The sequence below is a fragment of the Argiope bruennichi genome, chromosome 2 (genome assembly GCF_947563725.1).
Source record: "Argiope bruennichi chromosome 2, qqArgBrue1.1, whole genome shotgun sequence".
In the NCBI taxonomy this organism is placed as follows: Eukaryota; Metazoa; Arthropoda; class Arachnida; order Araneae; family Araneidae; genus Argiope; species Argiope bruennichi.
The window spans coordinates 49,735,717-49,796,664 of record NC_079152.1 but is presented as its reverse complement, the minus strand read 5'-3'; the positions used below and the strand labels follow the sequence as shown (position 1 = coordinate 49,796,664).

General features: G+C 28.7%; 1 protein-coding gene across 2 annotated transcripts; it reads right to left on the bottom strand.

The window, feature by feature from the left end:
* Positions 1 to 5,172: 5,172 nt before the first annotated feature.
* Positions 5,173 to 52,374, bottom strand: LOC129960356 (GTPase HRas). Of its 2 annotated transcripts, none has more exons than XM_056073758.1 (9): positions 52,090 to 52,374; positions 18,713 to 18,761; positions 18,453 to 18,481; positions 15,389 to 15,473; positions 14,350 to 14,452; positions 13,370 to 13,409; positions 11,479 to 11,639; positions 7,865 to 7,937; positions 5,173 to 5,696 (listed from the first exon to the last, which is right to left on the bottom strand). In XM_056073758.1, exons 1-8 carry the CDS (start codon positions 52,118 to 52,120, stop codon positions 7,866 to 7,868), a joined length of 570 nt encoding a protein of 189 aa, XP_055929733.1. In that variant the 5' UTR covers positions 52,121 to 52,374; the 3' UTR covers positions 5,173 to 5,696; position 7,865. The 2 variants fall into 2 exon arrangements, with proteins under 2 accessions (XP_055929733.1, XP_055929724.1); XM_056073749.1 differs by having other exon boundaries at positions 5,173 to 5,754; positions 52,090 to 52,372.
* Between the last annotated feature and the right edge of the window lie 8,574 nt (positions 52,375 to 60,948).

The window sequence follows — 60,948 nt, the reverse complement described above, 5'->3', positions numbered from 1 at the left end:
TAAAGCTTTGTAAAAGAACTCGATACATTTGATCAAGTGGTACGAGGGGAAGTGGGGTGAGACAACTATATATATATCATGTTTGTATTCTTTTAAGCAAAATTTAGCGTAAAACCTTTGAAAGACATTTACTGTTCTGAATGAAAAATGTTACCTGAAAAAAATCAATTTGATGTGTACCACCAAGCCTCGGATATGCCAGTCAAATACTGGTTATTAATCAAATAGCATAATAATATAGGTATAATCGAATGCGAGCAAGAAAAAAACTGCTAACAAAAGAGGAAAAGAATTCAATAAAGTTTTCCCATATACAACTTTTAAAAATTTAACAAACATACTATGAAAGGGAAGGAATAACTAAATTTATCTCAGTATTTAGTTATTTTGCTTAAATTTCAGAATGAAATTTATAGGATAATATACATTAGAGCAACATTTGATAAATCATAATAAATCAGTCTCTACCAAATGTCATTTTATCCTAAGTGCAAATAAAGTTGAAATTCCTCTTTATTCATTCTCTTCATTTGCACAGAGGAATGTGAATATTCATAATTAAATATTTGTAAAAATATTTCCCAGGATATTTCTACATCAAATATCCCAGAAAGCAATGAAAAGATATAAGGAGAAAAAATAACTCAAATAAAAATAATAATGTTTACAGTGCAAATAGAATAGCACTATGGAAATTTTATATTGCAAATGTGAACTCTTTGAAAATAAAAGATTTGCAAATGGAATACAAGTCAAATTTTATACATAAATGCATAGTAAATGAACATACATTAAACACATACTACAAAGATAATTCAATTTAAATTTTAGATTTTAAATTTAACTCTTCATGAAAACTTTAAAGGAGTACAGGACATTGAAGTAAATACAAATAGTATCCAACAAATTATCAGACCAATACTTAAATAATTATGAAATTGAGCAAGTTTTTTTTTCTCCCACCTGGAGAAAAAAAAAAAAAAAAAAAAAATTGCTGAATAGTTGATTTGCACATGAAACACATGGAAAGTTTGTATTTTCTCTCCTTCAAATAATAAACAATCTGCTTGAAGAAAATTATTCTTTAACAGATAATAAATTTAATAAAAGAAATTTTAAAAATACTTTCATTAGTGTTTTAAAAATATAGCATTTTAATTATTTTCACCTTTCTCACATATATTTATAATTTTAATTAATATTAGGAAGCTTTCAGTCTCCCCCCCCCTCCACAAATGCACAAACAGTGGTACAATATATATGGAATAAAAATTGAATCAACTGATTAACTGATAATTAAGTCCTCAAAATATAAAAACAGTTCTGTCATCAAGAACAAGAAAGTAGTAAATTAGCATATTAAGAAATGACTGAAAAATCAATTACAAAATTCCATCTATACAAAGATGTTTAAATAAATAAATTTATTAAAATAGAAAAATATTGACTGAATGGAGTTTGATTTATTAAACTATCTCTATCTTAATAAATTTATGCAGCACCTGCATAATTTATTAATCATCTGCACTATAAATTAAATGGTAGGCACACATACAACAATGTCCATAGCACATTATTATATAATGAAAAAGGTATATTAATAATTCATTAACAATAAATATGCATCAAGTCTACAAATGATCAAAATATACTTCTAAGTTTACAATTCACATAAAAGTCAATGTATATTGGACAACAATATAAATTGATATATAATTTGAGACAAGGGGTTTACTTTCTGTTTCATCTTATCTTACTTCTCCCAAGCACAGTTATAAATAAGACTTTTTTTTTTTATAAGCAACAGTTGAATGAAGTAGAATAACTAATTTTCTTCAATAATAAACTGTCAAAATTATTATTTTCAGGCATGATAAAAATTCCTTGCATCATATTTTAAACAGAAATAAGTTCCCATATTTAAATAAAATATGACTAGCTGTCATGAAAGCATTAATGATTAAATAATCCTATAATTGTAGAATGTTTTAAATTTAATAAGATGAACTATAACTGCAAAATTAACCAAGATTATTTTTTATATAAATTTTATTTCTATTTTATGCATATTAGTTTTTTTCACATAAGAAATGTTTCATATAAACCTGTAGTAAAAGAATCAAATGGCTTTGAAAAACTATGAAGATAAGTCTTCACATAAAATCAATCTTGATAATATTAGCCATTCATTACCAAAAACAATTGTTGACCAAACTGAATCGTTCCTAATATAATTCGTTTATTTAAAAGAAAACAGTCACAAATTAATTTATCCATCATAAAATTAAAAAAAAAAAAAAAAAAAAAAAAACTTTTTGAAGGAAATCATCTTTGAAGGAAATACATTTTCATCTTAAAAAGAAAATGATATAATCATTCTACAATAGCAAGAGATGAATTATGATCAATTCTTCTCAGTGAATTTGTGAATATTATCTAACTCAAAGGAAAAATCCTCACTACAATCAAGGAAATACTTTAGAAAATAACAAATGACAGGAAAATTGAGGCTTTGAAAATCAAGATGATTTAAATTATTTTTAATAATTGGATAAAATAAACATCTGCAACTGAAGCTTCAAAATCTCAAATCCTTAATATACGATTCCTCTATATATTATAGTTTAAGAAGCCCCAGTGTACAGGACAACTGCATGAAACTGAAATGGCTTTCTAAAAGAATTTAATACTTTTATCATATAAGTGAAATATGAACTTTTTAAGATTAGAGACTCATAACAATATTTTAAGGCATTACTTACTATATATTAAAAAAAACTTTTAATTATAGAGTACTTAGTTTTAGTTCATGACACAATAATGTTTGGAATGAAAGAAATATATTAAAATCCTTCTGGTCTTAATAGCTTGTTCCAGCTTAGATCTCTACTCTATCATATCAATGTTGTAAAAGTTTATCTCTTCCGCATTCTATGATGTGCCTGCCTTGCACATCGAATTACTGAAATTTAAAAAATCTGCAATAAAGCAATAGTAATAAAGTAATTTCAAATTAAAAACATTTCAATATCTCAAATGCCCTCCGATTATTATAAAAATTAAAATAAATGTCTCAAATATAGTGTGTCATCCAATTAGGAAGATAAATTCGTAGATCAAGAGGTTAAAAGAATAGGTTTTGATTACTGATATGGCACTTGACATGTAAACAAAATTTAATGTAATTTTTCAACACTAAGAGTATGATGCTCTAATATTTTTGTTGTTAAATATGCAATAAGTAGATGTAACAGTAGATGTATATTCACAAAATCAATCTTGCATTTTTTTAATCAAAAAAACAAACCTATATGCAGTTATTGCAAATTCAACACATAATAATTCTCTTTAATATTTTCTATATATTTATAATCTTCAAAAATATTATGTAATGATTTATCATAAGGTAAACTTAGCTTTGCAGCAGTTTCATGACTTCAGTTTCTTTAAAATAATTCACTTCCACTAAAGGTTTCATACCTAGGGAAATATTTTTAATACCCTACATATTCTAAAAGGAATGCATAAAAATTTAATTGCAATTTTTTTTGCACTATAGTAATCAGCATAAAATTGACTAAATTAGACACATCACTTCAGAAATGAATACATATTCAGCTTAAGAATCAGCTTTATTTTACATCATTTTATTCCATTTCTTTTATGCAAAATAATAGAAACAATTCTACCTTACTCAATTCTAATAATCAACTGAGAACAAAAACTGGAATTATCAACTAATGAAAAAGTACCTTATTATGAAATGAAAAGAACGTTTTTTATGGGATCATTTACTTATCTGAACTATTCTCCATTAAATAAACATCACAATAAAATTAAAAAAAAGAATGTAAATACTCATTTAAGAATACTGGATGCTAAGAGAAAAAATAAATTATAGAGGCTGATATAAACAAATATTTAAATGGCTATTTAAAGATCAAATTTGAAAAAGCACAATATGGTTGTGTTTTTGTCTTTGTTGTTGTTGTTTTTTTACACCCTATAAAAACAATAACAAAGAAATTAAAGACAATTCCTCCATTAATATACATATAATGCAAAAATTTGCTGCCAAAATTTAGCTGAGGATTCTGGCTATAATGAAGCCAGTATTTCAAAACTAGAAATCCAAACACAGAATTACAAATTCTTATTGGAACCTGCAAAGAAAGAGCCTTGAATACACACAGAGAATACAAGAAATACACAGAAAAAGTATGCAAATTATTGCTACCTACACATAACTCAAAAGATTGTCAAAACTTGATTACACCTAGACATTAAAAAAAATAGTTAAATGATGAAAATCCTTTAGAAAAGAAATGTCAGAAAAGGATTACAGTAATATGATATGTACTTGAAATGTCAAATTCGGAAGGAACAGTAGAGTTGAACAGATGGCTCACAATGCAAAATAAAATCAAACAGCCTGCATTACTAACATGAGCAAAATGTATAATTAAAAACACAAGTTTAAACAAAATGAACCAAGAGTAGGATTTCATAAATAAGAACAATTTTAATAACCCTATATCCTATTCTTTTAAAATTTATTTTAGCACCTTTAGAAAAACCCTTGTCCAAGAATATGATTTTTAAAACATTTTATGACACTAATGCTATAAAATCTACAGGAAAAATTACTACTAAACTACTACAAAAACTTATTGTATATTTTAATAACTATTATAATACATTAAAAACATTCTTAAAAACACACAACTTTAAAGTTTCATTATAATGCCATGGCAGCTAACAGCGGAAGAGCGTCAATAAAATCACAATTAATATGAATACATGGGGAAAAAATGAGCAGCATTTATATTTCAGGGGCGATACACATCATGAGTATCAAACAACTATTGAAGAATGAAGAGTTACACTACACAAATAATCCCTGGCAATAAATTTATCACAGAAGTATAAAAGAAGAAAAAAAAGTCTTAAACAGGATGCTCATAAAAGCAAGTTTAAGATAATTCTAAGCAAATAGTTCAAAATAACTACTGAATTACTATTCGATTATTTCAAAAATTAATCATTAACATAGCTTAGATGAAATACTTTATGTAAAAGATTGACAAGATATAAATACAAAAAAAAAGTGCAATCAAGGTAAATACATAATCATGCAAAAAAAAAAAAAAAATTAAGACATGGCACAAAAAAAAAAAAAAAATATTGGAGGCTATTACTAGAACATTATATATATATAAATTCACCCCTGAATATTGATATAATAAACAAATTATCAAGAGTCGAAAAGCAAAAGAACAAAAAATACATTCAGTAACAAGACAAAATTACAAAATACGCTGTGCAGTAGATATCTTCAGATGGCAGTTTCCATTTGTGTAATTGATGCACAATCCAAATATGTTTGTGCATAATAAGTAACAGTAATTAATAGAATGAAATGTAACAAAACTCAATTAGTCTTAAAAAGAACATATTATAATAATGAAATCACAGCTTGCAAGAAGTACTCATGGCACTTCATGTTGCACAGAGAAGTCTGTCGGGGCTATTATCAAATATTCTTAGTTAATAGCAAGGCGCTTCATTTTAACACTGTGCAATTTTTGTGATAAATGTAATGTCCCAAAAAACTTTGTCATAGAAATATTACTTTGTTAGAAATGAGTCCAATAGAATGTTGGCTCCAAAAGTGGGCAACTCTAGAACAGAGAACCCTGCAAGTTGAAAAAGTAGCTATTATCTGGTACTCCCAAAAACTATTATTGAATGCTTCTGAAAAAAAAATAAAGAAAGCTATCAAACATTTATGATAGCAATAAATGGAAAGAGAAAAAAAAAATCTTAAATGATATGCAAGAATAATCATTTCTTACTCAGTTATTTGGTGATTGAATTATACAATTAGTGTTATTGTTTAAACAACATGTTAATCCAGAAATTAGAAAAAAACATTAGACATATTAGAAAAAACATTGTTTCCTAATTTGGGGATCTGGACTGAGAAATAGAAAATTTCTCTCTTTCTGAGTCATTAAAAAATAAAATATGTCAGTCCTTCTGATTAATAATAGAGTTAAACATTGTTATTTACCAACAACAAATTTAACCATCAAATCTATAGTGATGGCGAAAAAAAATGAAGCAAAACTATTTACAAGATAATTAGAGATTCCAACATATTAGTTCCACAAAAAAGTGAAATATTAACTCTTTAAAGATTATATCTGTACCTATCAGCAAATAATAAGAATAATAATTGATTATATATATATATATATATATATATATATATATATATATATATATATATATATATATATATATATATATATATATATAAGCTAAGATTTGACCAAACAATACTTTTTAAACAAAAAACAATTTTATTTTAAAAAAATCATATATATAACAGTTAAGTAATTCATTAAACGCTCATTGATTACTTGAAATTAAAAATGCAATTTCTGCCATATTAGATAATCAAAACATTCTAAAAAAATTTATCCATATAATTAATATTTTGTATAAATGGGCACAGAATGCCACGATACAATTCTCCCAATGTGTACTTCAAAGCAAAATGATAATACTCTTGAATCAATTTTGAGTCGAGATAACAGAATTTGATTCCAGTAATAAAAAGTTGCCATAAATGAATATATATACATATATATTATTTAAATTATCTTCTGTAGAAGAAAATTACATATTGAAATATCAGGATGCTAAAAAGTAAGTCTTTCAAATATTTAATTATTATCACTAATATAAACCAATTTTAAAGTTAAAAAAAATCACCGTTAAGCTCTGAAATGTATTAAATAATACATTCTGTCAAGCAATTTTCTAGAATGATTCATTTAAAAGGCCAGCAGTAAAGATAATTATAAAAACTCTTCAGCAATATGACAAATGTGTGCTTAATTATAGTATAAAATTAAAACTATACTAAGGGTTTCTTTACCCCGCACTGATTTTGTTTCTTGGATCTCAAGAATGATGAGTAATTTTTATAAAGAACCAAAATAACTAAGTTTGCCAAAAATTTTGTATTGCCAATAAAAAGTTTTGTGCTGCATCATGAAAAAGATTAAAAAAAAAAAAAAATAGTAAAGAATGCAGGAAATAAGCTATATCTAAATACTTGTATGCTTGTGTTTAGATACAAACTTAGACAATAGATGGTTGAAGACATGCTTCATTATTTCTCTTGCTCAAAACTCAAATTGCTTCTTTGTGGAAGGTACTTAAGTTATTTGAAAACAAACACATTTTATTCAAGGAACTGAAAGCTATTCCTGTAAAATCGTTTTAGTAGTTGGAAAAATCAATAGCATCAAATATTAAATTTGAAGGATAGTCAACAAAATATTTTGCATTGTAATGAACTTCCACAATCTTTTTTTTTTTTTTTTTGATAGAATGTGTACATTTTATTAAAATACTTATCAAAATTATCCAAAACTTTATGGATATAAAAAAAATCAGTTACCTATGATAGTATAATTTTGATTATTAAGATTTAAATAAATATTAAATTCATGTTTTGAAAATCCAATTATTAAAGTCTGCAAAAAAATTAAATTTCATTGAAAATGAATTCAAATAAAAATCTAGAAAATGATGAATAATGAATAAATGAATTAAATCACTCAGAAATGTTTAATTTTCATCATTTTTTTCAATTATGTTTATAATAAATCAAAGTCAATCTTATAAATTCATTACTATAATGTTCACACAAGAAACAAGAAGATTTAAAGATACTTTAACAGTTATAAATATCTCCTTGAATACTTGAAATATAATCTAAAATATTGCTTTCATATAATAGAACCAAAAGCTTTTTTAAATGAACATTAAACAGAAAACAAATACTTACATTACAATATAACACAACGCCTTTTCCTACCCTTACGCTTGTGTTTCTTTTTATCTTTACCTTTGCGTTCCCTCTAGAAAATAAATATCAAGCATGAATATCCCAGTTTTTTTCCCAAAGATTCAATTATGAAAGGAAGAGGTGATTATCCTTATCAGGACTTTAAAAAAACTATTTTTGAGCATGTTATTTAAGTCTCTCAATTGCATAATTTATTGCTGCTGTTAGAAAAATGGGAGTGTAGAGTAAAAAAACATTCAATAAACTTGTCACATTCACATATTTTGCATTTTAAACAAATTGATTACATTAAGAAAAAATTACAAAAAAAAAAAAAAAAAAAATCAAAACTTTTTTAAAATCTTTTGAACTATCGAAAAAGTTTATCCTTATTATTATTATTATTAAGCAATTCACCTCAGGTTCTTTTGCACAATAGGAAAAAAAAAAAAAAAAACACCCTTGTATGAAACAAATATTGTCTCATATGTATCCAATTCAAGTACGAGTATAAAAAAAATATGTATGTTATACAGATATAAATGATTATATTATATACAGCCAGCATTGCTTGGATGAAAAATACTTTCATGTCAAATTTTATTTTGACATGAAACAATAATAAGCAGTCAATATGTATAACATCAAATAATTTCTGCATATGTGATGTAAATACAATATGCGAGGAAGTCAAAATATATTTAATACAAGCAATACCTACAATGTATTTTCTCATATTATAATGAATATAAGCAAATTCAAAAAAACCCGCAGAAGCATAACATATGAAAACAAAATTTTGAAAACGCATTGATGATATTGCACGTTTACTTTTTTCACAACAATGATATCTAGTACTGAACTACAGGAGATAGAAATAAAAACATTAACTAAAAATGAAAGCATTACAGGTAGTTATCAAAATATGGAAACACCTCAAATATACAAAAAATGCTTTATCAGTATGGTACAGGAGCACCTTTAGTATGTAATATAGCTTGGATTTGCCTAGGAATCAATTCATACAAATGTTGAATATTGTTTAGAGGAATATTGTACCATTCTTCCTGCAGATATTATGAATATTCTGGGATAGATGCCAGTGAAGGATATCGATTCCATACTGAACACTCCAAAATAGACCATAAGGGTTTAATTATATTGAAGTCGGGTAACTGTGCGGGCCAAGGCAGATGTTCAACTTCATCCTCGTGTTCATCAAACCACGATTGGATAAATCTCATTGTATGGATAGGTGCATTATCATCTTGGAAAATTCCATCACTTGCAGAAAACAGAGTTTGCATCATAGGAAACACCTGGTCAGCTAAAATTTCTCTATACTTCTCCCCAGTGATCCTTCCATTCAGGGTTATGATTCATCTAACAGTAAACCACCACATAGCTGCTCATATTTTGACAGATGCACCTCCATGATTGACAGTTGGGAGGAGACAATCACGATCATGTATCTGTGCAGGTCCTCCAAACATGCAACCGTTCTGTTGTACAGAAAAGTGTGAAACACGATTTGTTAGACCATATTACTTTCGTCCATTTATCAATCGATCAGGTTTTGCGAGTGTGACTCCACTGCAGACGACGTTTGCCATTAATAACTGTGACAAGTGGTTTGGGAATAGCTGCTCCCATAAATGTTATGTTTATGAAAATGCCTTCTAACTATAATCCCTGACAGTAGAGAATCCAGATAGGTATCGAGCTCTGCGGTCACTTTTGTTGCAGTTGTTCGCTTTATAGACATTGCAATCCGCTTCAATATCCATTGATCTCTTTCACTGAGCTTCTCATTCCGCCTACTATTTTGCTTTGTCGAGCTTGTCTAGCCGCACTGTGTGTATGCTGTTGTCATGACTTTAGACACTGTACCTCCAGAAACACCTAAAAGTTGGGATTTTCGGTACACTTTCTCCAGCTAGACAGAATCCTATAATTTGGCCTCTTTGGAAATCTGAGAGGTCTGACATTTTATGCTTTTAAAAAATATCAAAGTATTACAGAATGTCAATAAAGCTAGCACATACTACCAGAATATATACATTACGTTTTACAAATATATACAAAAAGTTTTGTTAACTGACTTCAGAAACACCAACAAAATCAGCAAATTCTTGAAAACTTACATAAAAATACTTTTATTTAATACACAGTTTTATAATTTGCAAATTTATTTTTAATTATAAAGATATCAATTGTCACTAATGATTTTTAACTCTTGAAATTTCAAATTATAAAATGTATAAAACAATTTTTAAAAACAATGAAAAGTTATTTTTCTATAAAAATATTAATGGTTTTTAATTATAAACATTTCTGAAATATTGAAAGAGGAATTTAAAATATTTAATTATTATTTTATATATTATTTTTTAAAGTTATTTAAAATATTTAATCTTTTCATACAATAGAAATGGCAACACTGAAGATAATATAATCATGTATTGAAATGCAGATTGTAATATTAAAATAAACTAGTTATAGTCTTGTTATTAAACCTTCATTAAGAAGGTCTTGTGACTCGTATTTCAGAAAAAAAATTTTTGTAGAAAACCTACTGAACTTTGGATATTAAGAGAATCAAAAATAATTTATGAATTTCATTTTTAGTTGTATACAGATCTGCATTTAGTAAGCTCTACCAATATAAAAATTTTAATTCTACACAGATAATTTACCCATCAAAGAAAAAAAAAATAATTGAAACAGCTTTTTCCCCCACATACACACAGTTTAAAAAGTTAGTTCAAAGAAACTTTAGTTTCTCCTTAGCCAAATTAATTTTATTTATTAGCATCATAAAACTACTGATAGAACTGTATTATTAAATCTTACCTCTTGATAGTCTGGTTTAAAAAAAATTAAATATCTGAAGGAAAGCTCGCCAATAATTATTTTATTGATTGCTTTCGAAATTAAAAATATTTCTTTAGTTACAAAAGTAACTGCTTAAAAAAATATATCTTTAAAAATGTGATTTTCAGCAATTATTTAATAATCATCACAGTACTGACCCCCTCCCCCCCCATTAAATACAATTAGAATTTGTGCAATATTTGTTTACCTTAATATATATATTACACACACACAAAAGTTCAGTAATAATGTAATATGTGTAAATTACTGAGGGGGAAAAAAGCTTGGAAAACACTAAAAATAAAAAAGCAGCTAAAAATTTAATTTTAATTTTCACTAATCTTTAACACAATAGACAATACATAAATGCAACAGGTGTCATTATAGATAACAGGAAAACATAATTTCCATAAATTGTAGCAAGATTGCTTTCTTCTTCATAACCAGAAAAAAACTGTTGGTTATTTAAGTCAATTTCTATCAAAGTCTCCTACTTAATATGTTAAGAATTAATGGTTGCAAGTTCAATTAATAATTGTGAACATTAATTGCCAATTTATAAGTTGTTAATGTAATTTTTAATTTTATTTTTTCAACTCAATGAATTAACAGAATTATTTATTGTAGAATTCAAAGCTTATATAAAAATATTAGTAAAACCATATTAGTAAGACACAAACTATACAAACTTTACATGCATTTTAGGAAATATATCTAGTCAAAAAGGAAAAATAGCTTACATCTTTACGAATTTCTCGAACCAATGTATAAAATGCATCATCTACTCCCATCCTTGTCTTTGCAGATGTTTCAATAAATGGAATACCATAACTTTTAGCTAGCTCTGCTGCTCCATGCATATACACCATCCTCATTGGAAGATCACATTTATTTCCAACCACTAAAAAGGCATTTTATTTTTTAATTAAAAGTCCAAATTTAAACATATGCTCAGAAGCATATACTTCAACAAAAAAAGTTTATATTATATTATATACATACATATACTGATTATATTATATACATACATATACTGATTATATTATATACATACATATACTGATTATATTATATACATACATATACTGATTATATTATATACATACATATACTGATTATATTATATATATATAGTTTGAAAAAAATAATACAGTACACTCCCGATTATCCCCGGAATTGGGTGGCGCGGCCGCCGCGGATAACAAAAATCGCGGATAATCCGAAAAAAGCTGAAAACGGGTATAGCAAAAGAGAAAACAGTCATTCCAACTTTGAAAAATCGTTTTATGTACAATAAAACATAAAAATAACAGCAGGAAATGTTTAACTAACGCTTAATATTTTAGTATATCACTCAAAACGAACCTAAAATGCATTTTGTTAATGAAAACAGAAAAGTGCTTTGTATTTACGAGAGGCGTCAAGGATACACAGAAAAATTAATACATATGTACTATTTTAACACTGTAATGTATTAAGTAATTACAAAAGCATAGCTGTAAAACTACACCTTTTTGAAGAAATCAGTCATTTGTGTTTGCTTCTTGCTTTGGAAGCATTTTCTCTTTGCTTGGAAGGAAAAAAAAACATAGTGCGGCAGGCGCGGATAATCCGCTCCGCGGATAACCCACCCGCGGATAATCGGGAGTCTACTGTAATTTGTTGGAAAAAATGATAAAATTTCGAAAAAATATCCCAATTAAAATATTTTATTCAGAAATTAAACAAATGTTTATTGGCAACAAAGTAAATGTAGAATCTAATGACAATTAACAAATTTAGTTTTCATCATATGCTGCTTTTTTATATTATATAATGTTTATATTATATATAGCTTTAATTTGATATATATATTTGTCAAGCATAACTAATTAATAAAAACAATTCTTTATTGTACTACACATACACAGAACATTTTCTGATACATTTTTATTACATACAAAATTTCAGTTATGATGCAAATAAGAATAACAGGTCGCATAAATTTTGATGCAAGACTACATATAAAAAATATTTTAAACTCAAATATTCAAGCTTTTAATTTTGAGATGTGGAAAGAAGAGGGAAACAAAAACAATTATGTATCATTTTAATAAAAGGATTGCAACACAATTTCTAAATATCAACATTTAAACTGCCAATTTCTTATAAAGCTAAAAAATGAAATAATAAAATCTGAATCTTAAAATCCAATCTTAAAACTAATATTCTGTAAGATATTCAAATAAAATACAAACCACTTAATATCTGTTTCAATTGCTATGTCCATATACAAAAAAAAAAAAAAAACCCTTAAAGTATTTTAATAAAAAAAATATTTATAATTCCTATTTTTAAACTTTTGGAAAACTATTTTTTTACATGTTAATTATCATAGAAATTTTTTAATTATTAAAAATATAGAAAGTATTTGAAAGTTAAGAAAAAAATAAATTCATTATTCATGCAGTAGGATATATAAATTAAGTCATAACTCATAAGTCATAGATGCATCTTTAAAATGTTTATATAATAAAATCAACACTGATCTCAAAACTTATATATTTCATTCAAAAGAAAATCACAAGGGTACGATATTATCAAATCGAATTATGTGCGACACGTTAATTAAATCCAAAAAGTTATACTTACAAACCATAGGAACATCATCAGCATCTTTCACCCGTTTTATCTAAACCAGAGAAGAAGAAAAAAATTACATTAGTATCAATGAATTTCACATTTCAAACAAGACTCGTGACACATCATTTGTGAATATTTGGTATGAGAAGAAAATATATATATCTTCCAACATGAAAAACTATAGTATAAATATGGAAAGTACACATAAAATACTAAGCAAAAATTTAATTTCTAAAAAAAGCCATTTAACAATTATCCCCTTTGAGTTCTATAATCATTTGATGACTATTTGGCATAGCAAGTTTGGAAAAGTAAGAATTTATATACGCTTCTTGTTATCATTAATAATTACATTAAGGAAATTACTGAAAATTCTTTTGACAATTATTAATGAAAAATAATATTCTACACTAGCAAAGGTAAAAATAATAATAATGATAAAATAAATGATAGTAAAGTTTATTATTAAAGCTATATAATGACTTTTGTACTTGCAAATTATGCGCCCCCCCCAGAGACAAAGAATTTATTGTTCTAAATATACCAGATTTTATATGACATACGCTTTTAAAAAATTTGTTGCTACGAACCTGGAAAAACAATATTATACAAACTAATTATAAGCATAATTTTTAAAAAAATGAATAAAAACATAGAAATAGAAAAAGGAAAATGAATAATTTTGTTGTGCATAAATTGTAAAGACTTATTAACCTGATAAAATAATTATAAGAGACAAGTATAATTTACTTCTTACTATAATATGAAAACATGTCTAATATAAAAACTTGAAAAGACATTAAATTCTAATAATCAGGCAAAAACAACATAACATATCACCTCTTCTTAAATCAATTGAATCAGCAAAATCGCTATAAATAAAATTATAATACATTATATATATTTGTTGAGAATTCCATTTGATCTTTCTGCTTGCATGCAATTTCTCTAACAGAAATGCTTATTAAAAAAATCATAAAAATGCATACCTGCTCTCTGTACATGCTGATGTCTTCATAAGATTTGGCATTATTAACAGCAAAAACTAAAAGAAAACCTTCACCTGTTCTCATATATTGGTCTCTCATAGCACTAAATAAAGAAACCAAGTTAAGAATCAAATGATTAAAATCAAATACATTAATATGCAAAAATAAGTACTATACAATATAAAGATGCTACTCAGTTGTATTATATGGTAAAATGTTCTTAAACACTTTAATTACCCTGTTCTTGGAAGCAAGTTTGAGTGAATGAGCTATTTGACATTATTAATGACATACACAATGAAAATACAGTAAATGTACAACTCGCTTTGGTTCTGGAATTTGCGAGAAATATTGGTTCAAGTTTGGAGAGATAAAACCAAATTAAACACATTTTTTGTAAAGTAATACTAATTAACTGAAAACTATGTAATAGTTATACCTTAGAACATAAAAAGTTATATATAGCCTATCTATGATATATATTTGCATTTTAATAAACAATACTGGCAAAAATTAATTTTTAAATATTATTAATGAATTAAATTATTTTAAAATAATTATTCAATAAATTAAAATTTAATATTCTTATATTTAATATCTCTTATTCAACACGAGTATCTTTAATTTAATAACCAAAATAATCTTCAAAGAAAAGGAAAAAGTATTCAGAATCATTAATGGAATGGATTTTACAATGCCTAAATGCTTTATTAAAGAGAACAGAATATCTCAATCACTCAAATGCTTACATAAAGATATTAAGAAATTCTACTCCACTTCAAAACAATGAGCAGAATGTCATTTATATTATTCTTCAAAAGCAAAGTGAGAAGCAAATATTTAGAAGAAAAAAAATCATAGAAAACTCTATTGTCCAAGAAATAGCTTCAACAAAATACAAGAAGAAACATTTGAAAATCTGAATAGTTATTTTAAATTTGATTTTTTTGTAAAGAAGTTTTAAAATTACACAGGTCTAGAAATTTGGTACAAAAATTCTGGAAGTCCATTTAGTTAATTTCATAGTTATTAATATTACCTATACTCTTCTTGACCTGCAGTATCTAAAATGTCTAAAAGGCATGTTTCACCATCTATGACAACTTGTTTCCTATATGAATCCTCTGCGAGCACATAAGAAAAAGGCAAAATAATTAATATTTGCATGATATTTCGAATTATAAAAAATATCAAAATAAAATATACAAAATATAAAAAATGCAAGTTTTTTTATTGGAAAAACTAAACTACATATAAATGTAGATTTATTTAATATAGTTTAAGAAAAAAACTAGACCTTAAAAAAATGATTACTGTTAAATACTGAAAAACCAATTAATTATAGGTACAAAAGATAAATTGAAACTGTCTTCAAGAAATACTACTAATGTAATTCAGGTAAAAACAAATTGAAATCTGCAAAAATATTTGTTAGTCTTTACATAACACTACAAAATCTACACTACTTTAGTTTTTTTTACATAACATACTGTACCGATTATCAATAACATTTCTTTTTGTGTTTTGAAAAAGGAAAAGATATAGTCCAATTTATAGATATTTATGTAAATATTTTATGTCAAACTGCACAAATAATTTATATACTCAATTATAACCTATAATTATAAACTCAGTATTTTTTTTTTTTTTTTAAATAAAAGATCTTATCAATCTGTACAAGAAGTTACATATATTGTTGCTTCACCTTCACTTGTAAGATAAACAGAGTTGCAATTGATTTTAAGGTTTCACATTAAAATTGTAATATACACATCAGCCATGTGCAGATATTTTAAATTATCAGGTAGTTATAAAATAAATAAATTCATTTTTGAGGAGGCATGCACATTGATATTCTTGTATTCCAATTTCATTTATAAATTGAGCTACTTTATAGCAAGAGTGAGATAGAAGATACTATTTTTGCAACTTCAGTAAAGAGAAAAAAATATATCAAATGTTTGTAAAACTGTATTAAGTGAATGCTAACAATGCTTTAGAAGTATGTTATAGCCAATATTGGTTCAAAAAATTTTCTACTCAATCTCTCAATTTGACCTTCAAGCACTCCTCAGTCAAAAAAGCTCACAAAATCAAAGACTTAAGCAAGTCAAAACCACATAACACATTAACAGCTATTGCAGCAGCTGGGATAAATAGGAAGCTTGACACTGGAGTCCCTCTGAACTCGAAAGAAATTCATTGTACGGAATGGCAAGTATAAAAATTTGCTATTTCCTCAGGAAACATAAAAAAAAAAATCTCTTTTTAAAACAGCTATTTACTGGCGATGATAAATAGCACCAAAAAGATAAAGATAGTGGTCTTAACAGATGTCATTTTCCAAGCCTATAAACTACACATTATTAAAAAAAACATAAAATTGCTTACAATTTATATCATCACCTACAGAACAATTTCAGCAAATATATCATCCAAAAACAATCAGACTGCCCATTGCAAAAGCAACCATGTTCCATCACAAAAGCGAAAGACAACATAAAATTGATCATCTGTTAAATTATTGAAGTTTATCTAGATTTGGTTATCAACCCTTCTCCCTTACCCCATCAAAATCATTTGATATCTTGACCATAAAACTTCATGTTTCTTTCTCTACAAAATTCCTTCTAATGTATAACATTTAATTCAGATTGAGCTGAAAATTCTCACCTTGTTCAATTTTCTGAAAAAGAAAGTGCTTTGGAGAACAGGGAAAAAATTACAAAGTTCACCAAAAGGCAGTATAAGATTTTAGAAGAAATAAGTAACAAATCATTATAAAAAGAGAAGATATTAAAGGATCTTTTGTATAAATTGAATGAACCTCTTGGAGAATCTAATCTTATAGCAGTAAAATAATAAGTATTGCATTAAACCAATTTTCTGAAGTTCTTTCTAAATTAGTTATTTTAAACTCCTAAACTTATTATAGTTATTTTAAACTAAATATTTTAAACTCCTAAAAGAATGCTCTCCAATTAGAGGAAAATGCATTTCAATTTAGGACCACAGTAAAAAAGTAAAATGAAACAACAATGAAAACAAATTCAAAAAATAATGACATTTGTCTGTTATAGCAACAACTATCACAAATATTATTTGTAACATCGAGAAATAATGTAGGTATTCCACATTTTCTCGCTATCGGTTTAAAACTCAAAACATTAAATTCTATTGCTAGATCTCTAAAAATATCTAATGTTAATTCATCATTCAGCACTTTTGTGACAAATAAAGTGGAGTACAATTATATTGATGCCATAATTTTATCTAAAAATTTAAACGTATTTACATATTTAACCTTCATTTTTTAAAAATTTAACAAAAATGGATTTAATTCTGCCGCTACAATATTCAGCATTATATATTGCAAAGAGACAGATTTCTTACTACACAGATGTCTATGGCTACTGAATTGAATAGTAGACAGGATATGCATACAAATAAAATATTAGCTTAGTTACTACACTAATTTATAAATAATAAAGATTATATAAATTTTATTCTTTATTAATGTTAAAGCTATAATGAATTTCATGATTAGAATCATTTATTTATAATATAGTTATATTATTCATTTAATTAGTTATGTAAGGTGCACTTTATACTCTGCACACTCCGTGAAATAATTTTTAAGGCAAATATTTTTTTTGAAATTTCCAATATTCTATCATAATTAAGAATACTTATAAAACAAGAAGCATTAATTAGTAATAATAGATAATTTTTCAAGAATTTTAATTACTTTAGGTGTTTTGTCCATAGTACACAATTAAAAAATAAGTAATTTCATAAAGTTATTAAAAATCTTTAACATCTTGATACTATTGAAAATATGCTGAAATGTGAAACTAAATTGATCAGTCATTAAAAGAATGCAGCTATCATCATGGTTCTGCCTCGGGCCACAAAACATAAATTTGCCGCTGGTTATTAAAAAAAAAAGTCAAAATCATTAATTCAGAAAAAAAAAAATTAGGTATATTAATTTCCCGAATACCCAATACTCATAATCTTTACAAGAATGAAAAATTTAAGGATATTGGAAAAATGAATAATGCTTGATTGCATATGATTTTGATTATAAAAATTAATCTTACCTATGGTAGGATCATATTCATCAACAAAGCTGGAAAAAAAATAAGAAAATTATAAAAATTTGGAGTCATAAAAAATAAAATCTTACAGATATCCATAATAATAAATATCTGAACAAGATTTTTAGAAGTAAACATTTTTTTTTTTATGCATATATGTTTAAATTATCTTACTTTAAAAAAAATTAGAAATCCTCATAAAAAAAATTTAAAAATTTTTAAAAATGCCTTCTAAATAATAGGTTTTAAAAAATCATACATACTGATTTTGTATTAGCTGAATAGTCAAGGCACTCTTTCCAACGCCTCCAGCTAAAAAACAAAAATGTTAGAATTAGCATTTTAAAGTTTTTAAAAAAATAATTTCACATCACTGCAGATACAAATACACACAAAAATTACTCTTTATTAAAAACAAATTTCATTTATTACAAGTCAGATTAATAATGCATTCTGTCACAGCATTATATAGATGTAGAATTATAATCAAATCAATAACACGATAGCTAATGCCCATACAAGAGTCAAAAAGATAATGCTTTTAATTCAATTGAAAGGACAGTCCCTATTCAAATCTCTGAATAATGGGTCTACAGTCAAGTACCGTTTCACGGTACAGTCAAGTACCGTGAAACATTAATAAAAGCTGAAACATGTAAATAAAAATGCCTTTGTAAATTTTCTCATGTTGTCCTCCTGGATCATGTCAACACTAAAACACATGCATATAATGAAAAAAGAATGACAGAAGTTTAGATGAGAATTCTTGGGTCATTCTGTCTCATTGTTCAGATTTATCCCCATAGGACAAACATCTTTGATAAACTCAAAAACATGTGGTGACAATTGTTTCAATAGGAAGATGTCAACAAATGTATGTAATTTATTTAAACAGTAGCCAATGGACTTCTATAATAATGGCATTTTGTAACTAGTGTCATAATGGTATAAATGCCTAAAGAATTGTGAACAACAGTCGAGTTTTGCAAAATATTTTCTACATTATTTATTGACTGCACTAAATAGTTTCATATTAAGGGCTAAGTAATATTACAGGCTTAAATAAAAGAAGTGCACCCAATTTCAGGCAGATCCCTCATAGGAATATTACTACAACACTGGTTCTAGCGACACAACCAAGAATTCTGCAGATCTTCTCTAATCACAGTTCCGAAAATCCAAAATCACTTCGTTTACAACTCTAATATATAAAGCATTACACACACACACAAATTATATACAATACTTTATCTGAATTATTTTGAAGTTGATAACTAGAATATTTCGATTGGATTTTATTTTAACCAATTATGTTATAAGAAGGAGATGTTTTATAAGAAGATATGTTATAAGAAGGGAGAAAATCTGAGTTCCTGATAGGAAATTGTAGGAGAGGAAAAGGGAAAAAATTTTCACATAATTCCCACATGTTAAAAATGGAAGGATAGTTCAAATTAGATAAATTACTATCTCATAACAATGTTTGTACTAATCTTAATTAAATGTAACTACCATAATTATGACTACTTTTTTTAAAATCTACGTACAATATCTTGTTAGCAGGCTTTTATCAGCTACCTTTCTTTCTTTAAGAACATAATTAAACTTATGAAATCAGAAGAAAATGTTGAATGAGTGAAAGTTCTTTTCAAATAAAATTTACTTTTGCTTTCCAGTTAACTAACAAAAGTCTTTGATTAATAAAATCCCTATACGTTTAATGTGCAGCATATTAATTGAAAAACTAAAAAAATGCAAAAACTTTTCAAGTAATAAATTAATAAATTATAAAACGTTAAGATGTAAAACGACATTTACATTTAAGCCATTTTGAATAACACTACTTCTCAGGATTTATTTCATTACAATAATCTTTCTATTTGAGAAAAATTATATAATTTTCCATTTCTATCTTTTATATTTTGATTCAACTTGAATTTGGTAGTAAGAGTTTCACAAATGCTTTAATTCTTTTTCTTTTAAAGCATTCAACAGACTTATTTATCAAAGAAAAATGATCATTTGAAAAATAAATGAACTAAAATTCATTTAAGTGTAGACTACATTTTTTTTTTTTTTTTTTGCTTCAAATCAATTAAAATGCATTTAAAATATTTAAAATTCTAGAATATGTATGCTTTAAACCTGGGTATAAAAAACTACATGGCATCTATAAATTATTTTAAAAATTAACTTTACGCACTATTATCGTTAATCTGAAACAGATTTTTTTTTTTTTCTTCACCCCCAGAAAAAACAAAAAGAAGCTCACAATTTTATATGACTATATTTTTATTGAACTTAGTGTTGTTTCATTTTGTGAAGGTAAATTTTTTGTGTTCAATTATTCCCTGATTTCCTAATGTGCTAATTTTGAAATTTTAGATGACAACACACAATTCAAAAACTTTTAGAAGTTAATTATCAGTTTATGGATTATTTTAAATTTTGATTTCATACAAACACCATTACTTGATATTTAATTCGAGAAAAATCTGTCAAGATTTCATAATATTTATACAAGTGAATTATCAAAGATTAAAAAATTAAATTCTACTTTCTAGCACATCAATCAGTGTATTTTAAAACCGCTTCAAATTATTGTTTCAATCTTTAAAATCACGGTTTAAAAAAATGAATTAAAAATATCAGATCAATGACTTTTCCGAGAGGTGGTAGTTATCAATAGCAAATCTTTCCGGACAGGAAGGAAGAAAACGATAAACGCCCTTCTGACATACACTTCTGGGGTGGTAACAAAGTCAAAGCAACCCTCTTGAGGATTTCTCAACCTGTTTGCTCGCACACAAAGCTCCTTCCTGAAATTCGGATGCGAAATTGTGAAAATATGTGCGTCAACGTTTTATTAATAGAAACTTTTTTTTTTTCTTCTTTTTCTGAAAGAATGTCACAGTTTTGTGGTCACCTTACCCTTTTTCCCCATGCTGAAAGAAGAGGAAAAAAGCTCCGTAAAATAGCTTTACACGACGAAAGGATAAAACTCCTTAAGAGATTTACTACTTTTATAAAAATCTTAGCTCTCATTCATTTTACGGCATGCGAAATATCTGAATGATTATCTACAACAAACGATGTAATTATTTAAATTTTTGCATCTGTTCATTCTTTTCACTAAATATAAAATGGTAAATAAATTTCTAGTTTAAAAAAATTAGAAAATATTGGTCGTATTTTTGAAACATATGTCTATAAAAAAAATTATTTTAAAAAGGAGGAACACGTTTTCCTAGTAAAAGGTTCGGGAATAAATGGCTTGCTTCATGTCGGATTATATTTTCTAAAAACAAATCGATTTTTGAAAATAAAATCAGAATTAATTTTTTTGACAATTGACCAATTATATATTTAAGGAGACTAATTTAAAGTAATTTTCATAACAAAACGAATGTTTGTGTGTTAAAAGTCTTTTGTGTGTGTGTGTGTGTGTGTGTGTGTGTGTGTGTGTGTGTGTGTGTGTGTGTGTGTGTGTGTGTGTGTGTGTGTGCGCGTGCGTGCGTGTGAAACAAATACTGCGAATAATAAATTCTTGAATATCTTGTACACTTTTTGTCACAATCTAATAAGCAAGATTTGAAAAAAATAGATTTTGGTAAATATTTTCTAATAAGAGACGTGGAACATATTTTAATTACTGTTGTAGGCTAAATTAAAGGTTATAATAAAGAATTCGTGAATTTCCATTCAATGCGGGTTGTCAATAATAATTAGTGAAATGTCACAATTCTAATGACAGTTTTATCAAAATCTACTTATAGACGAAAAAAAATTTCTACTCATTAACTGTCGTAAAGTATGAATAAAAATTTTATTATTAATATCCGAAATCTTTTCAAGCCTTTCTGAGTTTTTTTTAATAACTACATTTAAAAAATCAATTCATTATAACACAGTATTTCAATATTTTCGGGTAACGAATACCGACTTTCGGAGCTATTACTAATTCATTTTTTTTTTTAATCTCTTGTCTGAGTTTCCAAGACAATCTACACCAGAGCCGTCCTCGAATCAACAACGAAACAAAATTAAAAAGGTTAAACATCCATTACCAATTTCTTTTTTACATTAAGACAAGGGGCAGAAGAAAAAAAGATCGTTTCTACGGCGAAAGTCTGCCAAATATAGCAGACCATCCGAGAGGCGTTAACTTTCAGTGTCAGTGTGCCGTGAGAAAGTCAAACTACAAGGAACAACATTTAAAAAAAGCAACTGAGAGAGTCTACTCTTTTCCCTTCCCCTCCCCCCATCCTGTATAACTGGTATTCTTCCTTTGAAGAACAAGTCGGAGATTTGGTAGCAGTGTGGTCGCCTGACGTCATCGCTATTATAAACAATCACCGTTAATGCCTAAGACAAAAGAGACGTCTTTTTTTCTTTCTCGACGAATAAAAATTTATAAAAAATTCTGAGAAAAGGAGAGAAAAATAAAAGACAAAAGATAAAAAAAAAAATGGATTTTTAGAGTCTATAAAAAAAAATTCCAGGCATTGCCATAAATGTTTTGTTACACAAATAATAGCTTCTTTCAAGCAATAAATGTTGCCCGATTCTAGAAATCACACAATCAAGTCAATGGAGCGTTTTCAGAAAGCAAATGTTTTTAATCAGCAAACAAATTTCTTAATAACATGCCCCAGGAGAAAGAATAAAGAATTCATTTAGCCGTTCCTTTCCGACGTAATTGCGAAATTTGAGGAAACATTCTTAGAAAGGTATCCGAAATATCAATACTCTTCAAATAATTAAATTATAATTCAACGCATTTAAGCAGTTAAGAACCGATTATTACTTCCAAGGATTTCAGGTTCATTATTGAAACCTAACTGCTGCGTGTAGTCGGAAAATACCGTATTATGCTGAGCTAGAGATTACAAATAATATATCAATTGATCTAATAAAAAGCTCAAACTTTTTTCAGCAATGTTTAGCTAAAACAGCTATATCTGAAAATAGCCTACATATTATCTCTGTTATTAATAACTCTTTCTGATGTTCTATTCTTTTTGTCAACTGATACAGAGCGACGAAACAGGCAAGATTTATTTTAACAGACTTCAGAAATACTATATTTAATTAAATATTTAAATGAGCAGAAAAACAAACATCAGAATTGTGTTGGATTGACTATCTTAAAGAAAGCTCGCTTTTAATTTTTATTCTTTAGGCTTTTTTTTTTCTTGCACTTTGTAATTTTCTTAATTGTATTTCCTGCTGTATGCCTTTATAAAGTTTCCATAATACTTTTTTTAAAAAATATTTTTTTCTAGGAGTAAAAATTTTTTTTCCATGTTAAGATTAAAACATTGAAAAGGAAATTAATCTAGGATCCGTTCATTTCATAAAACTGTTATAATAATTGTGCTCATACAACACATGACAAATTCCCAACAAGTTGAGAAGGGGAAGGGGGGTGTCATGGAAAACACATCGACAAGTGGATCCTCCATCATCCGTTCAGAACGTAAAGGTAAGTTACGAACATGACAAATGAATTGCATTCAAAATAATAAAATAAAAAACAGATTTGAACACTACGAGAATTTCAAAGTTAATTTCGTTTAATCAAATAAATAACAAAAATTCCTTATTAATAAATTTAATTTGCGTTAAAGGTTCTGGGCATAATCTTGAAACTTATTGGTCTTATTTTTTTTTTTTTTTTTTTTTTTATAATTTAATTGAAAGTATTCCATTTACGGGAAGTCTTCGAGGAAAGAATTCCAAAGACAAAATATGCAAAGAAAATGAGTTCATTAACTGAACTTATTTTCTAAATGCTTACAGAGAAGGGTTTTTTTTCCAAGGTTAATAAATTTTCTTTTCAGCTGATTTAAGTTAATGCATCAACAAGCAATTAAACTCGGAACATAATTACTTTTTCATAATAAGTATGTTAGGTCGCGCAGAGTCCTCATTGTAAAGTGCGAATAGAAGTAAGGATAGAGCACCTTAATTTTTATACCTAAAGCGAGTAGTTTGTCGCAATTTGAAAGATATCCAATAAGATGACGTTTTTATTAATAACTAGCTGTCATCAGTGCCAGCTGGTTTGCCTAAATACTGGTTGCCAGATTTTCCAAAGAAATATTTTACGCAAATCTCACACAGCAAAATAATAATAATAATAATAATTATCTTTAAAAAAATTCAAGACAGTCGTTTTACTAAAATCATTTTGATAGTCAGATAACTCATTATTATAGAAGTTTAACACAGCGTACTTAGTTGTACTATGAATTTCCCTAATTTTCTGTCCGTTCCTGTACGATTTGAACTTTAAATTGAAGCGAACAATTAAATTTCAATTAAAACAAAACTTTTTTGCTGAAACCAAACATGTTTCTTAAAAATATGAATACAAAAAAAAAATCATTCCGAATTTAAAAAAAAAAAAAGTTGTGTGCAACAAAATTTTTTATATAATTTATGCAATATTTTAGAAGATTCGGCAAAATTTTGTCCGATTCGACATAAAATGCAGTTTATTATATCCAGGGAGAATTTATTAAATATAACTCATAGTACCGAGGTTCAGTATAAAATTCGTAATTCATCAGAACATTTATAGACTCAAATCATATAAAATGTAAATTTTATCTTCATTTAAAGTTTTTTTCCTATTACAATCATTTATGCCTTTTACTAGCGATTTCGAAATTAACTGTTGAACCTCCATTACAATGGACATCCTGTATAATCATGTTTGCTTTAAATAATACAGAATTATTGAATCAATAATACAAATATTTTAAAAGATCTTAGAAAACTTATTCTTGTATTCATTCTTCCGAAAAATATAATGTTTCGTGTTTATTTCATTTTCTACAAGCAAGTGATAACTTATGCTTTTCTAAGTTTGTTAGTTTGCAGTTAAAGTAAACTTAATCTGTCGAGCTTCTGTCAGTGTAATGACAATGCATAGATAAAAGCTAATTATTTTCATGTTCGCGTAACGGTTTTTTTTTTTTTTTTTGTATGCAATATATTGAGGGAAAAAAAACACCTTACTTTAATTGATTTTATAAAATATATATTAAAAATGGTATCATAGAAAAAAAATTTAAATTCTAAGACGTAAATATTTGTGTTTAACATTTTCAAGCAGTTATCGCGAAAAAATGATAAAATTTCACTTAATTTTTAATTACAATTCTAATTTAAAAAAAAAAAATTTAATATCGCTCCGAGATACACGCTTTTACCTTTCAAATTATATATGTGCTAAAACTGATAGTTCTTTGTCAAACGGTGTAGCCCATACAAAGCCAACAGACAAAACACAAAATGTTCATCTTTATTATAGAAGAAATAGAAAGAAAATCTACATTTCCTTGTGAATTAGTTTCTCTTTATCATTTTCGTAACACAGACATCAGAAATGCACACCATTTTTACAAAATTAACCTAAATCAATCGTAACTTATATGGCATTATCGAGACTGCATTGTAAAATCAGGTCTGAATGTACTAACATAAAATAAGCCAAAATTTTAGAGTGACTGCATTTTGAAATCAAATATTGCACACAAAAAAGATATTGTTAACGCGTTCACATCAATAAACCGGCTTGTTTTTATATACTACGTTGAACACTTAATTTCAACAACCCAACAAAGGACTGCATCATTAGAGAAAGGAGGACAGACTGAAGCTGCGCAAGTTTTGTGATAGTTTTCCAAGTATATTAGTTTGTTCCTTTTGCATAATTGCGTCGAATTTGACATAGTGGTGGATGCTATAGAGTTCAACTATTATGAGCTTCACAAAAATGCCTACTAAATATATTTTTTTAATGAATTTTGGTCATTTCTTTTAAATGGAAGGCAATTTTGCCAACTTTTATAGTAAAACTTCAAATCTATATGGCAAAAAATATTTCAAATTAAAATGCATATTATAAATTTGTGAATTTCAACTATTTCTCGTTGTAACATAGGGGAAAAAAACGGCATATTTGAAGCGTTCCAACACGTGGATAATTCAAAACATTTAATACATGATCAGATTTTCAAATCAAATACTACAATGACTGCCCTTAGTTTCAACGCTGATTCATCATCAGGCAAATATGATTCATAATCAGCAGTCATCTAAAAAACAGCAATACGTCACAACTCTTTAAGAGCCAAGATAAAGCATTTCATTTAATATAAAAGAAAGCTTGATTTAATAGGGATGTAGAAAGATCTAAAAAGATGGAGTAGATAGAAGGATAAGAATCCACCTTCTATTGTTTAACAGCTAATTCATTTTCGAACTCATTGTCTTCGTTTAATAAAAATTAATATATCAAGTAATGATCATTCATACATATGTAAAAAATATTGAATGCCAAGAAACAACTTGCATCACTCGACCATTTTACATAAATAACTTTCTTTACTACAATACAATTAAAATTATGCAAGGCATCCGCTCCCATTAACTGCTACACTATTACAATCAGGCATATATTTTAAATAGTAAAAATGCTTTGAATAATGTAAATCGTATTTCGATTTGAGTGAATAAATGTACTTCTGAAAAAAATTGAAAAATTTAAAATTTTACACTGCCATTTTTTCTTCAGTCATATTTAGAAAAATATTCATGACACAGAAGAAAAAAAAAAAAAAGGCTCAATCCTTTAGCAAATAAAGATGACCAAGTTATGAAGTTTTAGAATATTATTATCTTAGACCACTTCAAATACCTCGAGGGAAATCCGGAAAGTCGGCACATAGCCCTTTATTAAAAAGGCCATTGATGAGTTAAATTATGAAATTCACACTGCACGGTCAGTTTTGGGCGGAAAAGATAATTACTTCTTAATTTAAATCGTTAGTGTATCATGATTATTTTAATACTTATTATTAATAGAGTCGAGGAACTGAACACTTCATAGTAATTTTTTCAAAAATATATTTAATAACACAAATAAATTTAAGATTACGTTATTGAAAATATTTTTCTAATTGGAAGTATATGCTTGCTTCCAAACGATTTAGAAAACAACTACTAAAGACAAGATTATTGTGCACATCCTGTACATTAGTACTCCCTGGTCTCGTACGATATTTACAAACGAGTTTCAAGAAGACAATTTTTATATCATTTCCATAAAGAACAATATTTTTAAGTGAAATTTAAAACTATAATTATTATTAGATAATACATTTTCAAAACAAGACAGACAGTGATAATTAAATGCAATTATATAATCTAGGACCAATTAATTATTAAAACGTAGCATCTCCCCGACCCTGCATTGATTTCGAGTATTTTGCGAAACAATTCAATCTCAAAATGTTATTTTAGTTTTGGTTCGGTTTGATTGTATTTAATTTTATGGTACAAAAGCCCTTTTTGACCATGGTTTTACCAAATTTTTGGAAGTGAATTTTTTATTGTTTGACAATGCCTAATGAAACGAGTCTGTACAATTTGACGATTGCAAACTTTACGTCTTGTTTACATTTCTATTTGTGTGAAAAAATACCTAAACATTTGACTGCTATAATAAGCAAAAGAAAGGCAACTGCCATAGGAAAACATTTCTCAAATTTCCACTCAACAATATTGAGTTTTGCTAATAATACAACTAACAATTAAAATGAAAAAAAAAGTTAAAAATAATGTTTTTAAAATAAATCAAATTTACAAAATTTAAACTGGAATGAGACTAATCATATTAATGAAAGTGATTAGTAAGACGCATCCACAATGTCTTATGTTCTATTCATGTTAACGATTATTAGTTTAAGCAGACTTTAAAATGAAGTAAAATTTTTAAAAATCTAATTTCGATGATTATACGAATTGCAATTAAACTGCAAAAGAAAATAAGAAACAAAAAATAAACACTTATAATGACTAGCAATAATATGTTCTCGTCGAAGAACAACAAATGCACAGTATGCCAAATTCAAAATCTGAACTGGAGCGTCAATCATTTATCAAGCGAATACGAATTGACTCCATTTATAATATATGTTTTAAAAAAATATCGTCTGCTTTCCTTAAGTGAATGAGAATTTTCAGAATTTCACTTGTAATATAATTACACGCATTTTGGATGATTATGATAATTAAATTAGAATAAGCTAATTTGAATGTAAACTTTTACATCTAATCCAGTTTGCAAAGCCACACTTTTGAAGATCACTTAATGCGAATTTTTATTCACTCGCAAATAACGATTAATTTAAATCATAATCGTGTTTTAATACGTTTTATTTTATGTTTCCACATTTACTGACATTTATTTAGTGAATTTAATTCGACAGGGCGTTCACGCTACTTATCAAGAACGTGAACTTGTAATTCGTCATTTTAAATTTGATAAAAGCAAATAGGAAATTGCAAAAATAACAAATAAGTTCTTCTACAGTTCAACATATCATTGAACGTTTTCTCCGTGGAAATGGGACTGCAAATAAAGTAAGAAAAAGTCGTCAAAAGGAATTTTTTGTAAGAGATGAACGCTGGGTTGTTAAACAGATTTGCAAAAAAATTGTGCACGAAATTTAACAGTACAAGTGGAAAAAAAACTTTGAAAATCTGTTGGTGCTGAAACTGTTCGTGTAATCAAAAAACATGGATAAAAAGTAGAGTTGCCAGGATAAAGCCATATATTAACAAAACAAAAACAGTAAAATTCACTCAAAGCTTTCTAGGTGAGAATTTTGACTTTTGAAAAAAAGTAATTTTTGCAGATGAAAATAACGTTTTCGAGTCGGACGGTAAAATTAGGTTGTGGAGAAAAAAGAATTAGGAAATTAAAGCTAAGAATGTCAGAGCTAGCTTAAATTATAGGGACGATTCTATTCATCCATTAAATTTGAAATCTTGTAACGCATGTGGATCATTTTCACTCAGAATTACTGTAGATGCTTTTTTTTTTCTTTCATTTTAAATACGATATATTCAAGATTTAAATTATACAGAACTGGTTAAAATTAGGGGGGAAAAGGTAGAACTGAAGGTAACACGTTCTACATAAGAAATGAAATTGATAAAGATAAAATTATACCCGCCAATAGCAAAAGTTAATTAGGATACACAAATCGATGGTTTTAAACATAACCTACTGAATTTTTAAAATCTTTTTGTCACATGAAGAATATTGACTTGCAATGTTGAAGCTCCAGTTGGTTACGATAACTCGTTTCGGTGAGAAAGTTCAATAACCTTTGATATTAAATGGCACGAAACTGGAGAAGTGTAGTTAATGTAAAATTATGTGTAGTTAAATTCTAAAATAAAAGTAAGAATGCTTGAATTAAAATACAATAATACAAACAAAGAAGTGCCTATTTTACAGTCGGGAGGGGAAGGAGAGTAATGAAAAGAAAAATTAATATTCGTTGCATCACAGAACAATGATTAAAGAATTATTTCGTTAAACACAAAACGGGACTTTCAACCCGTTACTCTCTGAAAAGTAATGAGATGCATTTTTATATACAAGGATTTCTTTTAGTGCTTAGAAAATTCAGGATAAGATATAGATTAAAATTCTTTTTAAATTAATGCGAAAGTTTTTGAAACGTGCGTTGTTTTCTACAGAAAAATTGCTTTTGTACAACTGAAATCCAATAGTTTCTTGCCTTATTCAGCTCATCAGTCGTTAATTCTGAAGTAAAATCTTGTCGAGATTTACAGTTGTTCAGAAAACGATAAATCCAAGCTGTTATTCTCAAGAATTTTGAATATGAACTGAAGCGGGATATATCGATTGGAGTTTGGATAGTTGATGTACACAATGTTTGGGTCTTTACTTGACGAACTTCTATATCCATTAATAATTTTTCTTCGTTTGTTAAATGCTTTGGCCTGGGGAGGCGTCCGAAATTTGCGCTAACCAACTTGGGCCTTTCCACCAAATTTCTAGATATGGTAATTCTGTTGGGAATACTCCACCAGAAAGATGATCTGCTGGGTTCTGTGTACCTGGGCAATATCGCCACTGCGCTGGAAAAGTGTATTGAAGAATTTCAGTGACTCTGTTATATACGAATGTTTTTCATCGATCATTTCTTATCCAACTTAATATGACAGTTGAATCACTCCAAAGTGTAGATGTTTGATTATATAAACCAGTTTCTTTGCAAAAACAGTGAAGTAAACGAGCTGCCAAAAGTTCCAACCGTGGAAGTGTCACCTTTTTAAGTGGAGAAAGTCTGTTGCGACTGCAAACTAGTCGAACCTTCGTTTCGTTAAGCTCAGTGAAACAAATGTATAATGCGGCACCATAGGCCTTTTCCGAAGCATCGCAAAAGACATGTGAGAAGTAGCAGAAATTCCAATCCAGCGAGGAATAAGTATCTTGTTTAAAGATGATATTTCAGATACCCATCTGTTAAAGCTTGCGGCAATGACTGGAGGAAGAATTTCGTCCCATTGAACTCCCATGAGCCACGTGGTTTGAAAAAGAATTTTTCTAACTAATATTGCTGGTGCATAGAGGCTTAAAGGATCATATAATTTTAAGAAGTAAACGCTTTGTTGCAGGAGCAGCAAAATGATAAACACTTTCGTTTATGTCTGTATGAAACACATCTTTGGTATTCCAGTTAATTCCTAATACTTGCGTATTGCATTTAAAGATGATATCCTTTAGTTCCCAAATAGCAAGTTCTTGGAGTTTGTATTCCGTTTAGCCAAAGGTAAAAACTTATCTGTGCCATTAAATCTTGCATTTCTTGGTAAAGAGTTATTTTATTGCTTGTTCAGCAGTATCTACTCCCATAACAAAGTCGTCCATGAAAATATTTTCCAGATGCTTAGCTGCAATAGGGTAGGAATCAGAGTGCATATTAGCTAATTCACGAAGAGGGGCAGAAAGCAAAAAGGGACTAGAATTCAATCCAAAAGGTAAACGTGAAAAACGATAAGTATTTCATTTCACTAGTGTATTTTTCCATTTATATCCTTTTCTGTCCTAAACCACAGGAACCTAATACAGTTTCTATCATCTTCAGCCAAAATAAGTTGCAAGAATGCTTGACGTCCGTCGCTCGTGATTGCGAATTTGAGAAGTCGAAATCGTAACAATGCTGCAAATATTTCTGGAAGCAAATTAGGACTCTGCTCAAGAGCATCATTTAAGGAAGGATATCCTGGTGTTTGAAAAGAAGCATCAAATACAATTCGCCATTTCTTTTCGTCATTCTTTTGTTTTTTCACTATATGACGAGGTAGGTAAAATACTTTGATTCGTTGCAAGGATTCGGCAAGTTCAACATGTTGGTTATCGATATAATTTTGCATCTGTTCTGTATAAATATCTCAAGTCTGAATGAGTAAAGAGCTTGTTACGGAGTATTTGAAATCGTTTGAGTGCTATTTCGCAATTATTCGATATAAGAATCACCTCTGCTTTCCACGGCAACTTTACATCACGACGGTCATCAACTCTGCAAAATGAATTGCGAAAATCACTTAAAATTTCAAAATTACGAATAGTCATCTCTTTATCTTGCGTAGTTTTAATGCCAATTGTTTCCAAGTCCCAAAATCGTCTCACTTGATCGTCGACACCACGTACCAAAGTTTCTGCGCTAATGTTGTGAACTGAAGAAACAGAAGAATAAACTATAGTAGTGAACGAACAGTTGCCGGAAAGAATCCATCCAAATACCGTAGGTATTAACACATGAGTCGCAGAAAGTCTAATAGGAGATTTAGTATGCACTATAGTCCAATAAAACTCAGCACCTATCAGAATTTCTATAGGTAAGTCGTTTAAACTGTCTGATGGATCAGCAACTTTCAACTTTTGACTATGAGCAAAAGAAGAGACAGGTTGGGGAGTAGATGGATGAGAGTCATAAGTATTTGAACTTTCAAATGCTTGTATTTTTGAGTTGTTTCAAATGTTTGACAAGATAAATTTGACTTTCCGTCTTGTTTGTGTTTGTTGAAATGGATTCGAATGCTTGAAGGTTCAGTTTTTCTGAGCTAGTGATTTCCAGTTGCAGAAAGACGATCAAACTAGGCTGAATGAAGTTACTGACACCCATAGTCTAAAAGACACAGCGTTTCTTTTGTTTTACCAGTAGGGCCAATTACATATATTCGAGCAGTTTGCAGATGAGTAAATTTAGGGGTTATAATATCAACGTTATTAGTAGAAGTAACTGAAATGGTAGTTAAATTTGGATTTTCAGTTTTAGAGATGGAAATATGATGCCTTTATTTGCATTTATAGCAACATGCTTTGTCTTTCCCGGGGCAATTATTTACGTTATGGCCACAGTTTGTACATAAAAAACAACGATTACTATTTTTTAACTTTTTCTTACTAGTATCTACATCAGTTACAACGTTACAGTCTTGAAGCCAGTGTCCATTAGTATCATAGAAAGCACAAAATGGAGAACGTTTTTTAATTGGCGTAGTGTTCTTGGAATTAGCATATAAATTAGCAGTGGAAGGTTTAAAATCATACTGAACAGACTGCTCACCTCTAACTTTCAGAGTAGTTAAGTGCGCCTTCTACCTCTTCCGAGAGAAATTGTATTAATTTTGTTATGTCACCTTCCGAAATTTTCTGTCGTTTTGCAAAAATAATCCAACGGCGGCAAATGTCATCCGGAAATGATCATAAAATTTGAGGAGTTAAAATTCAGCCATAAGCATTAACATCCTCTCCCAAGCCACGTAGAGTCTGTAATCTTCTATTACACTCGATAAAAACTTCGTTTAGTGATGTCGGTGATGGAATTCGTATTGGCGTCAAATTTTCTAAAAAGTCCAAATGAGCTTGAATGATTCTGTTTTTGTCGCCATATCCATCCATAAGGAGTATTTTGGTAGCTTCATACGTATCGGCAATAATGCTTATACCCTCTACCAATCGTTTTGATTCGTCTTATAAATAGCCTCTTAAAAAACACGTTTATCAATTACTGAAAGATTTGGATTATTATCTATGGAAGACTGAAATTGTTTCCAAAAACTTTGCTTAAGTTCTACATCGCCGTTAAACGGTTCTAGTTTAATTGTAGGCAGTTTTACAGTATATGATTGAATAGCAGGCGTTGTAATGCAAGGGGTTAAATTCATCGCCAAATTATTGTTATTAATAGCCAAATCAGTAAAGTTATTTGTAGTTGGCGCTAATTTAGTTTGATTATATTATACTAGCCGCCTTTGGCGACCAGCCGGTTCGCCAATCTTAATGTTTGTTAAAATTTTAATAATTAAATATTTTATGCAATTCCTACTTTAATAACTTCATCATCAAAATATTTTAAAATTTCAAATTTTGATAGTCATATAATTTACTCATAATATTATAAAGGCATTCAGTGATAACGTAATATGTATCTCTTTAAGTTTCTGTTACCTCCCGTAGAATTTATGCTTTAAATTAAAGTGGAAAGGATGAATCTGCAATTAATATAATAACATTTTTTACTGAAAAATAGCATTTTTTTATAATATGTTTACTGAAAACAGAGTCACTGAGCGCTTAAACTTTATGGGCACGAAAGAATATATATCTTAATTTATGTAATATAACAAAAATTCGTTAACAAAATTTTCTCAGATTCATCATGAGCAGATCTATTAATTAACAATGTTTAATTTTAAATGCATCAAACACTAAGAAAATAAAATGAATCGTTTTAAATAATCGGTCGAAAACAGTTTTAAAAAACTTCTTAAAAAATGATGTACTTAAAACTATAAGCCTGTACAAAAAATATATAACTAACATAAATACAATTTAATTACAAAAACATGTAACTAACCTAAAAATAATTTAAATCATACGTTGATAATGGTTGTCATGTCAACAATCAGAACACAATGCGCATGCGTGAATTTTCTTCGCCTGTTACGGTAACGCAAATGCGTGAGTTTTTCTACGCCAGTTGGGTAACGCTATGCAGATTAGAAATTTTTAATTTCCTTTATTCTGCTTTATTTTAAGTCAAAAGTACTTCAGAATGAATCTGAAAGACAGATTAATTAATAATGTTTAGTTTTAAATGCATCAAACATTAAGAAAATAAACAGAATCGTTTGAAATAATCAGCCGAAAAATTTTAAGCCTAGCCTCATTACTGTTGGGAAAAAAAACTGAAGCCTTACTCATTTGGCGGTGGGGAAAATGAAGATTTTTTTGGCGGGAAAGTTAGTTTTTAATTAATAAATTTGCAATAAAATAATATTGCGGCTATAAATTGAGATGTAAGCTATCCTATCTTTTAAGTTAGTTCAAACTGCTCACGGTGTGCAAATTTGATTAAAATCGGTTAAGTAGTTTAGGAGTCCATCGCGGACAAACGTGACAGGTAATTTATATATATTAAGATATATATATATATATTTGGCTTTAAAAATCGCGAATTCAGCATTATTGTTATAGCTTTCACATTGTAAAATATCATTTTCGTATTCTTCATCAGAAAGTAAATTGTGTATTTCATTATCCGTTATTTTCGTTTCATTTAAGGTAGTACTTAAACGATTACAAGTATATTCCACATCTTCAATTGAAAAATCATCTTTTAAGTTACTTATTTCAACAGAAAAACGAGTAAGTTGAGTCGTTTGAGTTGCGCCATTTTGTTTGTAGTTTCATCCGGCGTCGCCATTGCAGGAATTCGAAGTATAAATAAATAAAAAATTTAGTAAGAAAGTAAATTATTTCGTAAAAAGCAAGAAGAATAAATTCACGGTCCTGATTCAAATAGAATTTTCGGCACCATATATTAAAGACGACGGCGTTAATATAACATATGTTTATTCTTCACAATAAGTAGACGTACAAGCATATAGGTAGTTTTAGAATAACAACAATAAAAGGTGATGCCACTCAAGCTAAAAGTAATTATACAGAATTGTTTGCTTGCTTGCCGCAACACACCCTGCATACTGGTCAATTAGACTGTATGTAATATATATATATATATATATATATATATATATATATATATATATATATATATATATATATATATATATATATATAAGATGTGACTAACAAGATGTGACTGACCAGATGTGACTGACCAAAAGGCAAAAAAGGGGATTCTAAAAAACGGCACGAAAAAACGCGCGTAATAAAAACGTGTAAAAAGTAAGAATTCAATATTCAGTGCACAAAAAATTTATCATAACTACAGCCCAAACAGGTCTTTATATTCATTTCAAAATATTTATACAATTAGGAAATCGATAGCAAATAGTGTTCTCAAAAACATTAAGAAATATATTGTTCAGGATATATTTAAATGCATATGAGAACAACAAATATGAAGGGGAAGCCAATACTTTCCTGTAAACATAACTCATTAACATATTTTTATAATGGTCAATACACGTTAACGAATATCTCGGACACATTACTGACTTATTGTTTTTGAACATCAGTGCAACAAGCAGCTGCAATTGAATACAAGATTCAGATGTGGAAAATGTTTTTGAGAACCCTCTTATTTTTACAACGAATGCAATTTGGCAATTTTAGCAGGGTTGTTTTTTTTTTGTTTTTGTTTTTTTTCCTTCTTTAGATTTAATTTTTTCAGACATTTTTTTTTTTTTTCTTTTCTTTCTTTCTCTTTTTAAGAACTTCTACTTTGTAGAGTTTTTTTCCTTCTGTCGAATTCATGTTTTACAAAAATTTCTGTTTATTTTATCATTAAGATAGTCCTTTTTATACAATTAAACTATAAATTTCTTTAAAAGCGTGGGGCGGGGAGAGAAATTAAAAAAACAGCAAACCGCAATGCGAAGAATCACATCCTTGGTGATATAATATGCAAAATATTAAGCCTGGCTGCACAGTGACACTCAGGGGATGAAGGCAGGGCAGTTCAGTTCGATTTTTGTGTTTTCTGTTCTCCCTCACGATTCTCATTACTAATTACCAAAAATAACTGAATTGTCACGCAGAGCAAAACAGAAATATTCTCAATTGTGCTATTAATTAACAAAAATCTTTCAATAGGAGGAAAACTAATTCTATCAATATATAATTATCCAGTGATTTTTCGGCATTTGTTAAGTCAATCTGAAAGTTAAAATAAATTTAGAAATACAATGAAACTTGGATAATTCGAAAATTTTTAATCGCTGATATTCCATTGTTTGTTAGGCCCTTTGAACATTGTATTAATAATGTTAATATACCATCTGTAATTTGAATTTACTTGGTTTGATCCAAAATCAAGCTAAATATTGTAAAAAGTTACATTCCTAATTGTTTTCATTAATAAAACAAATTATGTTTTCTTCTCAGTGGTCGCAGGTCAATTTTTTTAAGAACCTTATTTTATTGGTGGATGTGCTATGTATTCAGTTTTAAAAAGGTACTAGAATTTTTTTTTTAATTTAAAAAACTGTAGATGCTAGATGTGAGGTGTATATATATATATATATATATATATATATATTGAAATTTTATGGCATAACGTTTTTTTTTTTATTAAAATTAAATTTCGATGAAAAGAATTATAATTATTTTATTAAAATTATTTGCTCTTTGACAATTAGACATTATTTATTTTGTTATTAATACTGAAATTGGAATTTTAATTCTTTTTAGTTCTTTAGAATTTCCTATTGCATAATGTTTCCATCGTTTTATCGATTGATAAAAATACTAATATTTAAAGCAATATTAACTAACTTTGATGAACAACTTTTTATGACACTAAATGAAAGTATCGTTTTAAATTATATTTGTACAATAAAAAGAACATTGATTGGTTAGCTATGTACACAAAGTGGCGAAATTGATTCAGTTATTGAGATTGGAGGTTGCGTCAAAATTTTATTTTGCGATATCTTTTGAAAGTGAAAGGCAGCCACTACTAACATATCTAAGAGGTCATTAGCATTCATTTTACACTTTAAAAAAATTCGAAGGAACTGAATTATGGTTGCTATTGGAACTATTTATTTGGGTTTATTAATTATTTTAAATATATAGATAATTATTCTCGCTTATTTAAATTATTCGTTGGTTTTTAATTGTATTTTTTTCAAAAACTTAAATATTTAATGTACGCTCATTTTTAGATCCGAACTCCAATATACTTGGGCAACTATGTTACATTAATTTGCGTTTTGGATTACCACCAGCGCATCTCTATGTCACTAGCCAATTAGCTCGTACAAGTCACTAGCTAATTGTGAACCTTACGTAAAAATCGTACAGCTACATCTCGAGTTTCCTACATTGCTAAATTTAGCAAACTATTTTAAACGAAAAAAAGATTTCATGTTAATGATAAATTTATATATGCTTTAAAAATTTATTGTATATACTACTAGCCGCAGTACCGCGGCTCCACCTGCATTAATGTATTCTATTTGTTAGTAAAAAAAAACATTCTTTCATATCTAACAGTTTTAGAATTCTTACATTAGATCCCTTAAAACATTTTTTATAACTCTTAACTCTAATTAATATAACTACTACTCTACTCTCTTTTTCCACTAAAAGAACCACTTACTAGATTTATTCCGCACATAAACAATAAAACTAATACACTTATCAAATAAAACCTTATTCAGAGAACTCAAGTTAAACAGCAAGAATACGTGCCAAATGGATGCATTGCAAAATTTTAAAGTGCTAAAATATGAGAAAATCAGAGCACACCGGTAAGGAAAGTAATAATTTCAAAATGCAGTATAACTGAAAGCGCATATTAATTTGTTTTTACTCTACGTATTACAAGTAAAATTAAAATACCTGGAGACTACAATTTAACATTAATAATAGCAGAAGCGGGCGAATTATATGGAATTGGAACTAATAAAATTATTTAAAATCAGAAAATTAACACGGCAATTGAATGAATGTCACTATTAAGGTTTCTTTCCCTTCTTTTTTTTTTTTTTTTAATGCAAGAATATTTTTTGTGCAATGACTGGTTCAGAAATTATGATGGAAAAACGTATAATCTTACAATTACCATTTTAACTTCTTTAGAATCGTGGAAAAAGGGTTTAAAACAACAGTTTAATCTTTTAGATGGTAAGGAACGTGTACGTTCGGAGCTGTCAAATGGTATGGAACTGCACGAAGTGGAATTTGAATTTATATATATGCCAGACTTCTTTGACATACCGTTTTGACGCCTGAAAAGAAGTTTTAGAAATAAAATAATAACAAAATAATCCCTTTTTTTATGAAAAGTTTCAATTCAGCTAGCACAGACCGGACTGGATAAATTGAATTTCCGATTTCCACTTTTGCATTAAAACTAAAATTTTAGAAACCGTGTGCTATTCTGAAGAATTTAAATGTTTCACCAATTTTTGAGACAAGAATGAGCATCTTCCAACAGTAAAACAATTCAAAATTACAGCACAGAGTCAGATATTGCGCAAACGTATAACAGTAATGACTTTCTATAATTCCGATTTCCATGCAGTTGTGACATCCTGAAAATAAGCTTCATTAGACACAATGAGCTTGCAAAAGGATTATAAAATAGTATAGGTTAAATGTCTATTACAATTGGAGGTTTTACACTTTTAAGATGCTTTCAAAACTACATAATGCGCTGGTACAAATATTACATAAAATTCGAAATGGTTAAATAACCTCTGTTGGGAGAATCATGAATGCAAGCTGTACGTAATAAAATCAAGTGAAATTAAAACAAATTTTTCAGCCACACAAACGGTCATTAAAATAAGCAAGTAAAAATAACATTGTATATGGGAGAAAGAAGTTAAAGGAGTATGATTTTGCTCCACTTGGCAGGAAAAGTGTTAGCAAATAAAGAGAAAGCTGAGATATAATCATTAGGAATACTAAAATTAAAAAGATAACGTGAAACAGTAAAAGAGAAAGAAATAGAATTGTTCAAATAACACAAAGTCAGCAACAATTCTGAGTATATATTCTTTGAAATTCTAAATAAGATGACGGAAACGCAGAATTAAAATGTTATCAGCTAATTTTAATATTCAATCATTTTATTCCAATAGACTGTTGTTCAATTTTAGTATAAAAAATAACCAATCAAATTTACTACAAAAATAGTTTGGGATGTCTTCAAAAAAAAAAAAATATGTCGAGAGTTTTAATAACACACAGACAAATTCTATTTAATAACCACGAATATTTGAATACTGTTAATTTAGAATTCCTATTTTGGAGCCTGAACTGAAGTGTTAGAAAGCTGACGCAACACATAAGTTGGTGGCAATGACAACCCGATTTCACGTGAACGTAAGGTTTAAATTAGTATGTAAGACAATAAATGCCACGTTAAAGTAGTTGCAATATAATATCTACATTCTTCTTAAAGTGCATAATTAAATATGAAAATACTATGAGACGCCTTAACGTCCATATTTTTATTCAGCGACTAAATAATCGAATATTATTCCGATATCGGTCCAAGATTTACACAGCTGCAAGTCTACTTTTGTTTCTCCACGATTACCACCACAAAAATTTGCAGTTTTAAAGCTAAGGATTGATAACTAGCTTGGATGAATCATTTCCGAAAATATTTGAACGCCACCTCAGGGAAAACTTCTGCAGTTTGCCTTCGGAAGAATACAGCATAGTGGACTAAGATACATGATTAACAAACAAGCGATAAAGTGTTTTGTAAGCATGTATGATCGGTAGATAATTTCTCTGATCACAAAGGGGATTTGATTTCTAGAATAGTCTTCAGAAACGCCTTACATGCGTCGCAACATATTTGAAGAACGACGTTGTTCTGGACAAGTAGGAAAAATAATTGCAAGGAATTATAAACAAGGGAGAAATTTCTACGAGCCAAAACCTTATTTCATAGAAAACCGTCTTAGAAATGATATATATGATAGTTATATTAAAAATTTTAACATTTTTTCTACCGTTATATTTAAAATGTTCCACTTCTAAGAAGAGGAAGGTCACGTCCGATAAATTTTTTAACATGATATATGTTTAAAGACTGAATATTATCTATAACTTGCGTAATGGACATTTATGATGTAAATACTATTTAACAAGGCTCTACAAGGCAAGCTGTTGAATTTAGAAATGTCAAATTAGGCATCCATTTTTAGAGAAGGAAGGGGTGAAGGTAGAGATAAATAAGTATTCACTAAAAAATTGATTTTTTTAAGTTTTAATTAGATATTAATTAAAAGTTAAAATTACTTACAAATTAGTTTTTTAATTACAAATTTATCAAAAATTTCGGATCATAGACCATTTCTGTATTGCCAAAATCGAAATAATTGGCTTTTAACTGATGTTACTACTTCCCCCAATTATTAAAAGATTAGTTTTTTAGCAAAACCCAATTTCCGAAAACTTTCTAAATTTAGTAAATTCTTCACAATAGTTTTTAGAAGAGTATGTATGTGCGCGCATTATCGTTGCTTTATAATTTAGTGTAAGTCATTTCAAATAAAATGAAAATAATTGAAGTAAAAAGCATAAAGAAAATAAATGAGGTAAAGCATTAGGCTAAGATGTCTCGAACTACAGCTTTGAATATTCTTCAAATTTCTTAATCTTTGAATGTGCGAGACCAAAAAGAAATTTATACAAAGCAAGACCACAGAAGTTCTCTCGTAAAATATTTACAGCGAAATATTTCCCAAGCGTTTTATATATGCACAGAAAGGACGGGAGGTAGATACTAAAATATTCAAAAGTTTCATTAAGTCGCTTTGCACTTTAACAAATCATTCTTGTAACAAATAACCATCAAAAATTCGAAATTCTTCAAAGGATATGCTACTTTTTAAACCTCACAACTTCAGCTGAAATATTAAAAGTTAAACTCCAAAACTCTTCCGCATTCGCAAGCTGCACAACTTTCTTAGCCTAGCGCGCATTCACTCTCTCAGATGGAACTATGCGAAAAATCAACACAACAAATACTATGGAAGATATACTCTAAAAAGAAGGAACACATGTCAGTGGGTCCTATTATATTATTTACAGGTTCACTCCACGAATTCAGTACAAGATGTGAATAGGAAATTTTCCTACCACTATTGTGTAATTACAATCAATTAGCTAAAAGGTTTCGCGTGCGGAAGGCGACGGCTTTGCGTCAGGAACAAGATGCGTAGGAAGGGGGTAATGAGCCGCCAACGCAAGGTGGGCTTCTCAAGGCGATGACTGTGCTCGAAAGAATTTGGGATATTGAGAAGAGAAATAAGGCCATCGGTTTGGCCTAGCGTAGGAACCGAAAAACAAAAGCTCTTCTAAACTTTAAAACAAGGGTGTGATATTTTTAAAACTTTCAAAAGAAAACAGGCATGTTTATATACTTTAAAAAAAAAATTTAATATTATCATGGAAAAGAATTTGTATAAATAAAAGAAAATAAATTTTAGAAAAATTTTGAAGTTAGGAAAGGAAAAAAATAAAAGCTGAAAAAGACATCCGACCGCCTAAATTCTGAAATGCTGACAGAACCGGATAGTTTCCGAATAGGATTATTCCGAAATTTTCTCACTGTTTCCCCAAGCAAGTAACCAAAAAGATAGAACTATGGCAGTCGAGCTAAAAGTTACTTTGTTTAGATTAGAAAACTTAAGAAATAAAATGCCCAAAAACTTATCAAATAATTTGAAAACTTTAGATTCTTGAACCCCAATGCATGCTTAACTTATGCTCTTCATTCTAGGGAGGGGGGGGGGGAATAAAAAAAATACCTTATACGAAACACTTCTTTAAAAAGTTTTTATAAACTATTTGCTTGTGATGCGTTAAATAGTTGTATTTCATATTCTATGCATTCAGTGGTTAAAAAAAAAACCGGATTCCCTACCATCAGTATGAAAATGGTAGCAGAAACCGAAAGTTTAACAACTTCTATTGTAATACTATTAAATAAATTCATTGCGAATCCCATGCTGATCCAATATGCTAAAGCAATGAAAGCTCAAAAGGAGTCGAAGGAGTACAAGCTTCTAGCAAAAAAACGGTTCTATTCCGGTCAAAAGCACTCGTGAAAAACGCATTTTTCAAGTATCATTAAATCAGTAGGTAGTGAGAGTGAAAGATCGGAGAAATAATTAATAAATCTTCGATTAAGATATTCTGAAGATTCTAGATAATAGCTTCCGTCAAAGCTGCCTGCAATAGAAACGCTAGAGATTGTAGGAAGTCCGAATGGAAAATACATTTCACGAAGCAGATCCATTTCTGTCATTTCGACGTGCCCGTAGGCAAGCCAACACTACCTTGGCCATCGCAATCATAAGATTTATTAAACTACTCACACATGCCAAAACTCTTGCCAGAATGCAGCTGAAGACCCTAGCCGGTGGCCAATGTACTGCAATAAACCTCCAAAATGACAGTTTGTAGAACTAAGTGTAGGTCATACTAAATGGCAACACTGTGCTCATCTCCACTATGCAGCAATTATTGATGATCTTACCGAAAAATGAAAAACTGTTGGCAACCAGGGACAATGCGAGAAAGAGAAAACAAAATAAGCACTTGTGATTCTGAAACAACCATTGCAAAGGATAACATTCGGGGCTTGTAAAATCAATGCATGCCTAGTAATTTCATGAGTGATTAAAAATGCAGGGTTTATAAGAATCCTAGAAAACAGTCTCATCATATTTTACAAGTCTTTATATGCACACATTTTCTTTAAACCTGTGCTCTTAAATTTGTCTTTTCTACTTCGTTGCTAAAATTTTGTTATTTTCAGTGATTTGATGCACATTGTGTAGGAACCCCCTCCCCATCGAGGTATTATGAAACTGACGTAGTAAATAACTAGAAAAATTAATTCCCAATTGCAAAAATAATTTATGACAACTCTGTTAAAAGAATTAACTCTAAACTTAATTAAACTTTATTTTATCTCTTAAGATAAATAAAATACTTATCTAATTTATTTTAAATTATTTTACGTATATCACATGGAGAATGAAATGCATAGTGAAAAGGGAACTGAAGAATTTTTGGAAGTGTTATGCAATTGTTCGAAGACAAGTTTTAAGTAAGAAAGAAGGTTTTGTTATGACAAATTGTAACTATGAAAAGTAAAAATACGAGACCATTTTTCAGCTAAATATTAGCAGATAGCTAAAGGTTTCCGCACATTTAAAATATTATATACATGTATATGCATTCCCTTCTTTATGCCCCCCCCCCCTCTCTCTGCATCAAGAATTCTACCAGTATGCCTTCTAAATATAGGAAATGTAATATTCTCGACTTAAGCCTTCTCTTGCTAATAAGAATAACTCGTACAGAATTTGACAATGGAAGCTGTAGTAGCAATTGTAGCTAACTGCTAAAAAATTTTAGTTGTAGTTTTGGACAATGGAAGCTGTATAAGTCTTAAAGTGTCCTGAAATTTGATTAAGACCAAACAAAAAGCTATCCAAATCTGGTGCTAATTATTTACGAAACAAAAATCTGCACAACATGATCTGCAGCATATGATGCTATTAAGTGATGATAGTGTTACATTCGGAAAGAAAATATTTCTTGTCGATAGCTAAGCCAAGAATTTATGTTTACCATTCCCAAGTAAGTCCTAGTTGTTTTAAGTCACCTTTTCTAGAAAAGATATAGTTGTTAACACAGCTGTTGAATGATACAGTAAGAGGGATTGCATTATGGCGGTAATTATCTCCTCCCCTGTAAGCAGACAGTTGCCCCGTTTGTTTGGCGACTGGGGAGATAAACCAAATAGTTTTCCTATCGCTTATCGTTGCCATTCAGCTATTGATGTAGACTATCAACGGAAGTAATTTCGGGGGTTCCTTCCTATCGTATTGGATTACCATCATTTTTATCATATGTCAACTATGTAATTTCTTATCGGTGTCAAATAATAGGAGGAGTTTATTCTTGGATCGCCAAGAATGCAGTCTCCAAACAGAAGTATCGCATTTTTAATTTTGTATTTTCTACAGTACATCCAAAGCGTCAAATCAAACTTAGATGAGTAGTATTCATAAACGAAACTATATTATAAAGTTCTAGTGATATCTAAAAAAATAATGTTTAAAATTACTTTATAACTAAATACTATGAAGAAAACAATTAGCTAAACTATTAATGATTTGCCACAGCTAAACAGACATGACATAATTATTGACAAACGATGGCATAACAATATACTGTCACTTAACAAAGTATTCTTAAGCAAAATTTCAAAGTGAATTGCTTGAGCAAAAACATGCACAGAGTGTATCAAACGTCTTACTAGTATATATTTGTTCCTCATTCATCATTTAAAATAATGCATTTTTATTTCTTCTTTAAAAGAAACTTCGTAAATAGTAACAACTTTTACATTGTATGTAATGCCTTAAATTCAAAATAAGTATTTTTAAGTTTTTAAAATTCCCGCGTAAAAAACGGACTAAAAATTTTTGGAAAAAAGATTGGCAAATGAAATGTTATTCTACGTATTAGATGGATTTTCAATTCAAAAAGCTACACGTGGGACCTCTTAATTTCAAGCCATGATCAGAATGGGGGGGGAGGGGTATTTTTCGAACTCAGAGGTCTAAAACGAGCAGATTCGTCAGAATCTCGGGTTCAAATTGATGATTGCAATACTTTCTTTATACTTCGCATATGAGAAAGTAAAAATGATAAATACATCATATCCCAATGTAAAACATAATCTGAGTGCGTTCCATATTAAATATGACAGTAGTACAGATTTAATTTATAAAGCTCGCAGATTATCCATTAAGAAACCGAAATCGGACCCAAATGCGGAATAACCGACTACATTTCAAAAATCCTGAAAACTAAAGTATTGTAAAAATCCAACATAATTTTGCATTTTATATATTGAATCGAAACCAAAGAAATTTCAAAAATTAATATATTATTTACATTTGATAATTTAGTCTAGTGAGCTCGAAATTTTGCGTGTTAAATACAAAGCATCATTCTTTTGCATCCCAGGAAACGTATATTAAACAAACGAAAGGTTACTATTAACAGCATCTTCCACCAACAACCAAACATCAAATGACTCATTTTAACTATAGTTTCATTTCAGAGATGTGCAAATATGAATCCATTACTTTTAGATACATTAGAATTATATATTGCAGTAACATTATACAACATATGATAATCATTGAGCTTTCGTCCAAATCGACAACTTAAGTTATTGACTATGATACAGTCATTACCCAATTCAGTTTTAAAAAGGTCAACAGTCCACTCAGAAAAATGGATGCACGAAATTAATGACAATCAGAAATAATGCGTTATACTTTGAATATTCGAGGAGATATTCATTTCATCAGTTCGTGAAAATTGGTACCGACAGAGATTGTCAAATAGCGACAATTCAATAAGAAAATTGCTGCTAACCCGAAAGAACGGATCAAAGTTCAAACGATATACAGCTGATGGGGCATAACAACTAAACACATGAGACATAATACTGAGAGAGAGGGATGAGAATTACCAAAACAATGAAAAGATTAGAAAGATCCTATTTTCGTATAAGGAAGACTTTCTTCTCAGGAACATTTATTTCCATATGCAACTACAGCAAAAAAATTAAGCCAATTTTATGTGCAATTTCGGGTTTAAATATGCAATAATCATATGACGTACTATCATTCACCTAAATGTCTTTTTTTTAAAAAAAAATTCTAGACAGTGTCCCATCAAATTATAAAAAAAAATCCAAAGTCCATGACCCAGTTGCAGTTAAATCTTTTTTCGATCACTGTAGATTTTGGAATAAATTAATTTTCAATGAAATTTAGAAACAATAGATATTTAAAAATACTCTTCAAACGCCATATAAATTTAGTAAGATAGAAAGATGCATCAAAAAAATTGATCGATAAATTAACTCTCTAATACTTTTGCAACAAACTTGCATAATCTCCAACGGCAGTATACATCTTAAAAATGTATAAAAAACAGTATTAAATAATAAGAAATCTAAATTATCTACACTCCTGCATCTATTCATTAATTTACAGAAATCTGAAAAATGCGTCATATTTTAGAACTACAATTCGAAGATACATGTATTTAGCATTTCAACTAAGAATAAGATGATCTATATAATTTTAAAAATACCTGGCGATTGTCTTTCATTTAGTATTTCTTATAATATTTAATCCGAATGGCAGGGATGTTTTTAACTAATTCTGAATTAAGAGTAGATTTTGTTATTAATAAATGCAAACAATAAAGGAAATTCAAAGAGGGGACATAATATTTAAACTGTAACTGAATTCTGATTCAATTTTACAACCTCATTTTAGTATCATTGTTGTTCTCGTATATAACTGAGCATAGGTGAAACTGGGCATTAATAACCACCCACCACCAACTAAAGAGTCAATTTCTTATAAATTGAATTTTAGTTTCAAAACTTTCAAATAAATCTTAAGTTATCTTAAAGCCAAATGAAAGGAACTTCATATACAAGTTTGAAACAGCGATTCTCAGAATGAAGTTTGACATACAAGTGAAGAAAAAAGAAAATTTAATTATATCAGACATTTGCTCTCAGTACTGCTCCTTTGCTTTCAATCATATGTGTGGTTAAGTACTTGTTAATGGTGTGAAAATTAGTAAGATTTATCTTAAACACCTCGCAAGAATTATTTATTGGAGGAAAACCTTTTCAAACAATGAAGAAAGATTTAACATTTGAAAATTACTTTTCTCTCATATTTCAAAGATAAAGTTGAAAACATTTTCATATATGCAAAATAGTATAAAGAAGCAAGATAATCAACAGTAAAATAAAAGTAAAAAATTAAACAAGTTGTCAAATAAATTCAAAATCCCTTCTCTCCTTTCATGAACATAGCAGGAAGTCAATTAAAATAATCACAACAATAATAATATAGAAAAGTTATAATCAGTCAAAACCTTAGATTAATATTCTTTTTTGAAATAACATAGAGACTACCTTAGGACAAATCTAGCAATTTTAAAACTTAGTCAGATGGAGATTACAGCAGTAAAAATAAAGTCTATCAGCTAAGAAGTCAATAACAAGAAATAAAAAAGACTTCTTGCGACTCTTTGCATATCCAGAATATAAGTTTAAACTGACTTTGATATGCAAGAACCAATTTATTTAATCAAAAATGCAAAGTGTCTCAACTTAACTTTTACCTGCAGAAACAAAAAATTATATCATTTTATTTCCAAAATAATTTTTTCTTGTCAACTCTTGAAATGCTTAAATGTATTCTTCAGATAATTCTGAGAAAAAAAAAAGAAAAAAAATCCCCATATAACATATATTAAAAAATTGTGTTAAATGAATAGAAATAAGTTTTCAGAAAAAATTCTCAAAAAAAAAAAAAAATTAGACATTAATTGTAGAAGAAACTGAATATTCTTAATACAGACCTTCAAGAATGTAATTATAATTTTTTTAATACTTCTTTTCACTAAAAAGCAATTAATTATCTAAAAAATAAGCGAATAAAACTCCACAAGAATATCCAGATAATGTAGCAACTCTTGCTGATACTGAATGTACATTACGTAAAGGGGAAGATTCAAAAGATTAGGAAAGCAATAAATGCAATGTACAAAGGTATTCTTATATTTTGGTTTGAATCAAAACAAAGAATTAGAAAACATGCTTTGAAAGTTTTTATTCTGCTTAAACTCAAAAATATTTAAAAATTTTAATTTGCATTAATAAATATGAAAGTACATTTACTTTAGTTAATTTGAGTTAAAATAACCAAGAAAAATTGTAGATTGAAAGATTCTTTAAAAAAAAAAAAAAAAAAAAATGAGGCCTTTTTTCTTTCAACCAATTCCAATTTTAATTAAACATCTTAAAATCAGTAATTCATCAAAGTAAAAGCTGAATACACAATTGGACGTCTTTAAAATTGTATAATTATAAAAAGTATAAAATTTTATTAACTATTCTAAAATATAAGTACATTATTCATTTAACTAGTAATATATATACAATAAAGTTTTTTTCATGATCTTAAATTTTACAATAATTTATCAAATAATATCGATTTTTTTTTTTTTTTTAATATTCACATTCCTTTAAAACATTATCTTTGATTAAAGTTTCAAACATTTATAAATGCATTTAATATTTTCACTGATCAGTATAACAAATAAAAATTTATTAAAGATGTATGAATTTCCTTTAAAAGCAAGTTGTGTGTTTTAGCAAATATTGGTAAAAAGATGTAGCAATTAAAAATGCACAAAAAGTTTTCATTCATCATTAACACAACATGCAAGTTAAAGGATAAATATTTATATATATATATATATATATATATATATATATATATATATAGAGCCAAAGATATTTAACATCAATATTCATAGGTTTAATTTGATAAATATAATACTTTCACGTATCGTGAATACACACAAAAAAGTAAAATGTAACAAATAATCCATATTCACTAGCTCAGTTAATTCATCTGATAGTCATTCTTTGAATCAATAACATTCAAAAACAAATTCTTATGACATATCATGAACAAGAATTACTGACAAAACTTCTAAATACACCAACATACTTATAACATGCAAATATATCTAGAAAAACCATTTAAGCTATATATTTAATGAAGAAATCTTTGGAATATAAAACGATTTTAACTGGTATAAAGAAAATAAAATTTTGAAAACTATTCAAAATTCATCAAAATATTCTTTTTGCTTCAAAACTTGGTTTATGCTGTTACAAGGATTTAGTTTTATAAATATGTAAATTCATAACATTTTCAAATAACTTCATACTAATCTTTCATAAAAATGTTTATATTTTTCAGATCATATATTCATTTAATTACCAAAAAAAAATCAGGCTTCTTTCTACATAGCCATTTTTTATTCATACTTTGTTATTTAGAGTAGAATATATACATAGCTTTTGTTTAGTTATTACTGATAAAACTCGCCATGAAAAAAAAATATTTCAAATTGTTCTGCATATTTAATAATATAATTAAATTTAAGAAAGAGCATATAAAGTATTCATTCATTTTTCTATCCTCAATAAAACTTCTAATATAACCTCCATGATACAAGGCACAGCATGGCCAAATCTATAGCCTTTGTGCCAAAAAAAAAAAAAAAATTATTATAAAAGGTACTAAAATGTTAAAAATTATATGGTAAAAGAATGTGTTTACCTTAAAAGGAAGAAACAATATACAAAGTAAAAATTTTGGAAACAATTGGATGAGGAATTCTACAAGAGAATGATTCTGGTGTGTTTCTTTCACTTAACCTCGTATTACCATACTTCAAACAGTATTTTCTCCCAAACATCAAGTATGTCAAATTCACAACTTCAAGCTTATAGTGAATTTACAATAAATCTTTCTAGCTCTGCCAATATACCAGTATGCAAATTCCTCTTTAACTCTTCTATAAATTATTTATAATTACAAAAATTTTGAAAAATTGCTATTCTAAATAACTATAAATGAAATTTCAGTAAAATCTGATTACTTATGAATACCAGACAGTTTGTTCAAGTTAATCATAATTCAGGAAAAATAATGTTAGTTAAAATTTACAAGTCCTTTAAAATAGTTATTCTGTAATCATTATTTTGAATTCAAATTATCAAATGGAATTTCATTTTCCCAAATGAAATTTCAGAGTTAAATGCTATGCTCTATTTGGAAGATAAAATTTGAAGTTAGAATTCACTATAAAATAAAAATTGGAAACAGAAAAAAAGTAAGGCGTAATATACCTATGAAGACTTGTCAAAAATAATAAGCTATTATTCATATAAAAAAATCAATAAGTTAAAATGGTTTTTATGTTTATTTTCAGTCAGAATAGTTGAGATTTACTAAATTGAATCTTGCAATGCTAGAATATTCAAAATGCTTATAAAAACTAACATGTCTCCTTAAAATTTCGTAAGACTGGCATTTACTTTAGTTTTAAAAGCAATTACTGAGAAGTAAGCTTCTTCTCTAAATCAGAAAGCTAATAACCAAGGAGAGACGTCAAGTATGCAGAAAAAATATTTTCAGACAATATTAATTCATTCCTCTTTGAGTTTTTTTTTCCCCCTTCAAGAATCTGTAAAAGTAATTTAACAGATCAGTAGTTTGCTCAAGAGATATGACATCCCCCCCCCCCATTCTCATAATATTTTATTTTAAAAAATGATATAAAAGTAATATGGTCTTTCCCAAGAGTATTCCCAAAATTTAGCCGGAAGGCCATCAATATATTATTTTATTTATAGAATGCTTTTATGTTTTGTTGTAGTGACATCCAAATTATAAATATTTTGTTTATTGAGCATTCATTTTAACTCACAACTTCATTTGATTTACAAATATCAAGCAACCTTTAAAGATACATAAATAATTATTCTTGAAGATTATGCAATCTATACTTATTAAATTCAAATCCCAAAGAATACAAATAATCTTATTGATACTTTAAAAGTTGACTTTTCTAAAAAAAATTCAACGAGCTTAAAATATGATATTTATATATGAAAATTTATCTAAATGTGACAATCTAGTAATTTCAAAAACTCAGTGGGAAATGTTAAATTGTTTTCTTTCCACATTTATAACCATAAAAATGTAGCATCTTTTTAATGTATTAAAAACTGCAACTTGAAATAATACATCCAATCCTATAACCTGCAAATTTATATTCTAATATGTACATAATAACAATAGTAATAAAATACCAATCTATGTTAAATTCCATTTTCACAAATTGTACGAAGTAAAAGTCTTTTTTATAAGGCATAAATGAATCATTCATTAATTATTTATTTTTGGCATTTTTATTAATAACTTCATAGAAGTTAATCTTTTTTAAGTATGTACTAGTATTTTCATAAACGTAAGCATTTTAGTAAATCTGCAATAAATCCAATTGCATTCTTATGTAAAAATGGAACAACATCACCATAAATTTTTTTAAATAACTTCGAGGTTTTAAGTTCCATTCTATCAAAATATTCAGAATGAGAAGAAAAAAAAAATTCAAAGATTGCAAGTCATCAAATATATAATAAAATTGAAAAATAAATATTTAGTTAATAAAATTTTAAAGATAACATTTAACATATTTCTTTCTAATAATTTATTAAATATATCTATTACTTAAATAAAATGCTCTAGAAAGCATAGTAGAAAATGTTGCTAATAATGCACTCAAAAAATTTTATATATCAACAATTCTATCTTTCACTGGATAACATTGGTCATTTGGAACTAAAATAAATAAACCTTTTAATGCAAATACATTATATTACTAATAAGTAAGCATGTACATATTAAATATGTTTTGCATCGTCTGATCATAAAAAGGAATTATGAATTCTCACTTAAAAGAAATCATTTAATATTTTTTTCGACAGATGTCATTACGAGAAGTAAAAAGAATTTATATATCATTGAAGTAGATAATACACACCCAAAAAATAAATATGTGCATCTGTTTATTTTTGTATACATATTTCAGACAAGTTTAAACGCACATGTCAACTCTTACAAAATACAATGGAAATCCTTTTATTCAAACTCAGTTAGGTGTGTTAGCACTGTCGCCCTCTTCATTGTTGACACATGCGAATAATGACTCAGACACTGCAAATTTCCTGCATTTCGTTCGATAAATGCAAAAAAAAAAAATAATAAGCATATATAAATAACCCATAGCAAAAAAAATTTCAATTCTTACCGCCAACAACGACTAACTTGTATTCAGTCATAATTTTATGAATGCCGGTTTACAATGGCTGGCAATAGATATCTACAAGTGTCCTTCACTTCGAAAAGTAAAAATCATAAAAACAGAAAAGAATTCAGGTAAATTGCACTTCCAGACTTCACAGTTATGCAGACTTCATTTCAAAATTCAAGCATTTAAATAAATTTACCAGCTTAAATTCTTAATTCCACCACCACTGATTACCACAACCACCTAAGGGCAAAATTTGAGTGTAGCAAAGATTCTATGCGACATCATAGATAATTTAACATAGCATCAGTTTCGGAATGAATCATTTTTAATTTGAAATACAAACACCTGAAAATGAATAATTAAATATAAAATCCTAAGTTAGAAGATGAACCTCTTACACAATATTCAATCTAAATAATGGAAAATTATTTCTAATTAGCTTTCGGAAGAATTTCAAAATAACTTCAAAAAGAGTATAATTTAAAAGCCTTATCCATGACGTCACATATTCTTTTCGACGAACAAATACAGGTGCCCAGCATTATGCTATAATGGAAAAAGGTCTTTGAAAGCCACGGATATATGAAAAATAACGATAAAAAGAATCTGAATTCAATAAATAATTTTCTTTTTATAGTACAATAAACACTGATTATGCTTTTTACTGCTTTCGAAAACTGTTGCGGCATGATGGTAAAGAACTAACTTTTTGGACTGAAGCAACGTGAATTTGAATCAAGTTATTGAACGTTACCGGATAAATTATTACTGTCATCAAGAGGAAAATGCTGCCTTCAGCAGTTGCTAAGTAATGGAATAGATAGTATAAAATGTAAGATTTTTTTTTCATTCAATGGATTTTTGTTTAAGCATGAAGGTTCGAACAACAGTAAATAAAATAATCGCATAGCACAAATATACTCCAATTTGAAATTATTGATAAAAATAACTTATTAAATATATAATTTTCTCTGTTATAAAGAAAAAACTTTACTCCATAGCATAATTTTTTAAAAAGCTTTTTTAAAAAATTGAATAGTAATAGGAAATTTTATTTTAGATTTTAAAATACAAATTAAATAACTGTTTTAAGTCCCAAGAGTCTGGTTATTCCCTCTTTTCCTGGGATGATTTCTGTCACACGTCCCAGGGGCCAGTTGATACGCTTCTGATTATTGTTTCCTACAAGAACAACATCAACAACAGAAATAGTCGACTTATTTTGCCGTTTTGGCTTTTGAATCAACGAACCAGACCTAAATCTTTTCCTGAGGTCCTTTTGCAAAGCAAGACGATATTTGATCCGTTTATTTAGCCTTTTGTGATCTGCTGCATCACAGTCGGGCACTCCAACTTCTCTAATGTCTTGCAGGAATAATGATGGTGACAGTGGTACAAAATATGAATATCTTTCTGAAATATAGGTGAGAGGTCTTGAGTTGAATATTGATTCACAGTTGCATATCCGTGATCATATCCTCATATGACAAAAAGGCATGACCTAACACCCTCTTTAGCACATTTTTCCGGCCATTTAAGATCCAAAAATGTTCTCTCAGCAGGTTAAGTAGCATTTGAGTTCCCACATGGCCATGTCTTTTGTGATTCCATTCTTTAGTTGGAGATGATTTCCGGTAATCAGCTTTCCTGCAATATCAGCTTCTATGAGAATTTCAATTGGACCATCCAAATCTTCTGCCAAATGAATGTTGTGGTCTCTAAGTTCTTTAAAATGTGACCCTTGTTTTCTATATAATATTGAGTCACAAATCACTTCCTGTCCGAGTATTTCAAAATGACAGTTGTACTCCTCTGAAACGCTTGACAAATAAATCATGCACACATCATGTTGGCAGGTTGAGGTATTGGACCCACCGAACAGTGATTGTTGTAAATACTCTCTCCTTTTGGCCTTGTAATTCATTTCTTCAGCTGTTGCTTTCAGAATATACGACCGCTGAGATCCAGAATCAATGATGGCTCGAGTTTTACGTTTAGTAGTTTCTCCTCTCACAAGAATGGTTAAAGTTGTAAGAAAACATTGGAATATTTGGACAAGTTGGCCAAAGCTTCGCCATGTTGTATCACTGATTCTTGAACTTTAACATCTATATGGACAAAGGAAGAATTGGGTTCTGTTGACAATATTCTACACAAAAATAAATGGTGTTTCTTCCCACATAATTGGCAGTTGAACTTGGAACAGCACGTCTTTACTCCATGTCTCTCTCTCAAACACAAGAAACAGCGACGGGCCTTCTCTACAGCACTTGGTTTTTTATGCAGTTTAGAAGCTTTTTTACAGTTCCGTTAATTATGTTCCTCAGTACCAAAAATACTGTTTCTTCTTATTGAGATTAGATGCCAATAGATCAGTTGCTGGTAATACTCTGGTTTGAAACTTTTTCTTGTTAAACTCTCGACTGCTGTTGGAAAAGCTGAATGTTTTAGATTGATCAAAACTTTAGGAAGCTAACAAAATCCTTTCTTCTCCCTCCACTTCATCCTGAAGGAAGTCTAAAAGCTGATCTAGATCATTACTTGGTATTTTCTTACTTAAGAGGTATCTTTTTCCTCAGTTGTTAAACTACACGTCACCTCCTCACTCACTCGTCTATGTGTAATTCGGAATCGCTCCCATGTCTTTAATAGAGATGCATAATCCACGATTTTTTGAATAACAAATAATTTTGCTACTGTTATATTTAAATACTTGTTCCAAATATCGGTTATTTCAATCATAGTATTAAATATAAAATTTATTAATTGTAATTAATACTTAATTTACTAATTTAAGTAACGTGTGATTGAATTAATTTATCTATTTCAGCTTACTTCTTAAATTTGATTTTTTTTTCTTCAAAACTATTTATTTCATTTCTTTATTGGAGTAAACCATTTTCTGAAAAATTTGAATTAAATATATATGTTATTTCTTTAAAATGTTTACTTTTGTTCTATATTCTACCAATAGATGGCGCCAGCAGTAAACAGAATTCATGCAAAGTTATGTCACAAGCAATTAAAAATTATTTGTATGGAATAGTGTATCATCAAATGCGAATATCGGAAAGTCAAGGTCACTCTCATGAAGTGGAGCGGCGACTTCACACTTTCCAGTGAAGTCACCGCTCCAATAAATTTCAGTCATATGCAATTCAATGATACGATAATTCCAAGAGTAATCGGTCCGCTCACTTTTCAACCCATTGACAGATTTCTCCTTTTCTGTTTTGTGAGAGCTTCCATTAGACAGATCGTATCGATTGTTACTTTTTATCGTGATCCAAAACCTGTAATCGAAATATCAAGTAAGATCGTATCAAGGATTTGAATCACACCCCTTTTTGAAAAGTATTGATCACTTGTATTTGCGACTTTATGATATTGGTTACGTAATAACCGCTCGTAAAATATTCGTCATCCCTAGTCTTTAAAGTCTCGTCAGGGAGAGAAGATTCAACTAGAGGGAACAAAATTACTGCATATTTATCCTTGATCACTCCCAAGGTCTCTAAAGCTCTTAGTTTTGTTTCTAACTTATCATACAGTTTACGTATGGGGATTTTTTTGCAACTTTTGTTTTTAATTGTAAATAGATAGAAGATCTCTCACGTAAATCTTGACGAACAACTCTTCTCTGCCATAGCATAGCTTTGACTGTTTAACCGCTTTTTCATAATTTTCACCGCCAGGGGGTAGACTTTTAATCAACTCGAAAGCGGGTGAACATTTCTCCATAGCTTGTGCTAAATAAGCATATTTATCATAATTATCGAGGTTGGAATCGTTATCAATTTTTTGAAACTGTCCCCAAAAACACAACCAATTCCTTATATTTCCATCAAAAGTGAGTAAATTTATTTTAGGGTAATGCAATAAACTGTTCGGTGTAGCACTTACCGCTCCGGAAACAGTAGAAGCCGAAATATGTCCTTTTTTCTCATTAAAAAGATCATGTGACTTATTTTCTAAAACTCGCCACTTATCAATACAACTCTCTGAAATGTCGATTTCGTTATTAATGTTTTCCTCAGTCTCCTCGAAAGCAAACAATAGTTCTCGAAATTCGGGCTCACACGCTACCATTAATTTCGCTTTCTTTTCAACAATTTTTAATTTCAAAATTTTATCTTCGATAGTCAACTCATTTACACAGTTCAAAAAATCACTATGAGCATTCGTAAAAAGTCTCCGAAACTGTTTTCCAGAATTTTTTAATTTCTCCATTACGAAAATATAACAAGCTAAAAAGTTATGGCCTACTCGAATCGTAGCAGATGTCCTGTCGAGGACGCCAGATGTCGGATACCTATCTCCAAGATGGATTATGGATCAATATTCCTAATTCTCAATACTCATGTGATGTAGTATATAAAACTCAATGCTCTTCAAAGAGTTACTAAAGCTTTTAATATACTTTAACTACATCTAATTACATTCACGGACATCTAAAACTACGATGCACACAAAACATTACATCAAAACATAAAATTGAAAACAGAAATGCTCATAAAAAGAAGTTGCCAGATACAAGAAAGATACAACAAAGTTAAAAAATAGTCTCGTAACCAATCAGTTTTCTACAGAAAAGCATTCTGCTTCGTAACTAGATAATTTTTTAGGAAATCTACATGTTGCAACTGTTCTCATATTACGACTTCAGGAAAAATTTCACGTATATCTTCACCGGTTATGTTCTTCTAAAATTGTTTCATCAGATAAGCAAACTTTTATAATGTAAGGTTATTTTTTAATGCCACCCTTTAGAAGTTAAAATAACACAACTCATAGATTAAGATACAACAATACAGTTTAAATTTTGTTGGTCAAAATTTAATCTTAGTTAACAAAAGATACTGTTTCTTTGTGACAGTCTGCTGGTCCGAAACTATTACGTGGAAGATTTGTTGTGCCTACAGTTAATAGATCTACAATCTCCAGGTTGGTCCCTTCTAGAGGTTTAATAATAAAATACCTATAAGCTAGGATTCCGGAATTTTCGCATCAGAAACAAACGCCCATTTTGTTTCTACATATTCTGTAAAACTAACAATAATCATTATCCTTCTCTTAAAATAAAAATGAATGAAATTAAAAAAGTTAATAATTCGTTACAGTTGCATTAGTCAAGAAAAAAAACCTGGATAAGCTAAAGAGTTACAGAAAAAATAATATTACTTTTCTTTACTATTTCGCAAATTTTGGTTTTAATTTTTGGACCTTTTATAAAAATTTGCTATATTTAAATCAATTTCAGCGAATAATTCAATCATTTGGTACAAATAATTTCTTATAGGATTCCAGAAAATGTAAATACTTGATACTTTATTATTTCAATAAGAAAATTTGTGACGACTGTTTCAATGCGACTTTTCTTTTTGGATATGAAGCTTTCCCATTCCTAATTAATTGTGCCAATGCTCAGTTTTCAAATTGAGTTGAACTTTAAAGTTCATTTTAAAAACTTAGAAAATAAAACTCATTTAAAAGGTGAGTAAAATTTGTTCATTTCTAAAGCCTTGTATTATCAATAACGTCGTATTTAGGTTTCCTATTAAAAATCTTATATCAAAGGCAATAAAAATAATTTAAGTGTCGATTTGGAGAAAAAAAATTATTCCGTTTGAGCAATATTTTCGGATTTATATTTAGGTTCGTGTTGTATACAAAAGAATATCAAGCAAAAGTTTCAGATCGATATTCAGATTATATTTTGAAAATTTCTGCTTTGTAAGAAAATTAATAAAACCATGATAAACGTAATACATATAATATATCTATTATGATACATAATAATGATACATCATGATACCTATAAGTTCTTTCCTATCTGTCGAAATTCACAGACTGATAAAAAGGCTATTTTAAAAGTGTTATTTTATAATTTCAAATGTAATTGGGATATAATAGTCAATCTTCAAAAAAAAATGTTGAAAATTAAATTTGAAAAAGAAAAAAATTTTACTTTTTAACGACTTTTTCTCCAAAAATAAGAGATTGTAACAACGGTAAAAGGGAAAAGAATTCAGATTTAATAATTTAGACTAACTGTTAATTTTTTTTTCAAATTTAATTTTCATAGAGTTTTTTTTTCCTTTGAAAATCAACCGTCATGACACCACTCTGAAATCATAAAATGACGCTTTTATAATAATGTGCTTTGTGTGAGTGATGTTGAAGTTAGAGTTCTGGGCTCTGAATTATATAGAACATACATATTAATATCATGTATGTTCTATATAATAATATGTTGGTGTCCTCTTTGATCTACAGCGCAATAATATTTTGTTCCTCTGGTATTTTTTTTTCAAATTATAGAAAAGTTCTTTTACCATTCATTTGGCATTCACTGACTCCAACCAAGCTTAATCAATTCATTCAGACAGTGCAGGGCTCAGCCATCGTAAAAGGGAAGCACAATATTTACATAAAAAAATGAAATTAACATTTGTTCTGTTGTTGTTGTGTTGTGACTTATGGCACTTTATAAGCCCGCTGGCAGTTATCTGTCAGCGATTTAAGCCGAGTGAGCGTCTCTTGCTTTTTCAGTAGTGTCAACTAGGGCCAAGAGTACGGCTTAGCTACTTCATGCGTCACATTAGCTTGCCTTTTTACAAGAGTAAAAATTATTGCACTTCATGATTACATAATAATTTATTGATAGTGAAGATTATTGCCTGGGTGAAATGCTTTGAAGACATATGTTGTTTTTTATGTGGTTTATTGGTAACATTAACAGCAAAAGGCACATGATTACGCCATAGTGTAGTAGACCTAGAGAATTACACATAAAATTTCTCGGGAGAGAGAGAGCCGAGATCACACTCCCCCTAGTACAGGAGTCAAGTTCCCTTCTAGTCTAAAAAATTTATACTAATATCAGCAGTGAGACCACGTGATGTTTACATGATTGGCAGCTAGCTCCGCCCAGGAAGACCACTTGGTTAACTGAATTCTTAACAAGGGGGGGGGTCCCATTTGACTCCTTTTTTATTCTTTTTTACAGGGGAGGGGGCATATTCACATACCTGACAGATAGAGCACAGAAGAACAACCATGCCCAAACTGGGACTCGAACTCGGGACGCCTAGATCATGGGGAAGGCGCGCTACCCCTAAATCCTTTAGTATTCGGATAAGCTTCTTTAAATGGTCTATTGGTATCCTCTTTGATCTCCACCCTAATTGCAAATTTCTTTTTAGGTGGATCTTGTGAATCATCATTAATGTCAGTCAATATTCATAAGTTCAGATGCCAGCTTTAGAAAAGAGAACTGGGCATCATAACAAATTAAATGCTCAAGTCGTACGACTTAAGGTTATCTTCATTTCTGGAAACTAAAAGAGTTATCTGCTTACTTTATATTTTCATTTTTTATTTCAAATTTTATTCCCACAAAACGTTATTTTATGCATTTTCTATATCATCATAGTTTGTTATTGTTTTCCAGTAAGGTTCGGGGCCATTTTATAACGACGCTTGCAATGGCCATATATTTGTTTACTGATAATGCCGGCAATTTGCACCTACACTAAACCTAAACAAAATCTACCTTTGTCTCCCAACTGGCAAGAGTGCCATGTTCTTTTCTAATGACACTGGGACTTCGTTTTTTCAACTAAACTTTTATTATTATTGAAATTACTCTGAAGGGGGTTAAATTCTAGACGAGTTTTGCTTGACATCATGTCATTCGATGATAAATTCGATTGAATTTTTGGTTTTCAGATCAATATTTTAGAATCAAATCAAAGCAATCCAAATTCAAAATGAAAGCGAATTCCAGATATCCAAATTCTAATTACTTCTTCTTTTTTACTAAACATTTATATAATTAGTTCTTCGAATCATGAATGTTAGAAACAATTTAATTTATGTAACAGATATACTTCTTCTAATAAATTAATCATGTGGGTATTCAATAGTGTTATAGACTTAATCGAATTTTTTAATTAGATTGTGACAAAAAAGTAAAATCAGCAGATAAACTTCGAAGTTCGTATTCAATTGTGTTAATCGGAAATTTCAACAGCGTGTAGCTTTTGTTTCCTGGATTACATTAAAATATGGCACATAATATGAAATTTCTTAGATACCTATTTTACGATAAGTAAATAAAAATAAAACATCGAACCGTGTTCATTTGTTTTCAGTTAGATAGATAAACATACTGTCCGTGAATGAATTTCTTTCAAAATTTGACAGAAATCTGCAAATATGATGTAATATCAATGTACTAAATTTCATCCATCTAGTTCAAAGCATTTTTGAGTTATCGTGCTCACAAATAGACAAATAGAGTGATAAATAGATATCGTTCTTAAGAAATTATTATTCGGATTCGGTCATGTCTGAAAAGCTGAGATTCGCCAAAATTTCGAATTCGAATATTAACTATTACAGCTGCAATACTATACTTTTGTATACTTCGTGTAAAGTAATGGAGTACGGAGGGTAAGCTGGTATTAATTTTTTCTCACCCTATTTAAAAAAAACATAAATGGCGCACACTTTCTTAGCGCGTGGTGGATTGATATGAGCGAGGATAGAACCTGGGACCTTGTGATTCGTAGTCCAGTAGACCATGATACAAAAGCAATTGCTGTGCAGCGTAGTTGTTAACTGGCTTATGAGCTTTCACCACAGACTCTCCCTCCAGTGAGTCGGAGGTAAGAAGAACGATATGACTGTTGATTCTAATGCGCCTGTACCCATTTGTGTAGCGCCAAGCGTTATGGCGAGGGTGAGTGTTTGCTGTTGCTGCGTCAAGTCAGTCTGACTACTTTGGTTGCCGGTAGATGGCGCCACAACAGCTGTACGAATGTTTAAGGTTCATCGTCCGAGGTCACCATT

What these genes read in the sequence shown, in the direction of transcription:
- LOC129960356 (XM_056073758.1), bottom strand. Translation starts at nt 52,120, where the DNA reads ATGACTGAATACAAGTTAGTCGTTGTTGGCG. An exon ending in ATTCAGCTAATACAAAATCA is followed by an intron (nt 18,482 to 18,712) that starts GTATGTATGATT and finishes TTTTTTTTCCAG; the next exon opens with CTTTGTTGATGAATATGATC. An exon ending in TCAGCATGTACAGAGAGCAG is followed by an intron (nt 13,410 to 14,349) that starts GTATGCATTTTT and finishes TCTCTGGTTTAG; the next exon opens with ATAAAACGGGTGAAAGATGC.